Source organism: Meriones unguiculatus, chromosome 11, assembly GCF_030254825.1.
Source record: "Meriones unguiculatus strain TT.TT164.6M chromosome 11, Bangor_MerUng_6.1, whole genome shotgun sequence".
NCBI classification, from domain to species: Eukaryota; Metazoa; Chordata; class Mammalia; order Rodentia; family Muridae; genus Meriones; species Meriones unguiculatus.
This window is the reverse complement of record NC_083359.1, coordinates 476,763-548,851: the sequence shown is the minus strand read 5'-3', so window position 1 is coordinate 548,851 and position 72,089 is coordinate 476,763. Positions and strand designations below refer to the sequence as shown.

General features: G+C 46.6%; 1 long non-coding RNA gene and 1 pseudogene across 2 annotated transcripts; one reads left to right on the top strand and one right to left on the bottom strand.

The window, feature by feature from the left end:
* Nucleotides 1–34,538: 34,538 nt before the first annotated feature.
* LOC132646458 (uncharacterized protein C9orf85 homolog) lies at nt 34,539–34,983 on the bottom strand (annotated as a pseudogene).
* Nucleotides 34,984–36,478: 1,495 nt separating this feature from the next.
* On the top strand, nt 36,479–43,690 carry LOC132646457 (uncharacterized). 2 transcript variants are annotated; one of them, XR_009584748.1, is made up of 4 exons: nt 36,479–36,720; nt 37,415–37,541; nt 37,772–37,935; nt 42,354–43,690. It is a non-coding gene; the product is annotated as an uncharacterized LOC132646457 (long non-coding RNA). The 2 variants fall into 2 exon arrangements; XR_009584747.1 differs by lacking the exon at nt 37,772–37,935.
* The last annotated feature ends 28,399 nt before the right edge of the window (nt 43,691–72,089 follow it).

Sequence of the window (72,089 nt, the reverse complement as noted above, 5' to 3'; positions counted from 1 at the left end):
AAGCACTTATAAATCCTGCTGCATTCAGAAACACATATGCCTTCTCATGTAAACAGAGTTACTTGTTTACATATCGCTTATAATTTACCTATATATACATTATATATTATTTGTGTATATGATACAGTGCATATGTGTTAATTTTCCCATTGTTGTGACAAAATTCCTGACATAAACATCTTCTAGGAGGGAGCTTTCTCTGGCTCACACTGCTGGAGGCTTTTGTTCACCCTGGCAGGGAGTGCCTGGCAGGAAAGAGCCATTTACACCACCGAGCCTGTGGAGTGCAGAGAGAAAGCACTTTCGGGAAAGTTATACCATGGTGCCTGGGAAGCAGAGAGAAAATGTCTATACTGCAAGCTGTCTCCTTTCCCTCCTTTATCCCCCGAGCCCCCAGCCTAAGCAGGTTCTATATACACATGTGGAAGCCTTTCCCATGTTAACTACCTCAGGAGCTGCTCCTAGAGACCCAGAGCATGTTTGCCACCTCCTAGACACGCCACAGTCCAGTCAGGCTGACAGTCAAGATCGACCAGTAAAATTACAACATAGCGCTTTATACATAACACTAAATATAGCATTTCTATATATGTGTGCATGCGGATACACACACACACACACACACACACACACACACACACACACCACACACACACCTAGGTGGGTCAGGAAGTAGAGGGAAGTGAGAGCTAGAGCTCAGGTCACTTTTTTCTCTGTTTTCCATTGGGGACCGTAGCCCATGGAATGGCACTGTCTACTTTCAGGATAGAGCTAACCCTTCAGTTAATCAGTAGTGGAAATGCCCTTAGAGATACACCCAAAGATATGACTCACCAATGCCTTAGGCTTTTGTCTCTGGATCCAATCAGATTGTCAATCAAAATTAATCATCACATTAAAATATTTCATCACTCCCTTGCTTGTCTTTTAATCTTTTTGTATCTTCCTTGTTCAGATATTATAAATATTTTATGATTTGGATCTGACTGGTTTTTCATTTATGACTTCCGCATTCTTTGGCTTGTGTGGAACTGTTCGCTGCCCCAGGCTTCCTGCATTCTGTGCTAAATTTTCTATGCCTCTCCATCTCAAGATCACTCAGCCTGCAGCAGCTCTGCTCTCACTGTCACATTTGCCTCCAGAATGCACCCTCCCTCCTTCCACACACTAGCTGATAGTGCCCGGGAGCCTGGGGAGACGGTGAGGAAAGAGAGAAGACAGGCTAATTCCTCCTTCAGGTGAAGGGGAGAGCCAGCAGTCAGCCACTGGAATGCCTGGCTCCTACCTTGTGACAAGAACTGCAGTGGGAACTGGAGTGTGTAGCTGCCACGGAGCACAGGATGGAAGGTGGCACAGGAAGCTCTGTAGTTTCCACCTAGGCAGCATCAGCATCCTTCACAGTGCAGGTACGCTGGGTGTTCCTGGAAAACTGTGCCTCATGTGCTCTGTAAAGAAGCTAAGGGAATGGCTGGACCATGCAAGGCTTCCAAGGTGCTGTGAGCAGAACAAACTAACAGATATGAGAGGCAAAGAAAGGAAATTTGCGAAAGATGGGAAACACATGCAAACCCCACCATAGCACTTGTTGAATTTCTGCTGTGGGTAGTGCTATTCTAGAACTGTGGCTACAGAATAAGACAAAGCCCTGCTGGTGGAAGCCGCAACCCTATGAAGGAAATGACCAACAAACAAGCAGACGAGGGCACATTTTATATGCTGCTAGGCAGCAAGTACAGCAATGACCAGCAGGTACTGCAAGTTTATTACAAGCCCATTGGTTAGCAATACATTAGCTGTCCAAAAGTACACTAAACAGGGTTATCATTTCAGCTTAACACGGAGACACAGAGGCTGGAAAGTTTTAGCTATGACCTAAGTTTCGCTGAGACGAGACTGCACATGTTGTGGCCCCAAAGAGATGGAGTCAGTTTTCTCTCAGAGGGAGCTATATAGTCCAGAACCAGTGGGAATTTCTGTTCTATAGAATTTTTCAGGAATTCTGAATCCTTCTACTTTTTTTCTCTGCAACATAAAAAGTTGGTCCTCTGTATGTGACCAAAGTTGGCTTAGCTCCATGACCACATGATACTATGGGAGGCGGGAAGAGAGCAAAAGACATGCATAAGTGGATACTTCAGTGTCACATACAGCACTTTAACATGTTCAATCAGCCCCCACTAAGCCTGAATGAAGTCCACTTAGCTGAAAGGGAGTCAGAGCAATGCAGTCCCTCCCATAGGTGGTCATGTGGCCAGATCAAAACGAGAGATGATCCAATTGCTGAAAAAAATAAGGGATGTGGATAATGGAGATGAGGGAGGAAAAGAAATTACCATTGCCCCACGGATATTGAGTCAGATTTTAGGGACAAAAAATAAAAAATAAAAAAAGGTAACTAGACTAACCAGTGAATGTGGGGTATTTTCCCCTCATAGAAAATAACAGTACGTAAGGTATTCAAAAGAAGGAAAGGTCTAAAGAGGAGTGTTTGAGGAGAGAGAGCAAGGATTACAGAGACCCCAAGGCATGTTCCAGAACTAAAAGGAAATCAGAGCACTGTAACACAAGAAGGGAAAGATTGTAGCCACAGACAGGCCAGAGATGATGAAAGATCTTTTCATCCATAATTGGGGTTCTGGGAAACACTGGAGAGGGTTTTTTTAATTAATGTAATAGATAAATTTATTCCAAGTTCAAAAAGTTGCAAATAAGTGATGAATGTTTTAATCTCAGTTAATGTAACAGTTTAGCTAAATATGAACTCTATAGTAAAGTTTTGCAGTGGCACAGTGCCAATAAAGGATGAGACAGTTTTTGTTTTTGGAAGTTTTTAAATTTATTTTTTTCTCTTGTATATTACATCCTGACTCCAGTTCTCCCTCCCTGCTCCCCACATGTCCTTCCTCTGAGCCTCCCCGCTCCCCAACCCTCTCCTCCGTTTCCCTTCAGAAAAGGGCAGGCCTCCCAGGGATGTCCACCAAACATGGCTTATCAAGTTGCAATAAAACTAGGCATCTCCCCTCATAGATGTTTTTAAACTCTATACAATTTCAAATTGGAAAAAACAAAAAAACCTCATTTCAGTCTTATTATACACTAACCTACAGAAAGTCCCATCTTAGGAGACATTCATATAACAAAAGCCTCCATGGCAACCATATCTTAAGCACCGAATCTCAAAAGGAGACAGTATTTTTGGCTTTATAATATAGACTGTTTTATGTGTATGGGTGTTTTATCTGCATATATGCCTGAGGAGGCCAAGAAGAGGGAGTCAGATTCCCTGGAACTGGAATTATTGGTGGTTGTAAGCGGTCATGTGGGTGCTGGGAATTGAACGTGGGTCCTCTGGAAGAGCAGTCAGTGCCCTGCACTGTTGAACTATCTCTTCATCCCACTTTAAGATTAATGTTTTAGGTGGGGGTCTCTTTAAAATAATAAAAGAAGGAAATGGCCCAGCACAAGTGTCCCTTCTGCATTTCACAGTACTAGTCACTGTAGTTGTTTTTCTTTTTGAATATTTGACTTCCTAAACTGAGCCCTGTTGGATTTTTAATTATTAATCAGGTTTAAAATTGAGAAAGTAAATAAAAACCATGAAAATAGTATGCTATTAGTCTTTTTAAAAATAAATTTTAAAGTAGCATTCTTTGTTCCAAATCAACAACTTCATTTGTTGAAATTTGGTGCTCTGTAGGAAAGATTTTTCCCCTGTTCTTTTGCTTTCTTTCCACAAACAAAAGCTTCTTTTGTAAGCTGTGATACAATATTTATTACTGCAAACTGATCTACAGAACCATGTGACACTGCAGGTATGTGCCACATGCATTTGAAGTCCCTATTTTCCATCTATGTTTCAGTAGCTTCCTTAACACTAGAGCCTTCCACGCTCATGATGGCATATTCTGAAGACTGAGACGATGATCAACTAAGTCCCTAAGGTAGCAATCCTCTGGACGGAACTGCCTGGCGGCTTCATCCCCCCCACACACATACACACTGCCTCCTCGTGCCCTCTGCTGCATAGCCACAGCGTGTGCTGCACCAACTCCAGGCCCACTTGTGTAAATGGAGAATTTGCTTTCACATGAGCTTTGTGCTTATAGATTTTTCTGCTTAAAATAATACTTGCTAACAAGCATGTGCTATAAGCAGTGCTTCCACACTTGGATAATAAGAGGAAAATAAACATATCATTTGGCAGGAGGTAGGTTATTTGGTGTTGGAAGCCAACTGAATGAAAAGAGCTTCTCAGACCAATGTCCCATGCAGCCAGGCACTCGGCCTTCTGCTCAGTACCTACTGATGGTGTTGGCAGCCAAGGTATGTGAGTTTCCCAAGCAGCTCACGCCATTCAGAATGTACAACATGAATTTCTACATTATTCTAAAAGCAACTGAGATTAGACACATCTATTGTTTCCTCTGTATCATTTAAGGAATGGGTAAGCAATTAGAACTTAAAGGGATTTAGGTCTAGGGTCTCCTTAGTTTTTAATGACATAGAGGGGAACCCGGGGGGTAAGACTGTCAAGCCTTTCTTTTTCTACTCAAGATGTCTTACAGAACAGTTTCGAGCTGGAAAGTTTCTGGGCTTTTTCCTCACATCTTTATCTCACTGCTGTTGGTTCATTCACAAGGGTCTTGGGCTGGTGCAGGCTCAGAGAAATGCTGCTGAATGTCAGGCAGATCTCCAACTCTCAGCTCCTGCTCACTGTCGGTGCCCTCAAGGCATCCCTGCAGGCCTCCACTGGAGCCGTGCTCAGGTCTGATGTTCTGATGGAGACGCATGGATCCATGGCTACAGTGGTGAGCGCTTGAGTCTGTGCTTGTCACACAACTAGATATGCACAGAGACTGGCACACGTAAGACTGGGCAACCTGCAAAAGTTAATGGATTGTAGCAATGTGAATAATCAGGTGTGGTACCTTAGTGAAGCCCAGCAATGTGTGACTACAAGTCAAAACTAGGCAAAAAGAAGAGGCATCATGGATCTTTCTGTATTAGTTCTTAAAACTGCCTATCACTACACAGTTATCTAAATAAAAATATTGTTTGTAAATTAATATCCATCATAAGATGTAGATTGATGTTTACCTGAAAGAAACAAGAGCCCCCATTTTTACAGTGGCCGGCTCTCCCCAATCCTCCATAACTGAGAGCAATCCAAATGACCATCAACAGGTGAGAAACTGGTTAATCCACACCTCGGGATGTTATTCAACCCTGAAAAGGAAAGAATCATTAAAAATACTGAAGCATACTCTAAGATATGCTACATAAAAAAGCCATAAGGAAAGGATAGGATACTGTATGTTTTTACTCGAAGAAAAGTCTAACATATTCTTAAAAACATGGAGGTGGAGATTGCAGTACAGGTAAATATATATCAAAGATTTGCAGCTTACATGTCTTTACTTTAGTTCTTCTCTTACACGGTGCACCGTGACCTCTTGGTGTGTGTGCACAATGTGCACCAATCCAGTCAGGGTGACCAGCATATTCTTCACCTCCGAACGCCAGACAACTTTCCTCCAGCTCCTTTGAAATATTTAATAAGCCATTGTTAACTATAGTCATGCTCCTGTGCTGTGGAGTTCTGGACCTCATTTCTCCTGCCTAAATATGCTTTTTGTAGCCCTTAGCCAGACTGTCCATCTTCTCTCTCCTTTATCCTCCCCAGCCTGTGGGCACCACTATTTCACCCCTAAATTCTATAGAAACGAGGTCATTAAAGACCAGTTTGCCTAGCTTCCACACACGACGAAGAGTACATGGTACTTGTTTTCTATGTCTGGCCTGTTTCACTTAACACAGTGTCCTCTTCCTCTTTGCCACAACATCAGGAATCTATGCTTTGTATGGGAGATTAGTGAAGCTGGGCTTTTGGGCTAGTTTATTTGGGTTTATATATTTGCTACTCTTCTCCACTACAATCCTTTCAAGCCCCCTGCAACACTAGGTAGGTGAGAAAGAAGGTTAGAGGGGAAAGGGGGTGTAGATCTCTTTAGACTACGTCCTGCAATACGGGGGGTCAGGTTCCTTGGGGCAAGCTTGATCTTTGCCATCAGGATATTCAATTTCTTCTCCTCATGCCTTTGTGCATGACTGCTTGACAAACCACAACAAACTGTAATCAGGCAACAGGAGCACCCACCTCTCAGGGACCCTAGTTTATGTATCCTCTGAAAAGTTCCCAGAACTCAAACATCACGCCCTGGAAGAAACTATATGAAGCTGGCAAAACCATGACCCTGCATAAGAGCAGGAAGCAAATCATAGTCAGCTGCTGTGAAGCAGCCCTGTATTCCACACCTGGGATTAAAACAAAAACATATCCATGTAACATAACTGGGTTTTTAGAGAAACCGCTCACTACAGAAGAGTACCTTCTGGTGTCCAGATTTTGTTCTTTTATCTGTTCCTTGCAGTTGAGCCCTCTAAATCTACCCTATTTATTGCTTTTCAGTAAAGCTATAAATAAAAATAATAAATGAATAAGTGTATAAATAGATAAGCAAATCAAGAATTAATGTAAAAAATTTACAATTGGAAAATGGGAAATAAGTGACTAATGAGTAAATTAGGAATGAATGATGCATGATGAGTGGGTTGATGAATTGGTGGGTGGGTGGGTGGATGGATGGATAGTGCAGAGTGTAAGCGTTTTGCAGAATCCAAGTCCACTTGGATTCTTAGCGAGTTCATGAACATGACTGAATCTGACCTGCATCCCTAGATCTTAATTCCTCGTGCACAGGCTCCTGAGTTAATTAGGTCCACCCCTACCACTGAAGGATGCTGTTAAATATGCCCCTAGCTCTAAAAGCCATACCACCAAGAGGCAAAGCTGTCCCGCCTCTCCAGAGCTTCCATGGTGGCAGTGACATGGTGTGAGCACCTCAAGAGGAGGCCGGCTCTCCCCATCCTCCAGGACTACATAAAGCAAGAGACCAGTGCAATTCCACCCGATCTAGGAATGGGTGAATGAGCAGAGAAAAGACTCCAGAGGGAGCAGAGAAGCAGCCAACAGGAGGCACTGTGGGTGCAGGAGGAGCTAGAAGGGAGTTTGAGGGGGAATTAGAATCAGAGCAAAGACAGGAGACGGCCAGGAGGCAGCAGTTGGGATGCAGTACCAGTTCTGCAGAAGGGGCATTTCCGGAATGTGATGAAAAGCCCACGTGGGGGGGACTCCCAGTGTCACCTGCCTCAGCCACCTGCACTCACTGTGGAAGCACCTGGAGGGGCAAAGCACCCTGCCTGGGAAATTAATCCAGGTTCATAGATACCATACTCTCATTTGGAGACAAACCAGGAAGAGGACCTCACAAGAATGGCTGCAACCCAGAAAACTTCACCCAGCACTTCCCAGCCTATCCTCAGGCTCCAAGAAGCTGTTGACCACCTGCCTTCCCTTCCCGTTAAGGGCAGAGGACAAGTGTTGGGTCAGGGCCAGTGTGTAGCCCCTGGTCTCCTTATCAGTTTGTGGAGAATGGATTCTGAATACTGGGCCTGACTGGAATAGAGGAGCTAGTGCTGGAAGGCCTCTGAGGTTTCCCAGAGCAGGTGTGAGGGACTCCCTGGGGTCCAGCCATTCTGAGATATGGCTGGGATTTACACTGCTTTAGCACCCCCAGTTCCCAGGAACAGTTCGGCATCTGGCTGGGCCCCAGAGGCCATGCACTTCCTCCAGACCCTTGCAGGTGGGTCTTGGAGCTGGGGCCTGAGAAAGAGGAAACACGGTTTAAGAAGTACAAAGCCAGGAAGGCTTCTGACTTTGGATTCATGCTTTCTAGAGCTGAAATGCCAGGTACTTCACAGTTTACCTCACTTATACAGGCCTGTCATGGTAGATCGTGCTTATATCATGGAGATAATCTCAACAATATAGCCAAAGGCTCCTCACCGGTCTGCAGAGCCTCAGCCATGGATGAGGTGAAAGACAGTGGTGTGGGGAACAGTCGGCTAGGGAGGGGATGCTACCAAGCTGGATACCCAGCCTACACGTGATTCTGAGAGCCCACCATGTCCCAGCCCTGTGCTGATGAGGATGAAAGACATGTTCCGAGGCCCTGGTGACCGCATACAACCCGGGCAGCGAAGACGCTAGCCCAGACTCCCACATCCAGTCTCTGCAGCTGCACCGTGTGACATGAGCATGTTCCTTAACCTCTCTATGCTAGTTCCCTGTCCACTAAGCAGACCACAACAACAATACCTACTCAAATAGATGGTTAAGAGAACTGACCTAACGGATGGGAGGGCTTAGCAACGTGACAAAGGCAAATGCAACTTGTGCAATGCTGGAAGGTGTTATGTGTTATGCTGGAAGGGTCAGTGAGAGCAAAGGACAGGGAGAAAAGACTGGGTGAACGGTTCTAAGCAGAGGCCACAGCACCAGCAAGATGCAGGCAAAGCAGTGAGTGCAGAGACGGCGGGAAGAGCCTCAGCTGCACATGGCTTCTGGCTTGAGCACCTCCCGGGTAGGGAGGGTTCTGGGTTTCAGTGGTGGGAGGAATCCTGGTTGAGACAAGAAATCATCCCTTTTGGACAAGACTCTGGTGGTCAGGAGCAGCTGTTTCTCAGAGCTCAGGTAGAAATGATGCTGAGGACCACGGGGCCGCCAGAGGCAGGGAAATCAAGACTCTCTGCTCCTTCCCCAAGCCATAATCAGGCTGTTCATGGCTCTGACCCCCTCCCTGGAAACTCTACCTCCCAGCCAGGGCCCCTTTGGGAGGTACTCAAATGTGCAACTTTTTATAGTTCACATCATTCTGCCGGGAAATCGGCCCTGGGCTGCAGCAGTGCCCAGCCATGAATCACGATGTCCACAGTGCAGAGAAAATGCAACCGTTCGGATAGCGATGGGTGGGGCCCCAGGCTGTTCAGCCACAAAGAGATTTTTCAATTTTATTAAAATCGATAGGAGTTTTATTACAGTATAAATGAAATGAGAGCTCCTTGCTCCTGGGATAACAATTCCCATCACTCTCCCAGCTGCTGCGAGAGCCCCCACCCAAAGGGTAAATATCTGGATTCATGCACCCAGGGTAGAAGCCGGCCCTTGGGATGAAGGGAGAAGAGCCAAAGAAACACAAGCGCCATAATTTTCCATCAAAGTGCCATGTGTCACTGTGTGCCCCACTCTTACACTCTTACGAGCCTCCAGGAAGCTTGCACAAGTCATGAAAGGTGGTGGGATATCATTCCTGTGGAAACAGGGATGGAGAGAGTTGTAACTCTCAGTTGGCTTAGCGCTGAAGCTGTCCTTCAGGAGTGGGGGCCACCCAGCTGGAAGCTCTATGCAAGCAGGAATGCTGCACACATGCTCCTGGGCTATTTCTGCGTCTGTGGCCACCATTACAAACAATGGCCATCCGGGTCCTTTTCGCAGACTCTTACAGAGGAGAAAAAGAAAGCAGACACTGTAGGAACTAGAGCAGAGAGGACAATCACTAGTGCAACAGAGGAGAATGGGAGAAACAGTGTATGAACAGCACATTGGCCACACTCACGTACACACTGCGCTGGCATGCACACACAGACACATTGAAATGGAGAAGTATGTGGATGGTCTCTGAGCTGTGGAGCTCAGGTTGCCTGCAGGCATGGGTGGGTGAACTCTAGCCAAATCTAGGTAGATTTGCCTGACTCAGCAAGGTATCTGCTAGTACGATGCTTCCAACACTGGCTCTTCTCCTACCCCTGCCCACGGCCCTGGCCCTAGGCCTGCCCCTACCTGAGATCTGGCACCATCCTCTGCTCTCTCCTGAGGAGAAGCTGTCCCTCTGTCCTGGCAGCTCCTCTGCTGGCCTCCAGCTTGGGGCTGGCTGAAGCTGAGGTCCTGGAAGTACAGGAAGCAAATGCAATCTGGTCAATGTGGGCACCGCAATGACCAATCGTCAGGAGGACAGCTACCTGCTGGGGGCTGTGCCATGAAGATGGCCTGCTGGTCCCAAGCCAAGGGCTTCTGCTGCTATCTAGGGCTTCTAGTGGTTGGATTATTGAGCCCAGACCACCCCATCATGGAGGGGACAGAGATCCCATCCAGGGAGGGCTTACAGCTGGGAAAGAGCCTGTGATGTGGACCCCACATGCTTTGAAGCCTACATTCTTAAAATGGAAACAGTAACAAGCAAGGCATCCTAGATCCCACTGAGCAAAACTACTCTCCCCTGTGTTGCCTCCCTGCCCTTGTCTGCAGAGGCACACACTTTCTCTTGGCTGTGCTTGTGTGTTTAACTTGGAGTGCAGGGATTTTTTTTTTTTTGTCCAGTTAACAATGCAAGATAAACATTTTTCATGTTTTTACACAGTTTTTATAACCAAATTTAATAGATACAAAAATATAGCCTATGCGACCTATAACTTCCTCAACAATAACTTATCATCAAACGTACAGGTTTTTCTTATTGAATAATGACATTTGAAAAACTGTCAAAGGGACAGTATCTTTCCAGGGTTGAACTAGCAGGGCCAAAGGACACAGATGTCCTGAGCCTCTTCTTACACCGGACCCTTCCCTCCACCCCGAGCCTATCCGAGTTTGCGTCCCCACTACAGCAAACAGGGTTGATGTCAGCACTGTAGGTGTGAGTGTTGTTGCTGGTTCAAAAGTATCAAGCAGAAAAAGACCACTTCATTCCACCGTGCTGACACTCTCCCGGGTGTCTGCTAACACGTGGGGTCCCCCCAGATGAATAGTCCCTGTAATACGTTCTCCACTTATCTATTGAATTGTAATAAATTTCCTTGAAGATATTTTAATGAGGCCTCCCTGCATCAGTTATCAGTCCCTTGTATATCAAAGTGGAGGCAAATTTCATGATTTCCTTGTTTTTTATCACTGAGTAATATTCCACTGTGTAAATGTACCACAATTTCTGTGTCCATTCCTCAACTGAGGGGCATCTGGGCTGTTTCTAGCTTCTGGCTATTACAAATAAAGTTGCTAAAAACATGGTTGAGCAGATGTCCTTGTTGTATACTTGAGCATCTTTTGGATATATGCCTAGGAGTGGTATTGCTGGATCTTGAGGAAGCAATATTTGTAATTGTCTGAGAAAGTGCCAGATTGATTTCCAAAGTGGTTGTATAAGTTTACATTCCCACCAGCAATGGAGGAGGGTTCCCCTTTCTCCACATCCCTCTCTAGCATGTGTTGTCACTTGAGTTATTCATCTTAGCCATTCCGATGGGTGTAAGGTGAAATCTCAGGGTCGTTTTGATTTGCATTTCCCTGGTGACTAAGGACATTGAACATTTCTTTAAGTGTTTCTCTGCCATTTGATATTCCTCTATTGAGAATTCTGTTTAGCTCTGTACCCCATTTTTAATTGGATTACTTGATTTGTTGCTGTTTAACTTCAGGGTATATACTCACTCATAAGTGAATATTACACATGTAAAAAAGGATAAACATACTAAAATCTGTATACCTAAGGAAACTAATCAAGAAGGAGGACTCTGGCTAAGATGTTCAATCCCCATTCAGAAAGGCAAAGAGGATGGACATCAGAAGAGGGAGAAAACAGGCAACAGGACAGGAGCCTATCACAGAGGGCCTCTGAAAGGCTTTACCCTGCAGAGTATTGAGGCAGATGCTGAGACTCATAGCGAAACTTTGGGCAGAGTGCAGGGAATCTTATGAAAGAAGGGCGAGATAGTAAGACCTGGAGAGGACAGGAGCTCCACAAGGAGAGCAAGAGATCCAAAAAGTCTGGGCACAGGGGTCTATTCTGAGACTGATACTCCAGCCAAAAACCACTCATGGAGATGGCCTGGAACCCCTGCACAGATGTAGCCCATGGCAATTCAGTGTCCAAGTGGGTTCCATACTAGAGGGGACAGAGGCTGTCTCTGACAGGAACTGATTGGCCTGCTCTTTGATCACCTCCCCCTGAGGGCAGAGCAGCCTTACCAGGCCACAGAGGAAGACAATGCAGCCACTCCTGATGAGATCTGATAGACTAGGATCAGAGGGAAGGGGGGGGGGGGAGGACCTCCCTTATCGGAGGACTGAGGGAGGGACACAGGTAGGGAAGAGGGAGGGAAGGTGGGATTTGGAGGGGAGGAGGGAGAGAGGTACAGGGGGGATACAAAGTGAATAAACTGTAATTAATAAAAATAAAAATAATTAAAAACAAACAAATAAATAAATCTTTTTTAAAAGGAAAAAAAAACAAAGTGGAGGCAACTATGTTTTCCTTCTAGAGTTTCAGCATTCTCCTGCTGTGTGTGTGTGTGTGTGTGTGTGTGTGTGTGTGTGTGTGTGTGTGTGTGTTTTCTGTAACATACCAGAGTTCTATATCTGGTATTTGGCATCATCCATCAGCCATCTCCTTGGTGGATTCCTTTCTTTTTTCAAAGCCAAGAGCAGTCTTTCTTGACAAAGATAATACATATTTTATTTTCTGTTGAGTTTTCTGTTTTCAAGACTATATTTAGTTCTTTAATCCCTTTGTGGTCTATTTTCACGTGAGGGAGGTTCTAAATTAAAATTCTTCAATGCCATCCACTTTTCCAGCATCATTCATTTTTTATTATTGTTAAATTATTATTTTAGAAAACGCTGCAGTGTTTCATGGGTTAGGCTTTGCCATGTCTTCTTGTTTCTCGGCACATCCTCGGAAACTCGCATCTGCCTGTGTCTCTGGAATAATGTGTGTGGAAGGGTCCTGGTGGGATTGATGAGAGCAGGCACTGTTAATTTGCGGAATTAACCTGAGGCAGAAGACATCCTCACACTACCTAGTGTGTTCATCTTGGGATGTTATTACCGCTTTTCCCCTGTCCACATCCCACCACAGCTTGCAACGTTCTTTATAAAGGTCAGGCATATATTACATTTATTCCTAAGCATTTTAGATCACTTGCTTCTGTTACAAATGGATGTTTTTTATTCTATTTGCTGGCTGCCGATGGTATTCAGGAGGACCATCGATTCTCATGTATGCAGTTTGTATCCATCTTCTGCCTCAGAGTCTTTAATTTGTAAATTTCCTTGGCCCTTTGTGTTCTCTACCCATACAAATGTTTTCTTGTTGTATCTCTTCCCATTCATTTTGCCTGGCCTTACTCACGTGACTGGGATGTCTGAATAAAATCTATTCTACCTTAAGTCTTTTTCAGAACTCTGTGAGGAGTTGGCCAGCTTGTTAATTATCAGTGTGCTGAGGCAGGTTTTCCTTTTCATTCCTGATTTTAATTATACTTGCATTTTTCAGGTGCCCAGTTTTGTTTAGAAATAGGTATTCTTATTAGACCATTGAAAAATGCTTCAATTCTTAAACCACCCATTTAAAAAAAGTTCAGGAGTTGGAGAATCTTACTGCATTTATCTAGCATGTGGGGATTTCTGGGTTCTGTTCACATCCAACCAAAAACATGAATTTTAAAACTATTTTTAGAATCCTTATGATAATTTATTTTCATTTATGAGAGATTTGGGTGTGGATGTATGCACCTGAGTGCAGGTGCGCACACAGTCCAGAAGAGGGCACCAGACCCCAGAAGCTGAAGTTGTGAGTCACATGGCTTGGATGCTGGAGATTGAACTCCAGCCCTCTGGAAGAACTGCATGAGGTCTTCATCATGGAGCCATCTCTCCAAATCCTAGAATACTTATTAAGATCATTTAAAACACTTTTCTGCCTTCATTTTTTTACTAGATCCTTTGTGGTATGTGTGTTGTGTAGATAATCCCATTCTCCCCTAGTGACAGGGCTAGAATCACATCCAGAGTGTTCCCAGCCCCTACCCTGTTACATATAGAAGCTGTCATTTGGGAAGATGTGTTTAATTTCCAGAAGTGGAGCATGGCTTTTCATTGTGTAATGACTGCAAATAAAGGGTGCAGTTTGAAAAACTTCTTTCTGCCTTTAACCCTTTCTGAGCACCTTGGTTTCCATGGCAGCAGTGATACAAACAGAACCCCACTTTGGTTTCTATGGCAGTAGTCATTCAGGCAGAACCCCAGCACCTGCAGGAGCAACTCTGGAATTTTAAAAACTTACAATGGCCTGAATATTACCCAAAAGTGGATGAAAGAACACACTGAAAGAAATAGATACTTTTGACTCAAAGTTAACTTAGACATAAATATACATTACAAATTAAACAGTCGGTTTTAGTTCCACCTTGAGTTCCTCATGGAAGGGACTGTAGCTCATAAGGATCTCTTGTCTGGCCACTCAGTCTTCTCTGCCATCATCACTGCTCCTGCACCATCTTCATCCTCCTCAGGCAGGTGCAGCGCTCTGTCCCATGAGCTCATCCTCCCCAACTGTCTTCTCTCTGCTGCATTGTGGTAGATTTTTATTCTGCTCCAATTAGCCAGAACAGTTACTTCCTCAGGAGGCTCCAGGCTAAAAGCCAAGGCCAAATTGTGCAGCACGGTGCCACGCTTGCCTGCCCTCCATCCGGCCTCTTGTGTGCAGCCCTGGCAGCCAGGCCACCTCCTCCCATCCACCACTCCCCGGGCCACAGGTGTCAGATAGGCAAGCTCCTCTCCTAATTGTAATGTGAAGGCTGTGAGGCAGGTAGATGGGGGTTCTAACACATCTCTCCCTCACATATAGAAATGGAGGCTCAGGGAAGGTGAATTACCGGAAACTCACACTGTTAGAAAATGGACAGGCTACTCTTCCAAACTAAACTCCTGTATGATTCCAAACCCCTTCTTCTCACCATCACACATACAGTCTTCCTGTGAGAAGGCTTGTAATGGAGAAGTCAAGCATCATCAGGCAATCAGCAGAAGTTAGGTGTATGTTTGGTTTCAAATAATATACAGCTTCCAAGGCAGTGGAGTTTTGCTAGGATGGGGAAAGGGCTCCCTTCATGTCCCAGTATCTTAAGTCTCACAAGGAAGATTGAACCTTTGGGTCCTATTGGTCCAAAGTGCTGAGCAGAACTGCAGGAGGATGGACAGAGAAGGGACGAAAAGAGGGCTCTCTCTCCTTGCCAATACAGTAGGTGGAGTTCTACCAATGGAAGCCCTTGGCTTTGGACATTTGTTCTTCCTTGGAATGCTCAGAGGAAGACGGGAGTTTTTTCTGATGATGGTGGATAGGAGGAAATGGTGCTGAAGACCACTCTGTTCCAGATGCCCAAATACAGACTACAGGCAGAGAACTTGGGGCTCATCCTCCCAGAGAAGAGGAGCTAGAGAGAGGAGGGAGGGAGCCCCTCACCTCATTCTAAATCAAGGACAGGTGCTACCTTGACCATCCAAGAAGCTTTGCAAATGGAGCTGAGCTAGACTAGAATGAAGGCTTCCACAGGGGGTAAGGGCAGTTGAGAAAGCTCAGAAGGCTTAAAACAAGGCAGCTGGAGAAGCCAGTCATTCCTGTGGCCCCCACCTGGCACAATAATATCTGGGGGGCTGTAGCAGGAAGAGTTGGACCCTGAAGGGAGCTGGTTCATAAAACCTCCTTATAGAACTTCCCTCTCTGGGGAAGCTTATTCTCAGAATAGGGAAGTGACTGGCCCCAATTCACACAGCTCATTAGTAGCAGGTTCAGGAAGGGAAACAGCACTCCAGGCTCCAGGCTCCAGGCTCCAGGCTCCAGGCTCCAGGCTCCAGGCTCCAGGCTCCAGGCTCCAGGCTCCAGGCTCCAGGCTCCAGGCTCCAGGCTCCAGGCTCCAGGCTCCAGGACCCAGACTCCAGGCTACCAGTCCACTATTTCCACGGGCAGTGACTGAAACAGCTATGCCCTTCTTCTCTTCCAGCAGGCTCCTGAAACTCAGGGTTCTAAGCTGTCTGCCCTGGGGACTCAGATCTATCATCCTGGCATATATGCCACCCAGGAGCTCAAAGAAGGGGTATGGTAGATAGGACAGAGCCAACAGAGACTAACTGGAACATGCAGACCATGATCTCTGAAGACTCCACTGTTGAAGTGTGTTCTCTGGCTGATCACATTATATGCAAAAACATCACTCTGCTCAAAACCTCTTATTCTAGCCACTGGCTGCTGCTCCCTTGCAATAAAACTTGTAAGCACCAGCCGTCTTTGCTGCCTCATTCCTAGTTATCTTTGGAGCCTCTGATTGGCTTCCAGCCAAACCACACCTGAAACTCCTTTGTCCTGGACCCAGTGTCTCCAGCTGCCCATAGTTTGCCCACTGCTTTGCTTGGCTAGACTATGACCAGAGTTCTTTCTTTGCTCCAGGCCCTGGGCTGACACAGAGCAGCAGAACACCCTCCAAAGCAGACCTCCTGGATCCAGACCCAGGAAGACCCAGCCACTCTTGCTTGTTTGGCCAGCCTCTCTTCCAGAGGCTGGTCATCTCTTTCCAGTGGATTTTGATCAGTGTTTGGAGGCCACATAATTTTCCATCAAACCTGGGTATCCACTGAAGGGAAGGATTTTGAGGAAGGTGACATGGAGTCTACAAAAATAGGGACCAGTAATTTTAGACATGACCTGATATGTTGTTATCTCCTTGATTAGCAAGGAGAGAACAGAAAAATTCCTTAAAAACTTGTCCCACAAGAAACTAAAGAATTGATGCTCTCCCCATGTGTGCCATTAGAAGACACAGATTCTGAGACTAGTAGGACAGGCGTGCCCCTTAAGGACAGCTGCTGTGTCAGTGACAGTCAGGGCTAGATCTCCTGCTTCTGTTCCCTAACCTTGCCAGGGATTCATTCATGTTTCTGTCCTCCCTGGTCTCATTTCCAAACAAAAGCACAGAGGTGCCAAGGGCAGAAAAGTGGACTATATACAGGTTCCTGTTCCTGCTAAGAGCCTCAAGGGCATGTTCCAAGCCTCTTGGTTCTCACAAGAGCCTCATCCCTGTTTCATTCATGCATTTCTCCTTATAATTAATGAGCAAACATTCTTTGACAAACAATGTTTAAACACTTTAGGATTAATTTAATCAAATATTTAATTGCCCCATAATTAATCATCTGAGCTTAATGAATTGAGCCTCTGTCTCTGAGATTCGGGTTTGCCCAGTGACTTCTGAAAATAAACACATCATGGGGTGTTTCAGAATTATGCTTTCTGGGTCTATGTGCATATGCTGGGGAAAGGGCACCTTCTTCCAGCACACAGCCTGACATCAGCTTTCTGAGATGGTTAAGGGACCAAGTCCTGGACCAGTCACTCCAGAAGCAGGCACCAGGCTGGGCAGGTACAGAGCAAGTGGAGGAAACTAGGCAGCTGAAAATGATTCCACTGACCAAGTTGTGCCCTCTGGAAGGTGACATTCCCTCTGCAATCTCAGCATCTTTCTCAGTGGAGTGTCAGGCTCCCAGAGCCCTGGAGAAGTTCCAGCGGATCTCAAAAGAGGCAGCCCTTCAAGGAACATCAACTTAGGGAACATCACAGCAGAAAGCAGTGTGTAGAGGGCAGAGAATAGGGAGAGATGGTGTGAAGTACCTTCTTCAGGGATTGACATGGCTGCTATTCCCGTTTCCTCGCAGCTGCAGTGAGTACCTGTACAAGACTGGGATCAACATTCCACTATGGAGGGAGAACTGATAATCCCTACATATTATAGGTTGTAATGGTGATGGGATTCATATTCCTCAGTAGTGTAACCGCTGGTAATTTGCCCTTGCTCAAGTAAATAACCCCTAAGTAAATACAGTGGAACACACACACAAAACTATATGAGGAACTGACAGAATAAAAAATAGTTCAGTAGGAAGAGGAAGGAAACATAATGGGGGAGAACATAATCAAAAAACTGTGTGTGTGTGTGTGTGTGAGAGTTGGTTAGTTTTTGTTTGCTTGTTTTTTTTTTTCTTGACATAGCAGGGTCACAGGGAAGATGGAACTCCAGATTGACCTGTAGGTGAACATGAGAGACATTTTCTTGAATAATGATTGGTGTGGGAGGGTCCAGCCCACTGTGGGTGGTGCCATTCCTGAAGAAAGCAAGCGAGGTAAGCCATGAAGAGCAAGCCAGCAAACAATGTTCCTCCATGGCCTCTGCTTCAGCTCCTGCTTCCTGCTTCCTTCCCTGCTTGAGTTCTTACCCTGCTTTCCATCAATGATGGACTGTAATCAGGCCTATAAGCCAAATCAACCCTTTCTTCACCAAGTCGCTTTTGATCATGCTGTTTATCACAGCAATAAAAAGCAAACTAAAAACATATGAATATGTATATATATATGAAACTGTGACAGAATAAATTAAATGTTAACAATATAAATAAATAAGAGGGTGATGAGGCTGTGTGCTGTCAAAGGGAGCTGCTTGAAGCCCCTCTATGTTCTCCTCATAGTCCTTGGAGCATGAGCTTAGCAGTTCCCAAGGTGACCCAGCCCAGAAGGTTCTATTCATAGCCTGCTGCAGTACAAGATGTTATGGCCACATCAACAAAATTAACCATTGAACCTTTGCCCATGCTGAGACCTGAAAAACTCCCAGCTGGGCTGGCCAGGAACTGAGAGCCTCAATGGTGGAGTCCCTGTGTTTGCTCCATAGTCTTGTCATTCCTTAGGGTGCTGTGGAGAAGGTCAGAGCTCCTGAGCTGCCATGAATGCTTCACAAGAAAGCAGGGCAGATGAGGCCCCTGAGGAGAGAGATCTAATAATAGCAAGCACTCAGTAGGCTCTCAGTAGATGTGCAGGCCCCAAACCCAGACATGACTCGAGGTCATGCATTAAATCCTCACGGTAAGCCCTTAGGGTGAATAGCGCTGGCTGTGCTGAATGGTGTTCCTCATCACTTCTCGCCTGCCTGATAAATGAGAAAATGGGGAGTCAGATGGCTTAGAAATGCTCAGAGCAAGGAACAGAGAGAGCCAAAATCTGAAGTAAAGCAGCCTGGCTTCAAGCCAAGTTCTAAAGCCTGTGCACACAGTCTTCTGGGAGAAATGAAGGCTGTGATAGTGCCAGATGAGATGAGGTGAGCCACCAGCTGGGGACACCTGCAGACAGCAGACAGGCAGGCGGGACATCTATGGCCAAGGGAAACTGAACTAAACTCTCCCAAAAGATGGGAATGTCCACCCAATGGAGAACCAGTTAGCCTATCTCACTGTGTGGACTGACTGAATCTCTGAACCAGGAAAGAACCAGAGGCCATGTGCCTGATCCCCCAGTATGGCTTTCATCTAAGCACAGGGCACCCAGGCTCTCTGGAGAGGCATCTGTTAGAAGGAAATTAGTCCCAGACAGACACAACCTCTGACCTGACATCTTTGCCTTCAGCTACACATGGAGCCAAGGATTGATTAACTCCAGCCTGGCTTAGGAGCTATGAGGCTGAGTGCTTTCCCCTGGAGTTATTTATGCCAGCCCATTAGCTCAGGAAAGGCAGGATTCATAGAGCCATCATGGCCTGGGAACTCAGTGAAATTAATATCACAGTGACTAAAATACACATGAAGCCCGTGCCACATTCACTTAATCAGGAATGAAGGAATGTTTCCAATCAGAGTGGGAGGTTCCTCTTCTCACATGGATTCAGCACCCTTCCCCTATCCTCACCCACGTGGCTCCTGTCATCTGCCAAGGCTCACTACAGCCTACCACAGACCCAGGCACTTGCCTCTCAGCCTCTAGATACACCTTACCCAGGCACTCTGCGTGAAGCTTCAGCACCTAGCATGATGCATTAAAAGGCAAAGCCGCCTTTCTGAGGAGGTCAATGACTCCGTTTCAGGTGACACATTAAGAATTCATCTCTAGGGGTTAGAGAGATGTATCTGAGGTAAAAATCAGTGCATCACCCCTGCAGAGGGCCCAAGTTTGGTTCGCAGCACCACCAGCCAGCCCCCAGGGGTTCCAACTCACCAGGCTGCCATCGGCACTGCACTCATGTGTACAAGCCCAACCTATACTCACACATATACTTTTTTAAAACACTCTTAAAAATGGAATTCACTCTCTGTCCAGTAAGAACAGAGCCTGACAGTGTGCTCTAGCAGAGCCCTTCATCAGGATCTGGAATCCATGCTGCTCTTTTAAGTATTAGCATATGTTACACATTTAAATTAATAAGATTCTCTTCAGCATTTCCATAGATACAAAACTCATGCATTGATCATGTACATCCACACTTCACCCTCTCTCCTCTGTCTTCTCCCAGCCCCCTTCGAAGTCCTCACTAGTTCCTCTGCTACTTTCCTAGAAGCTTTTGAAGCTTCTTTGAAAGCAAGTATCTTAATTAAGGTTTCTATTGCTGTAATAAAACACCATGATCAAAAGCAACTTGGAAAGAAAAGAGTTTATTCCATTTTACAACTCTCAGGTGATACTCTGTCTCTGAGGGAAGTTAGGCCAGGAACTCAAGGCAGGAACCTGCAAGCAGGAATTGAAATAAAAGCCATGACAGAACATTTCTTACTAGCTTGCTCCTCCTGGCTTGATCAGTTTTCTTTTTTAACTATTAACTGATTCTTTGTGAATTTCTCACCATGCATCCCAATCTCACTCATCTCCTTATCTGTCTGTATCCACCCTCTGCCCTTGCAACCTCTCCCCTAAAAGAAAACAAAAAATGAAAGCGAGTGTCACACAGTAAACACCATTTTGTTCAAAAAGCTTTACTTGCAAATGTTCATTGCAGTCAGTAGTTGCTCTGATTCCAGACCTCTAATTCTGCCACACGAGGATCCTCACAAGAACTCCTCTCAGATATCCTGCTGTTGCCCTGTGTCATGAAGATCCTGCAGCTTTGTTTCTGCCCCTTCATGTGCTTCAGCAATTCATAGACGGGTAGATGTCAGGGTGAGCCAACTCAAAGCCCTGGACCTGGGCTTGGGTGTTAGCGGAGCTAGTCAGCCCGCCAGTTCTCAAAGCCAGAGCCAGCTCTCCCGCTCTACCCAGGCAAAGGGCGGAGCCAGCTCTCCTGCCTATGGCAGCCAGCAAATGACAGGACCAGCTCTCCCACATTCACAGCATCAAGGCCAGCTCTCCTACACCCATACCACAAGGGCTTGGTCTCCAACACTGTGAGGGACACAGCCAGCTCACCTGAGTGTTAAAGTGGGCAAGAGGCAGAGACAGCTCTCCTGCTCTCACTCCAACAGGGCCAGCCCTCATGCCGAAGCCAGTGAGGAACAGAGCCAGCTATGTGCAGCCCTCAGACATCAACATGGCCCAGGCAGCAGCCCAGACCAAGGACATCTACATAGCTTTGGGCAGTAACATGGGCCATGGACATCAACACAGACCTCTGCTGAGGCAGGGCCATGGACGCAGACATGGCCCTTGAAGGCAGCACAGGCCACCATATCACCATGGCCTCCTGTGGCAGGGCAGGCTACTCACATCAGCTGTTCCTCCTAATCACAGAGTCTCCAGATTTGCATCTCTTCATAGTGCAAAAACTGTTCTGCTTCTCTTTCTCTTCCACCACATACTTGCTCATTATGCTGGCACCTGGTCCTCTAGCTGTATTTCACCCCACCACCGCCATGTGGCAGCAGGATGGGGCCTCTTAAATCTCAGCTTGCTTTCTTATACCACCCAGGACCACATGCCTGGGGTTGGCACTGTCCTCTCAAAGGGCTAGGCCCTCCTACATCAATCATTAATCAAGAAAAAAATTCCCTCAGGCTGGTCTACAGTCAATCTAAATAGAGGCATTTTCTCAATTAGGATCCTCACTTCCTGGATATGTATAGGTTTATGTCAAGTTGACCAAATCTAATGAGGACAGTAAGGCTTGCAACTGCTTTGCTAAGTGTTCACATAGCAGAGCATCACAGACTGGGTGACCTACACAAATAGATACTGGTCTCACAGCTCCTCAGGTGGAAAGTCTGAAATGGAGGTGCCAGTGTGCTCAGTTGCTCCTGGGGGCTGAGAGAGGGGGGTTGCTTTGAGCCTCTCCTTTTGCTGGCCTTCTCCTTATGCCTCTTTTAATTTTTACTTTACATTTATTTATTTATTTAATGTGTATGAATGTTTTGTCTGCATGTACATCAAATGTACCCTGTGCATGTCTAGTGTGCACAAAGGCCAGAAGAAGGCATCCAAACCCCTGGAACTAGAGTTACAGATGTTTGTGAACCACCACATGGATGTTAAGAATTGAATTGGGTTTCTAGAAGAGCTCTTAAATGCTGAGCCATTGCCCCAGCCCTCTCTTAAGTCTCTTCCTGTTGTCTTTCCGTACTATGTACGTTTGTGTCAAATTTTCCCTTCATATGATGACTCCAGTCAAACTGGATTAGGGTCCATCCTCACGCCCTCCCTTTAACTTGGCAGTATTTGTAAAGACCCTGTCTGCAATTATGGTCACCATCTGAGGTACTGGCAGATACAACTCCAGCATATTTTTGGGAGAGGTAACACAGTACAGGTCATAGCAGGCTTTGACTTCCGTTTTGGTTGTGCTCCTTGCAAGACCTTTAATGAAGATGGATGAAGGCCAGGACAGGATCAAGCCAGCTGGTCATCACACATCAAAATGGCCCTGAAGCCTTAATCCCTACTGCCCACTAAGGAGCAAGGAGCTTTGGAGTATAGAGCTGTCAGCTGGCAGGTATGAGTATTCTCCAGCCCTACTTTGGCTCTGCACTGTCTCCTCCTCAATATAAAGGGTGTACTTTGGCTCCTCTAGGACCCAAATTATCCATGATAAGTATGCTCACCCATTTACTTATTTGTTTAGTAATCCATGAACCATGTAGGAGGCCTAGTGTGGCATCCAGGGCCATAGCAATGAGCCAGGGATAGACTCTACGTTGAACGAGCTCTGAGCCTAGCCATGGAAACAAATAGTAAAATGGAGAATTCCAAGTGGGTAGCAGAAAGATGGAGAAAGGGAGACCTGAGAGTGGGAGCAAGCAATGTAGCCTGCCTAGGTTTTGTCCACATACACTTTTTTCTCACTTATCTGTTTGTGTAGGTCACCCAGCCATGCTAACTTTTAAGATTTTATGCTGCATGCTGTGAAGAGTCCTCACAGTAAGAACAAAATCCAAGTAGTCAAAGACAGTCCAGCATGTCCTGGCACTGGACAGATGGGCACTGGATCTCATGGGAGAGGTGCTGTCTCCCTGTCACCAATCATGTGCCTGACATTTGGAGCAAAATGTCAACATACCATTTGCTCTGTGGGCTGCAGATCAGATCCAGGAGGAAAAAAAAATAATGTGATCTTTAAACCAAGAAAAGGCAAGCTGTAGGCTGCCAATAAAAGTCAGCCACTTTGTCTTTGCAAATGAAGCTTTATTCAAAGGGCCCAGACCACTCCTTTGCAATTTGGATACAGCTCCTCGGCACCCATTAGACAACAATTGGTAATTGTGACATAGATGATGTAGCCTGAAAACTGATGTTATAGTATGACGTGCAAGGCTGAAGTCACTATTTAGGACTTCATCCAGGAAGCCCAGATGACCACCCATTGGGAAGGTAGAACTGGGAGTGTCCTGGCTGGCTTCTGGTCTGCTTCTTATTGCTGCTGACTATAACCACTTCCCATCTGAGCCTCAGCTTCCCTGTCTGCAAATGGATGAACAAAGCAGCCAGCCTGCTTTCTGTCAGGTCCACACTGCTATATTTGTGTTGAAGCAGTTAGTTATCTTGCTGGAGGCTCTGTGACCCACAGGTGAGTTTTGTGGTGTCTCAAAGAGGCCTTGTAATTACTCTTGCAAACCCAGAGAGAAGTCACCAGAATTATTAGGGCAACTAAGGCCTCTACACACTGCATTATTTCCCCAGATGGTGTCCTCTGCCATGAAAGTTAGCTTTGGACACAAGAGCAGGGCATCCTTAGCAAGAAAATAGAGGGATGAAACATAGAAGCCAAATACACTGCTGGGTAAGTTCAAAGCTCATCACCCAGGCTTCCAATGACTGATGCTCAACAGCGCTCTGTCAGACTGAGGCTGCAGGGAAGAAAGAGCACCAGACTGTGGCTAGAGACTCCAGGGTCCTCTGTGGGTATCAACCTCCCTCAGACCTCCTCAGTCAGGTTATTGGCCTCTTTATGTCTTTCTTTTTCTTCTCTTCAGACCTTCACTTGGGGGACTCATGAGGACTAAATAAGATGAGTCAAACATGTATAATGGGTGACACATAGGACATTGCCCAGGTTATTATCAGCACTGAATCTTTACATTTGCCCAGAGACACGCCATTGGCTCCATTCATATTCAAACTGCCTCGTGTGAGAAGAAAATAGAACCCAGAGAAGTTTAGTAACTCTCCCCAGGATGTACAGACTACAAAATGTTGAGATGAGACTCAAATCCCAAGTTTCCAATTCCACTTGCTAAGTTCTTTCCTGCTTTGCCTGACACCTCTGCCTTTTATTAACTATTCTTGTCTTCCTTGTCCCCAGTTGGATGGTCATGGCACTCACCAAAGTCAGGAGAACTGAGCTATTGGAGCTAGAGTTTCTAACTCTCCCTCCTCCTGCTGCTGCTGCCTCCCCAGAGCCACCACACCATTCACCCTGTCTCCCAGCCCTTTGCTTACCTTAGCTGCCCCCTCAGCAAGGCCAAGGTTTTCCTCCAGAGTGCCTGAATGGGAGTAAGAACTGACTGAACTTGGAAGGAATGAGTGCCAGGATGAGGGGAGGCATAAGGACTCTGTCCCTGAAAAGTGGCAAACATTTAAGAAAAGTTTTGGTGATGGGATGTGGCTGTGAAGCAGCCTCCCACCTCCTCGCTATCTCAGGCTCCCTGTCCTTCCTCTATAGACTTCTGATTCACTCCACTCCCTCCACACTGACCAAGGGCACCTATTACCTGGAGTTGGAGAGACGCATCAGGAGGTTAAGCAACAGAGCCACTTGGGAGCTATGAGGCGGAAGACACTAAACAGCCAGGACTCACAGTATGTGGAGGGCACGTTGCTGCAGACAGGTGTCTGCCTGGAGCTCTGAGAGGAGGCCAGAGTCACAGTGAATAGCAGGTGCTCAGAGGTAGAAGGAACTGGTAGGGTGTGGGGCAGGGGTCCCTTCATTCTTCCCAAACACACTTCTGCTCTGCACAGTGAAGATTCAGAGAGAAGTCAGGTGAAGTCCCCAGGTGTGATGGGGAGGCAAACGTGAAAACAAAGACTGTGACTTTGCGTAGTAGGAAACCACGTCAGGCTGAAGGTGGAAACGAATGACTTCATGCAAAGGATCTTCAGCTCCCAGGCATGATCTCTGCAAAGGCATCTTCAGTGTATATCACTAAAGTGAAGTAGGAAATTTCGGGAAGGATGGTAAGGAAGGGAAGAATTTTTTTAAAGACCAAAAATGCTTTAGAGATGAGGAGAAAGGTAGGAGATAAATGAGGAGGGTTTTTTTTTTGGGGGGGGGAGATCATCAAAATATAATGTATGGGAACATGTTTAAATAAAAAGGGTAGATTTGGAGGAAAATTAAGAGTTGTGTAACACACGTCTAGATTGTGGCCAGGTTAGTGTAAGAAAGTTCAGGTTCTTAGAAAATAATAGAGAAGACATTCTGCACAGTGAAACATGAGCAACTGGTAGGTGAAAAATTAAAGAGCCAATGTCAGTGCGTACATCCTTCACATCACTGAGGAAGAGATACCGAGCGAGGATATGAAGAGGCCATCTGCGCTCAGGCAGGAAGGTAGCGCTCAGTGGCACCGGACAGATCCACTCAGTCTCGTAGGTGCAGTTACTTGCTTATTCATTTGTAAATGTTGTCTGTGTCTGGAGAGGTGGGGGGCTCTGTAATCCCCTCACATTAGCTGTGGGCTGTAAATGGGTGTCATTTTTTCATGGGATGACCTGTCAGTATCTAATGATATGTTCAATGAGTGACTTAGTTCTGTCTTCCTATGACCTCTAATCCCTGACCAGTAGTAGCCCTCTGAGATGGGCACCAGTCACAAAGGAAGAACTGTGTCATTTCTTTTCTGTTTTTGAGATGGTGTCTCACCCTGTATCCCTGGCTATACTGCAACTGTTAATGTAAACTAGCTGGACTTGAATTTGCGGCAGTCTCCCTGTGCCTCTGCTTTCAGGTCTTAGGGACTATAGGCATGAGCTACCACACACAGCTCTTTGATGCTATTTCAAACAGAGTGGCAGAAAGCATGGCTGTGCTCAAATTCTTCCTATGTAGACACACTTACTCCTGGAGCACATGCCCAAGCAATGTGCAGAGGTGAGAAGCCTGGCAGTCAAGGGAAAGAGAAAGTAACCCTTGTTTGTCACAGCTGTAGGCTCTCCAGTGTTGGTACTGTGACTCCAGCTTCCATGGGACAGCCACATTGATGGGCCCTGCTCCCTGCTCCTGGGTGCAAGCACAGATCCCCTTCCTTTATCCCTGAAGCCCTGGGGACTGCATCTCAGCGTGAGTCCCTCCACTCCTTCCCATTGCTTTCAGCTCTCACACCTTTGCTGCTGTTACCTACATTCAGGCCCCCTGAGACTATCCAGCTGGCATGGATTTTGTCTTCCTGGCTGAACTCTGAATACGAACAAGAGCCAAGATTTTATGCAGGGGCACCCCATGATCTGCTGTCTGACTGTGCTGGTGACTTTTGGCTTGCTGCGAATGAACACCTGACAGAAACAGCTTAGGGAAGGCATCTTAGTTACTGTTTTATTGCCAGGATGAAACACTATGATCAAGGCAACTATTAAAAGGAAGCAGCTAATTGAGGGCTTTCTTACAGTTTCAGAGGGTTAGTTCATTATCATCATGGCAGGAAGCATGGCTGCATGCAGGCAGGCATGGTGTTGGAGAAGTAGCTGCAAGTTCTACAACCAGATCTGCAGGCAGCAGACAAGAGAGACACTGAGCCTGTCACAGGCTTTTGAAACCTCAAATCCCGCCCCCAGTGATACACCTCCAACAAGGCCACTCCTCCTAATCCTTCCCAAATATTTCCAATAATGGGACCATGGAAGCCATTCTCGTTCAAACTACCACAGAAGGAAAGGTTTATTTGGGCTCATAAGTTCAAAAATATTTCAGTGATGAGAAGATAAGCAGTTGGGAGCATGAGGAAGAGCTTAGTCACATAATTGTAGTCCAGGAAGCAGAGTAAAGCAGGCTGGCACCAGAGCAGGTAGAACTTCAAAGGCCTGCCTCCAGTGACCTACGTTTTTTATGGGGGTGGGAATGTAATAGTTTACCTTTTCTTTTGAGACAGGGTTTCATTATGCGGTCTTGGTTGGCTTGGTCACTTTGTAGGCCAGTCTAGCCTTAATCTCATAGAGATCCACCTGAGTGCTGGGATTAAAGGTGTGTGTCACCATGCCCAACTCTGGTGACCTACTCTCCCCAGCCAGACTCCACCTCTTAAAGGCTCCACCACAAACTCCAAATTAGCAGCACAGTCTTGGGGCTGAGCACTCAAAAGGTGAGCCTGTGGAGGATGATTCAGATTCAAAACACAACACAGACATAAACCCATGACATTGGCCACTGAGTGGAGGGCAAGACCAGAAATATGGGCAGAGGAGTCCCATAGGGCAGTGATCTGGATAAGGGAGCTAGCTGTTGGTGAGCAGAAAGGCATGGCTTGGAGATGCTGAGGAAGGAGTCAGGGATGTAGAACAGATTCTTGGTTTTAATAACTGGATGGTGATATTGCCTGTGTGTCTCTCTCTGTCTTCCTGCTGTCTGTGGATCAAAATATAAAGCTCTCAGATACTGCTCCAACACCATGCCTGTGTGCTTAACACCATGATGGGCTAGACTAGCCCTCTGAAACTATAAGCAAGCTCCAAATTAAATGCTTTCTTTTATAACCGTTGCCTTAGTCAGGGTGTCTAGTCACAGCAATAGGAAAGTAACTAAGACGCTGCCATTTCCGATATGGTGGTATTTCCTAACCCAAAGAGTATGGGAAATATGAGAGTTCCCTCTTCTAAATACCCTCTCTTCTACTTCAGCATTTGGTGTTGTAGGGAGATGTAACAGTTAACTTTATAGTACTTTTCTTAAAAGAAACAACAGAAAGCAGCTAGGAATGATACCCATGGTATTTCTGGAGCCCACTGCACACCTGAGGGCAGAGGTGAAAACAGCAGCTAGCTCAGTTGCACAGAAGTTCATGGCAGTAGCAGCTGTGTGCCCCCTAGGTATTGTGCCCAGGCTGGGTGTTTCATTCTCTCTGTTCTCCAAAACATGAGTCAGCAATCCTAATTTATTTTTTCAGTCACAACTGGTGGAAATTCACTCTATTCTGTCACATGATTGGATGCTGTATTTGTGAAGGCTCATGCCTGGTGGGACCATTACATCATGTTGACAATATAAATTAGACTGATTAGGGGCTGACAACATCGTTAGGAATGATATACAATTTAGTAGCTGGCATTATTGCCTGTTAAATTTACACATGACAAACTGCCTTCTATCTCTGCCCAGCGATACTTGGGCACCAACCCAAGTCACAGGAAATGCCATAGTGTGAACTATAGAGCAATCATTAGCTATCCCTGGGAGGTCACTCATCCCTTCCAGTCCTACTGACAGGCTAGCCTTGGGTGAAATGATGAAGGGGAGGAAGTTTCTTTCCTGCCTTGGTACCCAAGGACATCTCTCAGCTCCCAGATCCCCAGCACAGAAGTCATCGCAGCACTGGCAAGTGGGAAAACTCTGAAAGGCTTAGCTACTTAATAAGTCAGTTAGTCTCTTTGAGCTTCAATTTCTTCCTCTAAAAGAAAGTTAATAAAAGGAAGTAATTTTTTGACCTTTCTGTACTCTGAGAAGTTTCTGCAGACTGGATGAGTCAATAAATAGGAAACGCCTGGCATTAGTCAACTCTTCTTGCATCACAGAAATTGACAAATCTCTGCTGCAGGAAACTGAGTGCTTATTTCCCCCTTCCCCCCTATATGTCTGTAAGTCAGTTGAGGAGTGTCTGATTCAGTCTGATTCAGGCAATGCCAGTTGAGTTATGTTTGGGGCTAAGGCTTGGGTTAGAATGAGTTCTTGCCCAAGTTGGGCTCTGTTCAGTCCATTTGCATTTGTTCTTGAGCCCAGCTGGGATGAACAGGCAGCAGCCATTGGGGAAAAAAAAAAAAAAACCTTCTCAAGGTCATGCCCCAGGCAAAAATATGGGCTCTGTACTGCATAGACCACTCCAGGGCATGGCTCACATCACACCAGTTGGTTTTATAGTGCACCTGACCAAGCCTCAGGCAGAAGTAAGAAAACCTTTTCTGAAGCTGGAAAGAGGGAGTGGATATGTTTAACACTGGTCTGCTTTACCACACATGGGCCTACATAGTTAATAGAGAACCATTTGTGGTGATGCCCTCAGCCTCACTAAGGGTTGAGAAGTCAAACTATCTTCCATCCGTGGCTTCCACTTGACACCATCTTGTTTGATGGATGCTGATCAACCTGGGTGACCCTCAAATGGCTAGACTAACTGGCTGCTTAATCATATCCAGCAGAACACATGCTGAAGGAGTGTTAGGTCCTCTAATTCATGTCTGTCTCACAGCAAGTGAAGAAGTAACAGTTTCATCTGCCTCCATCTTGCAAAGGAGACTGTTAGAGGAACTGTTCTGCCTTGTTTTTCGTTTGTTCCCACTTTGCTTCCTGACTCTGGAAATTGCTTAGTAACTACCAACCAGGTTTGCATAGACCCTTATTGGTAGTCAAGTGCCTTCGTAGATGGAATTTGTTTTACGTCTTTACTATGCCTGTATTCTAGTATTCTACAGATAAGGAAACTGAGGCTCAGAGAGTTGTAAATAGTGTTGTCTAGGGCATATCAGCCTGGAGTGGGAAACCTGAGATTTTGACTATGATCTGCAGATTCTGGAGTTGGGCCTCCCCTCTCCCACTCTGAATGAGCTTCCTGCTGACTGGGACCAGATCTTTTCTCTGTGGCTTTGCTTGTCTCCATAGCACTCCATCAATGTCATCCCAGCCCCATGTGACGGTCTATCTACAACATCCACAATGATTTCACTTCTTAGATTTATGTGAACAGAAATCACTCACTAAAATTTAATTTGGTAAATTTCCATCTTTGTAAGCAGTTAATTTAATGAAGGGGAGGCCAGCGAGTCAGCAGTTACTCAAGCTATTTCCTTGCAGCCAAGCCCTCAAGAGTGCCAAGAAGGCTCAAGAGTCCTGGGATGCTTTAAATCCACATCCCTTCATTATTATGTCAGGGAGAGTCATTATGTGACAGAAGAAAACACTTCCTGTCTAAAAAAAATAAAAGGTGGTCATGTGCCTTGGATTAGCATTTTCTGCCAGGGGTTAGGCAGGAGCTCTTGAGGAGCAAATTTCTTGTATTGTGTGGTGTGATGATTACTTAACCAATTGACTGGTGATGACTGTCTAGCCCAGAGCAATGCCATGCAACAGACCCTCCTTATGCTCCATGGATATTTCTGAGGTTTCTGCCTGGAATTCAGGTCCCAGAATCCTCTGGAACCTGGGATGAGGCAAGAGAACAGTGCTGTCCATTCTCTGGACCAGGGCCTGGCACATGAAGACAATTCAGGAAATACTTCTGGGTTTGTATGCCTTTGTGTGGATGGTAGGAAGTTAAAAGGTCTCTGGAACAAAGAAGCTGGATCATGTCTTGGAGAGTAGGACAAAACAGAGGAGGCCACATGAAATGACACCCCCGGTATGAAAGCCTTTTGGAGGAAGACAAGGCTCAAGGTCAAGGTTCTGTCTTTGCACCACTGAGAGGCAGGGCAGGAAGAGTAGTGGTTAATTTTTTGAGGGGAAAATGCAAGAGTGTCTGTCCCAAGGAGTGAGTTTCCTAGGAAGCTGTGAGGCTTGGTTTGGGGCAGGCTTGGTTTAAGGGTAAGGAGGAAAGAGAAGAATATGTTCAGACAGCCATTGAAGCAGAGGAATTTCCAGCCCTGAGTCCCTGACTCAGTCCATATTTAAACATCTTGCTTCTGCCAGTTCTGAGAAGGCTGAATCAGATCTCCATGGCCACATGAGGGATGTTGAATATGGGTACTGAGACAGAGGCAGCTGCAGAAGCAGAGTTCATATACAGAGCCAGGTGTGACCGACTGCAGCTTGCTTGCTTCTCCACTTGGGGGAGGGCACAGAAGGCAGAGGAGTCCTCCCTGGAAGAGGTGACCCAGAAGGTGGAAAACCAGGAGGCCCAGAGAACTGATGCCTAATGGTTTTGAGTTACTGAGCTGAAGGCTCAAGACTGGCAGATCTGAGCTAGTGAGGGCAGTCTCTTCAGGGGACTTGTAGAGGCTGAGGTTACAGAACAGGACATCAGTCGCAGCATAAAGTATCACACGGGTGGCTGTTTGAGGAAATCTTGCCAGCCAGTGTTCTCACCTGTTGAGAGCCTAATGGCATCATGAGTTTTGATGGAGGAGGAAGGAGGGCAGAGGTTCTAGAAAAAGACAGTCCCTGAGCCTTTGTTTCCTTATCTCTAAAGTAACCCTGTTAAAAATGCCCCCACCTCCTAAGCGCTGGTGTGCTGATTAGACAGGGTCATAGTAAACTCTAATGTGCCCTCACTTACTGGGCCAGCTGCTGATGTGTGGGATCACAAGGTCTCCAACTTAGATAGTGAGAAGAGCTGCTTTCTGAGACCTACAGCTCTGACTCCAGCTTTGGAATCACCATCAAGAGAGAGCAAAGTCTGCCCTCAGCATGGGGCTTAGTCTGGGTCGGGGGCTGGCAGTGGTCCCACATGTGAGTGGCCATCCTCAGGACAGAGCCATACTAGGTTGTCAGCTCCTCTTCCATTCTGTGCATTAGTGTCCGTCCAGCGCTGACAAGTGCTGACCTCCTGCCTGTCCAGGGCTCACTGACAGCCCTGCCCTTGATGGCTGCCACACAGCCAGTGGGTGCAGGTCTCCCTGAGACCTTGTTCCCAGCTCGTATGTCACTGTAGTATGTCACAGTGAGGTCTCATCCTCAAGTTAATCCTACTGTGAAGACTCCTCCTAAGCCAGTGACTTCTAGACTCGGCTTGTCTGCCCTGCTCTACTATATAGACATATATAACCCTGCTTGATAGAAACAGTAGTTAAGGAGCTCAAACAGATTTGACTTAAATGGAACTTTTAGACACCTCCTTCCCCACGCACATTGCCATCCGTGAAGCTCCTCAGTATGGCCAGATTATATCATGCATGCCATCTGCTGTCCTTCCCTCCTTCCGGCACCCAGCCTATTGGAGCCTCCATCCAGCCTTGCCTCCCAGACACAACCTACTACTTGCTCTCCTCTCAACTTTCCTGTTGCTGCTTTGCCCATTCTGTCATCAACCCCTGGGCTAGGTGCTCTGCAGTTCCAGGATGTCCCAATAGCTCTTGGGGCTTCTCCAAACCCACTCCCTACAAAGTAGCCAGAGGAGCATTTTCAAAACAAATCAAGTGGTATCTGAGGCCTTCAGCGCCTCCTTCTTGGTGTATGCAAATTTAAAACAGAGCAGAGCTGAGGCAGGCGGCACAGGGTCGAGGTGTCAACAGGGTGTGGAGAGGACTTAGAGCCTAGATGCATGTCTAGGAGCAGAGAGTGAGTCGGAGCTGCAGATGGCAGCCTGACAGAGAGTGTGTTGTTGTCACCTTAGGAGGGAGAGACTTAGCACTCTGAAGCTGAGGGGGCACACTGGGGAACAGGGTTTGAGAGATTTGTTTGGTTAATAAGGATTCTTAGAAGACCTTGCATCTAATTTGCTTTGTTCGCCACAGCATTTCTGTCCAGATAAGCTCATTTTTATAAACTCCCTAGAAAAAGAGAACCAGAGACACTTTTCTACTGCCTACAAGCCCCTCCTGGATCTACCCCCTCCACCCCTGTAGCCGGCATGGCTGTCAGCCATGTTCTATGACAACTGAAGAGAAAGATTGAAACTCAGTCTGCTTCTTCCTTCTCCTATTCCTGCCTCCTTTGCCTTCTTTGATACTCTTCCTTCCTGAACACTCCCTCCTGCAGCTGGCACAGAAGTGCCCTCCAAGGGTGCTGGAGCTCTCACAGGGAAGCAGGGCGCCCACTGGAGTGCGCAATGTGAAGAATGTCGGTCCCTGAGCAGTGTGGTGTGGGCTGAGAGCATCCGACAGGCTGAGGGGGACATCTGTGCAATGAAGAGCAGCCTGACACGCTTCAGATCCAAGACTGGGTGATGGGGGATAACCCTGGTGGGAAGACCCTAGGTCCAAGCAAAGGCAGAAGGCCTTCTTCAGATGGTGATGAGCTTGGCGTGTGAGACCCCAGGGGTAGCAAACCTGTAATACACAGGTTAGGGCAGTAGCCTGACAGGAGGGTGCCAAGACGCCTGGCTGTTCTCACTGAGAGGACATGATTAAATAGACATTGAAGAGAACAGAAGCCAGACAATGCAAGCTGAATTTTGTGCCCCCAAATCACATGGGGATACCTTTACCCCAAGATCCTTAGAATGTGACCTTGCATGAAAATGGGGTTGTATCAATAAAATTAGGTTACATGAAGCCAGCCCATAATAGGTAGGACACCTAATCCATCTAACTGACATCATGTCCATGTGAAGATGAGCTTCTCTACCCCTGAGAGGACCTCTGTGCTCTTGCTCCTTCTGAAGACTGACACTCTGTGCCAGCCAACCTCCCACCTGGAGGAATGAGGCAGCATGGATTGCCTGGAAGCTGAAGCATGCCCAACTTCATTAGTGAACTCCAGGATCTGAGGCCCAAGCACAGCTCAGAATCTCACCACAGCAGAAAGGACCCAGCCTGTGAAAGCCTCATGAGTACCTTGGACATCTTGCTTCCAGATTTATGAAAAAGTTTCTATTTTCAAAACCACGCAGTTTGTGGTACCTTTTTTTTTCAGGGTTTCACGTTTATTTCAATGGGTCAGCAAATATATTCACACGTATGTGCATGTACATACGTGTCATATATACAGAAAGATTAAGCTAAAGAGTATGGAAAAGTTCATTGTACTTACTGGCTACCTTTCTGTAGCTTTGGGATTTTAAACACAAAGAAAAGGAAACAGATTTCAATACTCACATGAAGCCAGTTCACACTATTTGCAAGTAAAAATACAGGCAATAAAGTGATAATTCAGGACAATGAAATTCTGGGATGGATAAGCTTATGAGGAAGAACCTCACAGGAGCTTCTGATACTGGAAGGATCTTCCACGGATGTGAATGTAGGATTTTTCTTTCTAGTTAGTAAATATATAGTCCACAAATTTTTCCTGAGTATATATTTCTAAACTAGAAAAGGTTTAAAAAGAAATGAAGTATATAAAAATATTTTTAAAGAAAAATCACTACACATGATTTTGTGTATATATATAAATAGCCTGCTTGCTTTGTAGGCTGTAAGGGAGCTTTTGCTAAGGAAGCCACATAGCCAAGATCAGGCTCTGGAAATGTACTCTGAGCCAATCATCTTAGTGTTCCATGACACAGTTCTGATATGATCACCAGTTCTCCACACTGAATAATTTGACATTAGGTAATGTTTTCTAGGCAATTTCCAGATATTATACAACATGTCAATGTTTCCATACACATTCTGTACTGGCAGCTTAAGTTTTATTGTGAAAATCTGAAAGTTCCTGTTACTCAACTGTTACAAATAATCATGCTGCTCGTGATCTAGCTCTGCCTGACAAACAGCCTTTTCTGACTCCCTCGTTAGGTTGTCAGTGTATCTGCTGAGCCCTCTGCAGCTGACTCCATGCTGTCAGGCCTGAGTGTCCCCATCCTTGCCATAGAGTGAGTCTCAGCTCCAAAGTCCTCATCACGGTCCTCTTTCCTTTCGCAGCTTCTTCCATGGTTAGAACCTTGATTTTCAGTGTTTTCTGAAATCTCTTTATTAAAGAGAATAACAATGTCTTCTTTCTTTCTGCATTTTGCACAAACTTCAAGTTCACAAGTCTACATGTTATATGTTGAGAGTCCTTTACTGTCTTTGGTAAACATTTAACACGGCTCTGACAGTGGTTTGTACTAACTGTATTTTACACGCCATTCAAGGGCCTCTTTACAGTGCTGTCATACTCCATCATCAAGTTTTGCTTTAATTTTCTTGGTATGAACACTCCTGTCAAACTTGTCATTTTTGAAGGTGAACCTTTCTGGTGCTTTTGAGGCCTGGACCAAGTCACTTTGCCTTGCTGGGAACTCATCATCAAGAACCTTGAGCCCACACAGCCTTTAAGCTACAACGAGGTTTGTGGCACATTTTAATGGCAGCGCTAGAACACTGATGTCCAGGGTCATCACTGCTGGGGAAGCTGGTTACAAACCCTGAAAAGAAGAAACCCAGAATAAATAGATCTTATGAAATTGAGTTAGAATTAGATGTGTGGATGCAATCTAATGAATTTCAGGAGTTGGAGAAAATTATAAAGAATAAATTTTAATGTAAGATGAAACAAGTTTTTTAGCTCTGGCTTCTAAGAAAGCCTAGAATCAGAGATATTCCAACAGAAATAGATGTGTCCAGTGCGCAGACTGTAGCTAACTCACTACCGTATTCTACTAAAAGCTAAAAGTCCCTTCGACAAATGACTGCTTCTGAACATACGACTTGTGCACAGTGAATCTAGAAACTCTTATGCAAAAAAATAAGGAGGTAAACTGTTGTTGCAAATAAAATGGTGTTGGGCTATATAGTGTTTATTATTAGCCCTATGATTATCACAGCGGTATTATTTAACCTGCTATCACAATGAATAAGACACAGACACCTGTTAAATTTTATAATTGCCTTTTTTCCCTTAGGTTGGGCAGATATTTCACCTACACTATCTCAGTAACCTCACATCCACCTCCCAGCCCCCATCCAATGCCATCCTCCTTAACCATCCTTATCTGGCCTACCTTCCATCCATAATCTTATAAACATTTGCTTATATTCTTCATATGGGTCTTTCCATGCCATTATTGGAGTCCACCATCCTGGCCCACATGGTCCCTTCTCCATGCTAACCCATCATGGCCTCCTCCTTCCTCTTCTCTTCCTGTCTGTCTGTTTCCCATTATTCTTTTGAACCCAAAGCCCTGAGAACCTTAGCCACACCAACCCATTCTGCCCTGCCCAGGTTTTAGGCTTTTTAACCAACCAATCAGGAATAATACCTTAGACAGGTTTAGACCAACAAGGATAGGTGTATCCACCAGATCTTAAGACCAGTAATTAGCATCAGAACAAAATATAAGCATCAGAACAAACCCTAACAGTGAACAAAGAATCATGATGACACGTTACCTTTGCAATAGGAAGCTTGACCAAGCCCCCATTGGTCACCTGTGAGATAATCTATCCCACACTAACCACTGACAATGATAGATCACAGCCCATGGGATAAAACTGGAAACACAGGTAGATACAAATAAGTGAATACATTAAACTGTGGAAAGGAATAAGATAATTATGCAATCTCAAACCCCCTTGTTCAAAAAAAATGATGTATTTATTAAAAGAGGAAAGGAGTGACTTTGTAGTGAAGAAGTCTGGGAGACCACGTCTTAATTAAGTGATGAGTGCAAACATCTTGAGGAAGGAACAAACTGGAATCATGTGGTGCTGGGTGGGATGGAGGAGAGGATGCGGGAGGCTGCACTGTTCTGTTCTATTCCTGCCTGTGATGTGTAAATGTGATCTAATCACAAGGAAGCAGCAGACAGACCCAAAATAACTGCTGTGATCTTCAGAAGTGCCGAGGTCTCGAAAGTCAAGGGGAAGATGAGAATTGTTCCTGAGGATCCTAAAGGGACCTGAGAAGTAGGTTCAATGCACAAATGGGAAATAGATCTTTTTCCTGCAAGATGCAACGGGGATGATTTGAATGAGTTCTGAATACTCTACATATTAATACATCCTTGTCAGCCTCCGGAGTGTAATGTTAACTTGTAACTAGGTAGGAAAACGTTCTCTCTCTCTCTCTCTCTCTCTCTCTCTCTCTCTCTCTCTCTCTCTCTCTGTGTGTGTGTGTGTGTGTGTGTGTGTGTGTGTGTGTGTGTATTTGTTGTGTGGTGGGGGAGTGGTGTCCATTCATATGTGGGTATGCAAGTGTGTAAAGACCATGCTGTCTTTCTCAATTAGTCTCCACCTTATTTTTTGAGACAGTCTTTTATTAAGGCTTAAACTCAACAATTCAACTAGACTGGGTAGTCAATAAGCCTGGAATTCTCTCATGAGCTCTGGGGTACCAAATTCAGATGTTCCTGCTTGCATGATAAGTGCTTTGCTGACTGAGACATCTCCCCAAGCCCTTGTCTTATTTTTTGATCCAGTGTCTCATGTAACCTAGACTGGCCTGAAACTCACTATGTATCTGGGGTTGGCCTTCAATTCCTGATGCTCTCTCCTTAGCCTCCCAAGAGCTAGGATGACAAGGATGTACTCCTTCCTTGAGAATGTTCTTCATTATATAAAATATACATTGAAATATTGGAGAATACACCAGCCAGAACTCAGGTGTCAAATGACTCAAGGAAATGGAAGGATTTTTTTTAATGTACTCTTAGTTTTTCTAAAATGTTTCAGTACTGTAAAAGAAACTGCATCTCATACAAAGCTGTTCCTCAAGATTCTGATTTAATGGGTCTCAGATGGAGCAACTGTACTTCTGACCAGCTCCTCAGGGGCGATCCTGGCCGCAGACCACATTCCCAAGTAGCAAGCCTCCACATTCTGACATCCTCTCTGCCTGGAGTTGCCAGCTCTTTCCCATCACAGGTAATTTCCTCAGGACCATTCTCTGTCCTCTTAGACCTTTCAAAATTAGTTCCTGATGCCATCTGGTCTCACATGTCACTCTTTCATAGAGATCATCTCTGACCATGCTCATTTCCCTCCAGCCACTTCTTTATCTGTTCCATTTCTTTGCCATCGCTGTTTATGATTCCTGTAAGAAATTTCCACTTAAACTTAATGGCTCAAAACAATACCAATTTACTTTCTTACAGTGCTGACGTGTTAGAAGTCTGACAGTCTCACAAGGCCACACTTGGGGTCTTTGCGCTGCTGTGGTTGTTCTAGGGACTCTGGGAGACGACTCAGCTCTTTTTCCATTCTAGAGTGCAGAGGTTGCTGCATGCCATGTACCCTTCCTCCATCTTCTAAAGTATCGGTGAGAAAGCTCTCAGTGTCTGATGTCTGGGGTCACATCTCTACCTCATAGACCTGTCTACTGCCCTTATTCATTTATCTATGCCTCTTGTAACCATGCTGGAGCTCAGAATAATCACCTTCCCATCATCTGTCACCTGTTGCATCTACAAAGTCCTTTTACAATATGAAGTAGCATAGTCATGGGGTCCAGGGATCGGGAGGTAGACATCCTCAGGATACCATTCATTATTTATCTTACAACGCTTCTTTACTTGCCAGCCCTTCATAATGGACACATTGGTGTTTTCTAATTTAACCACGCTCTTGTCCTCTGTCTTCATTCTTAGATTGTGGGTGAGCTGTTTGTGAATGGACTCAGTGGCATGTGCTCTGAGGCATCACTGGGATGAATGAGTTAAGCCATTTCCACAAACTGCATCTCACAAGGCTTAGTGCATGAGCAGTGTGGCTCATATTCACATCTGCCTTTCATGTAGAGTGTCTGAGGCCCCTGGAAGGTCTGGGTATGGCCTTTCCACCAGCAGACCCCAAACACTTGCCATTCCTCATGTTCCCCTTTACTCTGGTGGTTTTTGAGGTCCCCTCCCCAGCTTTCCTGAATATGATGGAGCCAGCAGTAAGGCTCCCTTCTCACCAGCACCTGGGCAACACCCACCTCCTCTCATGCACAGGTACATCCTTCCAGGTCATCTCCCTGGGTAACTTGCTTTGAGTATGTCAACCTTTCTTTGAATAACTGAAGAGAGGCATAGGGTAGAAACCCCTTTTCTGATGCTCTCCAGAATTCGCCCATTCAAAACAAAGAGCTAGCAGTGAGTTGTTAATCAGACCCACACCCATCTCTATTACTGCCATTTTTCTCAAAACCTATTATGAGTCTTGCCTTACCTCTAAGGATTTAAATAAGGATTTTGGTATTAGTAAGATTCAGAATATGCAATGTGAGTGCTCTTTGCAGTGCTAGGATCTTGGATTAGGTTGGTCTCATTATTAACTGTCCCTGGTCCTCTGTGGCTCAGTGGTGTCTTGGAACAATGTCAGAACATTCTGACCTCTACAGCCCTTGAGGATCTTGGTTTCTCCATTTTTTTCTCCATTGAAACCTCTGAAAGTATTTATTTATGGCCCCCACTACCAAGCAAACCCAATGATTTAGTCAAAGATGCTGCACAAGCCAGGTGTAGCTCCAGGCTCAGGGCACAGTGCAGTAGGAAACGGAGTGAATTTAGTTCTGGCCACCTTGGGACCCTTTGGCTTGAAGGGTTAGCAGTGGATTAGCGGTGCAGTACGACTTCAGCTACAGATATTTGAGTTCTCTAAATCTATTCTTGTCTTGACTTCAAAACTCACTTGGAGTAGTTGTGTGTTTTTTACACAAGTTGAGGAACTTTATGTGGTTGCTCCTGGAAACAGGAGAATGGATCCTCACCCCTAGATATGTGTGCACACTCATGCACATGCACACAAAGAGAGAGAGTCCTTTGTGGATCCAGGTTTAGAACCCATTTCTTTCCATAGGCCTGTCCAATCCAGGAGACCTCTGCTCCCCTCTGGCCAGTTTTGCTTTTCAGGAGAACATAGACTTGATGACTTAAGAAATTTAGAGATTGCTGAGTAATAGTTCAACTTCATACCTGGCTCTGTGGGTGCTCAAGAGTAAAAAGGAAAATTATGGATGCTAGCTCAGGCAACAAAAAGAGAGAGGGTACCTTTTCAGACCTGCCAGGGTCAGGAGTGTATATAGCAGAAGGTCTGAGGGAAAGCTATTATTTCTATATCACATTAAAAAAAAAAAACCTCATAAAGTGTTCAAATGAATTGTAATCTTTGTAGGCTAAGAATTTTCTCTTGTGTGTTCTGGTACTTTAGAATGTAATGAGCAGCTTGCTTTCAAGAGATCTTGGGCACAAGCTGAGCCTAAGAACTCTGGTCTCTGAGAGGGTGCATATATCCAAAAAGGTAATCAAAGCACATCCATGTAACCTTCTTATCCTGGGTGTAACAGGGGCTCAGGGTTTAGTCCTTCTGTGCTTCAGAAATAATGTCTTTATGTTCACAAAAACAAACAAACAAACATGCATGCCATCTCAAAGTACCCGATCCTAGAGAGAGCACACTTCTGCACCAGTCCATGAATAAGTGAACACAGACACACACTGGATTATCACCACCCCCTGAACATCATCTCTCCAGCCACCATTCCGCCTCCTTCATCCACGGATCTTGGCGTGTCCTTCAAAATCTGAGAATGAGGCATGTTGTCCCACAGCCTATGGTGCTAGGATGGCCACCAGCCATGATGTTGAAACAAGATGGGGCCTTCAGCACCACTTCAGCCAAGCTTGCATTCACTTGCCTTCAGTGGATCACAACAGTCCACAACGTACCTGTTTAGTGGAATCACACATTCCCTAGGTTCTGATGTGTGTTCCTGACCGACTCTTCTAAGTCTCCAGCTCCCTCTCCAGCCACTCTCTGGCTAGGATCTCATGCCTCAGACACACTGCTCAACCTGTAATTTCTGAGTCTCTATGAATGCTATTTCTTTTCTTTTTGAGACAGAGTTTCTCTGTGTAGCCTTGGCTGTTCTGGACTCAGCTCTGTATACCAGGCTGGTCTTGAACTCACAGAGATCCACCTGCCTATGCTTCCCCAAGTGCTGGGGTTACAGGCATGCACCACTGTGCCTGGTCTGAATGCTATTTCTTGAAATGTCAACACATCATCATCATCATCATGTATTATAATTTTGCTTAAAACCAATTCTTTCAGACTCAACCTTTGTGTCACCTCCAACTACCCTTTCCCCAACTACCCCTTGAGTGCTTTTTCTTTAATTAAAAGTTTTTAAACAAATTAAATTAATCATTTCAATTGTATGTCACAGCAGTTCTCTCTGCTTCCTCATGCCATTGTGTGTCACGCTCTGGTGTGGTTTCCTTTTGCCATGTCTTCTCGGGTACTGACTGCTTATCTTGGAGGCGTGGGCCCCACTGATAACACACCCTGTCTTTACTACAAGTGCCGCCCCTGGCACACCACAAGTTCTGAGAACTGTGTGTAGATGGCTCCCCTAGAATCACAGGAACGGGGTCCCTGGTGTTCTTCTGCCACAGCTGTATATTGTTTTCCAGAGAAGTAGAAGTGGGGAGAGGGAGAACAATGAAGTAACTCCATCAAGCTATAAAGAGGATGGGTATTTGAGAATAAGAGGAAAAATGAGAAATTTCACTTTTACAAAATGTTTGACCTGGAAATGAGGAACTGGGTTATAAGGTAAATTAGAAAATATCCACCAAGGGGAAAATATCCACACTCCTTGTGGTTTGGGAGGAAATCTTGTCCCTGTCTCTGGCTACTCGGCCTCTTACCAAAATGAACTGCACCCCTACAAATGGAGGGTACTGGAGACTGACTCAGCTGCACTCACACCAATGGGAGGTCAGCTGATCTGCAGCAGTGAGCCCTTTCACATCCCAAAGCCCAGGTGACAGTATCCCTGGCTCTCCAGGAATCTGTAGTGAGCTAGACATCTGGATTCTGGCTACCATCCCCTAACCTGTCTGTTTTAAAAGTTATTTGCTCTCTTTCTGCTAACTATTCCCCTTTAGTTCTGAATTCAATTGAAAAAGAGAGGTACTATTCATTAGAGGTTCTCTCAAAAATCCCAACAGATGCTCTTTAATTCAGTTGCTCATTTTATGTCCATTTATCTAGCACCTTGGTGTCAGGAACAGGGTTAGGCCCAGGACTGGGAATGCAACTGTGGGGTGCAATGTTTCCTGTCTTCAAGGAACTTGTGGACCAGTAAGAGACCTAACGTAAGATGAATTACTAAAATTCAATGTGAGAATGTCCTATGGATTTGGAATAGCAAAGTGCAATAGGAATTCAGAATTAAGATGGGTTGATTCAACCACAGGAACGAGGGGTGGGGGTTAAGGTATGACCTGACCGAGAGAAAGATACTTGTCTGCAGTCTGAAAGAATAGTTGTAACTTTTCCATCAGAGTCTAAAGGTTTTTCTAATGTACAGACGCTCAGTTTTTAAGCATGCCATACACATTGTCCTGAGGGCTAACAATTTGTGTAACTTCGCAGAATGCAGAAAAGTGAGAAAGGGTTAGAGAATGGAGTGTGACTAGATAGAAGAATTCTTAGAGGCCAAAGGAAGGTGTATAGACTTTTCTTAACACTGGTTGCAAAACAGGACAAACGACCAGGAGCAGAGAGGCTCTGTCAGGGATAGAGATGCCACTTTCTAAGGATCTGACTCTAGACCCTTGCAATGAGCCACCTGAGGTTTCTCTGAGCTCCTCCTGTATAATGAAATAAAGAGAAATAAATAAATGGCTGAGATGGCTAGACAGTTTGTACAATTATCCTATTGACAGTGATTTTTCTGACACAATCCAGACATTTGTGGCCATAACCTAGCATTTCATCAAAATGAAGATTGGCAGTACAAGGGCCATGAACACATCCGGGAGCTCAGAAGACAGTTTGGGTGCTAAATACACTCCTACTATGATTGAGCTTGACACCATAACCATGAAGAAATGCATCATTGGCTGACAACATGGTTTCTGAAGACAATTCTTACCGTGTGAACTAAAGCACGCCACCTCACATGGCCTTGAAGGTGCACAGTCTGTGTGGGGACTACCAGACTCAGCCATGGCTCTGCGGACTTCAAGGCAGACACTGAAATGAAGGCACAGAGTTATGCATTGCCTAGCTACCTTGTTCATGCCCACAAGTCCTTATTCTCACTTCCCAGCATGAAAATCAGCTCCAAAGTGCAGTACCTTCATTCCTTCTGCTCAGTCAATGAATGATGGCTGCCTGGCTGGCTCAGGCCATCCCTGCTCTTCCGTTACCCAGGATCCTCGAGGATGTCTTCCCTTTCCTGCTGCTGTGACAAAATACTCTGACAAAGGCAACTTAAGGCACAGGAAAATGTGACAAGTCCAGAGGGTTCTGTTAGGAAGGTGTCACTTGACTATGAAATGTCCCCCAGCTGGTGGCACTGTTTGAGGGTGACTCTACAGTGTTTAGGAGGTAGAAACCTAGGTGGCAGAGATGAGCTCCTGGAGGCTTTTGAGGGCTGCTTATGGCCCAGCCCTGCTTTAAGCTTCATGGTCAAGCCAGTGAAGACTTCCAACCCCTGCTCTCACTGCTGACACCTGCCTCACCACGGTGGACTGAAACTGAGCAAAGTGAACTTTTTCTTCCCTACGTTATTTCTGTCAGGTATTTTGTCCCAGTGACACAAAAGTGACTCCCAGTAAAGTATGTGGAAATTGCAGTGAAGAGAGAGGCAACAGCTGCATAGCAAATTCCTTATAACTGAAGCATGGGAAGCGACACAGTCCATCCTTCAGAGGAGCTCATTACGCAGGAAGTAAACAACTCCGAAGCTTCAGGAAGTCCCTGAAATTGACCAGATACACAAGGCCCCTTCCTATCTAAGTATTTATAAGCATATGTAATCTGTAAAGACTTCTGGGAAACACTCGCAAACAAGCTGAGCTTCCTGGAAGAGGCTCAGACAAACCCAGCTGCCTAGAAGAAACACTTGCCAAGCTGCCTGAAGGTTGTGCAGCATGCTATAGGTTTCTGTCTGTCACAAAATGTCACCCATGCTGGAGTGGGATTTGGTGATTCAGCTGTCCTTGAATCATTTCTGCTCCTGTAAGTAACTCCTTGCCTATACTTCTGAGACCCCCAATAAAAGTCATGCTTTAGTGGTATCCTTACTTTGATCTGTCATCAATTTTCTCTCTGGGGTGAACAGATGTTTGTTCATGTCTCTACAAGCACAGTGTCACACAACGACAACACTGAGGGCATCCTTAATGGGACTTTTTGTCCTGGACCACTAAGGATTTTGTTGACAGATGGAGAGCAGTGTAAACCCAGCAAGGCTGACATTAGTGTGCATTTCTTCATGCCTCTGGCACATTGCTTGGCCCATGGATGTTTGCATTACAAATTCATAAATCTTAAACAATGTTAGGGCCAGTGTCACTACGCTTTCCAGTTGTTCAACAGTCTCAGAAGCAGGGGCAATGGGAGATCAGGCATGCACTCACTGTAGGGCTTGTAACCACACTTCCTCTCTGAACTGTCAGCTGTCTCACCTGTCAAACACATAAGCTGTGGAGGTGACCTGAAAACCAAGCAAGATAATGGAGGCCTGGCCACTTTGCTTACCATTTCAGGCTGGCTGCCATTCTACCTGGATGTCCATTAGACACACAGGGACCAAGGCCAGACTTAATGGGAAGTCCTCTCCATTTAGACACCATGACCCAAAATGGACACCAGGAGCCTGGGCCACAGCATGTCACCACAGCCTATGACCAGAGAAAGTGACAAAATGTTCATTGGCCCTTGGCTAACTGGACCCAGGACTAACTGCTCATTGGCACTGGAAGTCTCCATCTAGGTGGAGAGGCTTTCCAGGGGCCCTGTTCCATGGCAGTTGTTAAACCAAGGAAATCAGGTATTGAATTCTGTTATCTGCTTTCCCTTCCATGGAACAGAAACAAATTGTGCTCCATGGGAAGCTATTTCTAAATATTCTGACCGAGCAGAGGCATTTGAATGTAAATGTTCCCTTAAAACTTCACAATTCTCTTTCATGTCATGACTTTGGTATTGTTGCTATCTAGCTATTTCTGTTCTTTAATCTACTGATTGCTTTTGCTATCCCCAAAACATATGGGTCAAGCCTGTGGGCACCAATAACACCCCTATGTGAACCGGCAGAGGCTCAAGGTCATCAGGGTCTCCACCACCACCATCATCATCACCATCCATCTGTGGCCATTATCAGTACCAGGACATCCATTAACCAAGCTGCTTCTCATCTTTATATGCATATTATCTCCAATACCTCCAAACTCGCTTCGTAGTGGATACCGGCTTATCCGTGTTACTGTAGCGTTTAAATGCTTGGAATGTTTAATGGCTGGCTTAGGTGCACAGCTTGCAAGTAACAGCAGTTGCCTCTGTATATTGTGCACGGCACTCAATGCTGGTTCACTCCAGCCCCCGACTCTCTGGAACACCTTTCCTTTGTCTTAGAAGCCCATCACTCACCTGGTCTGAATCCCTGAAAGGTTTTTGGTGCATAAAGGATGAAAAATGAAGGCATGGCCAGTGAGAGTAGCTGAGGTTCTAGAAGGAGGGAAATGTGATCTTGCTTGGTGATGAGAGGAAGTGAAGCCTGATGGAAGCTGCTGCCCTGAACTTGTAAGCAACAAAACATTAGGCTGAAAAGGGTGCTCAGAAGAGGACACATCGAAAGCTAGAAGGGACCAGAGGCCTGGGCGCAGTCACTGCCAAGGTTGTATTGGCCCCATAAGCCATGCAATGACAGGTGACAGCGGAGTCCTCATCCTCTGTTCTGGAGGCACAGGGCCATCTCCATTAGCTGTGTCATCACATGCAACAGAAAGTCCAGTTGTTATCCTTCCTCCTAAACCTCATGCTCGGCATTTGTTATTCTCGCCTTAGCTTCCCAGGAATATCATTGCACCCTCAAAGCACAGTGGCTTTGAGCAACAGTGCAATCCTGAGTTCTGGAAGTCAGAAGTCTTTAAAAAACAAAAAAAAAAAAAAAAAAAACAAGGTGTCAATGAAGCTGTGTTCCTCCCAGGAACTCAGAGGAGGAGCCTGTGTTCCTGTTTGGAGAGTCCCAGCATTCCTTGGCTTTTGGCTCCCTCCTCCAACTGCAAGGCCAGCAGGGACGGGGCATCTTCCAAATTTTCACACCCACCCACACTTCCTCTCTCACCCACCCTGCCTCTCCCTCTTCTTTCTCCCCTTTGTCTTTTCTTTCCTTTCCCATCTCTTCCTCCCCTACTTCCTTTACCATCATCACCACCCTACCTCCACCTTCTGCTTCTTCCATCCTTATTTGGATCCTCCTGCCTCTCTCTTATAAGGAGTTCACAATTTCCTTGGAGACATCTGGAGAATCCAGCAGCACCTCCTCTTGTTACAACCCTGGCTTCAATCACAGCAGCAAAAGCCTTTTTGCCATGTAAGGCAACACATCCCCGGGTTTTGAGTGTTAAGCAGTGGGCATCTTGAAAGAAAGACGGGAGTTGCCTTCTGTAGGCAATGTGCCTTTCCCCAGGGGCTGTGCTCAGTCCCTCGGACCTGTAGATATTCTTGCACTTTGGCTTCAGCATAGGCAGAGGTTTTTAGCCCCCTTTCCTTTCCTTTCTCTTTCTTCTTTCTTTCTGTCTTTCTTTCTTTCTTTTTCTTTCTTTCTCTCTCTCTCTCTCTCTCTGCTTTTCAAGATTTTTTTCTGTCCTGGAACTTGCTCTGTATAGCAGGCTGCCCTCCAACTCACAGAGATTCACTTGCTTCTGCCTCCTGAACCCTGGGATTAAAGGTGTGCACCACCTGGCTCAGCCGCTTTCTATAGAGCTTTCTAAGCAATGCCAGCATCACAGAGGCTGTCTGGTGCTGTTTGTGTCTCCTCAGCTCAGACAGTCAGGCAGTTCTCTGGGCCTCTCTTCCATGCAAGGAGAGATAAGGGCCTTGGCAGTCTCAGAGCTCGCCTAGCTCTGCCCCCACCCTCACCCCTGCACTTCCTAGGATCATTTAGTCAACAGCAGCAAGGGGCTGCCCAGGCAGCCCTTCATCTGCTCCTGGTACAAACGGCAGTTCCCAGAGAGTGCTGTTTGCCCAGGCCCCAGCAGCAGGAGCACTAAAGGGACCCCTAGGCTTACATTTTCTAATTAAATCAGCACAAATTTAATTTGGATGTAATTTTTTAAGCACGATCCATAAAAAATATCTGCAAGTACTGCTCTACTGGGCCTCCTGGAGGGAAGATGGCCTGGGCGGACCATGAGAAGGTCCGCTCTGTGGCTACTCTGCAGCAGATGCCTCAGACAATGAAAGGTCCAGGGTACATTTGTGAGATCACTGGTGGGAAAGGTCACCAGAAAAGGGTGAAGCTAAGAAATACCAGGAATCTTTCCTTGACAGTTTGAACATATTTGGAAAGAGGCAGATCTGAGAGTTGCCTGAGGTAGGGAAGGACGGGTTCACGGAGACCAGAGTCTGCAGGCTGCTGGGCAGAGTCCAAAGAGCCAGAGCCTTGAGTTCCAAGCCTCTTCAGCCATGCTAGCTAGGTCCTTCTAGGCTCCTCGTAAACCTGAGCCTTAGACTGGGAATTCTGGGCTCTTCCTTGTGCACTTCACAGGGTGATTTTATAGACAGACGCTCTGTGGTAACAGCCAGGGCTGGAATGGCTCAGGTCACCACCGATACAATATTAAGTTTTTATTGTTGCTGTTTTTTTGTTTGTTTGTTTGTTTGTTTGTTTGTTTTTCACAGTTGGTTTCATGCTTTCTACTGAGCATTTGAGCCAGCAGTGACAAGATTCTGTGGCTCAGAAGTTGGCCTTAGGTGTAGACTAACAGAATTCAAGCCTGACTCTACCCCTTACTACTTGAGGAGTCCTGCACAAACTACCTAATTTGTACCTGCTTCCATTTACCCAACTTTCACCTGCCTCAGTTTCCCCACTTTTCAACTGAAGAAGGCACAGGTGATACCAATCTCCTAAGACTATGAAAGAGGGTGCGTATAAATTGTCTTGGTAAGCTCTAAGCTAGGTAGGGTACAAAATGAAGCCCACCAGTATTATCATCGCTGTCACCCCTTCTAGCCTGTTGACCCTCCTTGCTGACTCTGCCCTAAGTGCTACCTGCTGAATGCTGACCAGCCTTTCCCAAGAACACTCATTTGGTCAAGTGTGGCCTGTGCATTCTCCTGCCACAGGCCCTCCCCAACCCCATCTGATACTCCACACTGATTGCAGAGAGAGGCTTCCAAACTGTGCCCACTCCCCACCCCCAGCTTCTGCAGCATGGAGACCACATAACTCCAACCTTTGCAGAACTTGATCCAAATTGGCATCTTCAGTGTGAAGCTGCTGCTCTGTGTTCTACTCCATCTCTCCTTGTCTTTACCAGTGCCCAGTTTATGATTTTCCTGTTGCCTCCACACTTCAGGAAACTTCAAGGGAGTTTTCAAATCACTTTCTCCATCTGCAGCCTTCCTTCCTCAGTGGTCCTGTTAGAGCTTTGTCTGCTGTCTGCAGCCAATTGCAGTTGCATCAGCTTCTCACAGGACCCCACAGTCAGAGATACCAAGCAAGACAATAAAGCTAGAGCACTTCTGAGCTGAACTCTTGGATGGAGCACTCAAGCAGCACCTGGAGCCCTAGAGCCAAATCCAGACTTTCTGTTCCCTACTGGGCCATCTTTTCTAGCTGCCCCTTATGTGTACTCTGCCATTTTTAATTTTGTTGAGAAATTGTAAAGATGCAGGGAAAACAAGCGATAGTATTCCTATTTACCATCAGAACTAACGCTTTCTTAATGTCACTTACCATATATATGTATATATGTGTATGTATATATATGACCAGTATTATGTATATATATGACCATATTATGTTTGATTTTTACATACTTATAAGATACTAAGATATTTATATTTATAATTAAGTCTTTACTATCTGGCAAGCTTACATATATAAAATGTTGCACACTAAGGATGTTACAGCAAGATTCCAAGTTTTCCCAGGGCAGGACAGCTTCTCCCTCACAGTAGCCACCACCAGAAATTGGTTATAAACTCTTCTTGCTCAGGTTTTAAGCTGATACTTAATAGACTATATAGCATTGCCTGTGTGTTGATTTTAGAAACAGTAAAATATCTCCCCAGGCAACTGTCAGGGTTAGCTCACTCTGAGCCATCATGGCACTGGATTTGTGCTCATGGCTGCATGAGCCCAGCACACACTACTTCTTTGATTTCAGTCATGCTCTGCACACAGATTGACCCACTCACCCTGCTCCCCACCACGTGTGCAGTTTAAGTCGTCTCCTATGCATTTGCTTTATGATTACTGTGAAAACCTCACCCACCAGAGGGCTTCTCTAAGGTGGAAAGCCAGTCTCAGGGCGCTGGTGTTGGGTCTGGTCGCTTTGTCAATGCCACTAGATACAGCCACCATTGCTGATTTTGCTCATGCTTACACCACCAGCATGGTTGGAGTGTACCCATTGCTCTGAGGCACATTGAGTGTGCCCAGGGGTGGAGAAACTGAGGCCAGGACCAGTGAACAGAATTGCTCAAGACACGGTAGCCAATCAGTGGAGAAGCCGGCAAGGCTTTGGTCTACACTGCATGCTCAGTTCTCTAGTCAAGGAATAAACGCCTAGAAATATTTTTCCTTTTGTTGGACTAAGTTCAGACTCTAGAGCCCAGTCTTCCCCTTGACCTCTAGCTAAGTAGTCTTTGTCCAAATTTGGAGCACATTCTTATTGGTATCTACTTTTCTGGGAAGGGAATAAAACTTAAAAAGTCGCTGGCTGGTAACAAGCATCATTTTCAACATCAACAATGAAAGCCTGTTTCCCTGTACTGAGGATATCTTCATTCTTCTGGTCCTGTCACCCCAGGGAGAGAAATCTGATGTGCCTTGACCATTTTATAACATAATATCCTGGAGAAATGAGACACTGTCATCAGAAGCATGAAGAAACTACAGGGATAAAAATTAGCCATAGATGAAGACAGTGATAGTCAAATAAATGGTGTTATTTAAAATTGGATTTTGTGGCAATCACTACAACAGTCGTCTCCCAGACTGTGAAGGTCACACGTTCCAGTATTGTAAACACCCAGATCCCATGCTGAAGAGGTTAGCTTCCAAGAGCTGCTGCCGAGACAGCTCTCAAGGCCGCTCTGTCCAGTGGCACTTCTGTGTGCAGGCAACTGGATCAGCAACAATGGTTCGGACTTACAAGATGGGCCAACTGGGGCATGGAGAGGGAGGTTCAGTCCACCAGCCTTGCTCAGACCACAGGCAGGCTATGGATGGAGCAGAAGGGTCCAGAGGAGGGAAACGGTAGACCCTAACCTGCTACCACAGACAGTTCATAGGTGATGAGAAAGCCCAGCTTTTCTCCATCTTTGGACTTTAGGTGCCTTGAGGGCTACAACTTCATTCCATTTGTCCTGCTATTTCTACTGGTTAGGAAGGGCCTCACATAGGAAATGCTCAACAAATGCTATTTGTTGACTGGATGAATGACTTCTGTGCATAGCAGCCTGAGACAAACCAGAGACACGCCCGCGGAGCTGGAGCAGGCTTTCTGGACTAACACCCAGTCCAGCTCACCTTGGTCACCTCCTGCCAGATGCCCTCTCCAAGAATCCTGTCCTCACTATTCTAGTATTTTCTTTACTCTCTATGTTTTATATTCTCCTGCTCCACACTTGCCATTCCAAATTCTCTCCATGCAGCCCCACAACCTCCCAAATGGACCATAATCCAAGATTCTCACCCAAGTACTCTTCACACTGTATCCTATGCCCATGGTCTTGTCAACAGCTCCTCAGAGTACTGATCTTGATCCCAAATCTACCTGGTGACCATGGCAGAAGTTATTTGCTTCAGAGTGGGTGCCTTAGTGAGCATGGAGACAATTACAGGTCCTAGGTTAAGAAGAAAGCTGTCACACAGGTTTCAGGAGAATGTCCAGCCTCACTTAGTTCGTGGTATTGTTGTGGTAGGGCAGCTGAACAACCTCTGGATCCCTAGCCATGCCAGAAGGCCTGTACTGTAGCCAGTGGAGGCAGGGATGGGAAGCAGGGCAAGTGCAGTGACTCAAGAGCCCATCTCCCTGACACCCAGGTATGCAGAAGCCTTGGATGAACCCTAGTTCTGGGTCCAAAAACACACGTACAGTGGAATACTAAGGCTGTCCACCACAGACTCCAGACCCATTCAGTAATGGGTGCATTCCAGATTTAGTAAAGCAATCGCTGGTGTCCCCAGCGGGGGGGTGGAGGGTAGTCCAATAGCATAACCTGTTCTCCTCCCTCACAACACCTGCCTCTGTTTTCTTCACCTCAGAGCATGTCTATGAGCCTGCCATTCAAGGAGCTTTGGGCAGCGCAGCTGTAAGTGGTTGGATGGCAGACCCTTCTCTTCTAAAACCTGCTAGAATGGGGTTGCCTAGCATTGAGAAGCCCTGGTTTTGATCTGCAAAAACTGAGTTCAGTGGTCTATGTCTATACCACTACTCAGGAGTTAGAGGCACGACAAGTAGAAGTTTAAGATCATCATTAGCTCCGTATCAAATAGAGGTCAGACTGGGCTACGTCTCAAAAAAAGTATATCAGAAATCAGAAATGCTGGAGAGATGGTTCAGTCACACACACACACACACCTAGCTTGGAGCCTCCTGACTCCCAGGGTGGGTGGGGAAGTCAACTGCTCAGTGGTGACTGGCTGAGATCACCAGGCAGCTGCAGGTGGAGGCCCATGGATGCCAGGCCTCCCGCTCAATGGGGCTGGTGACCAGCAGTTGGAACAATCTGGTTCTTCTCTTTGGTGGCCTCTTTCCCAGCGGTGCCTCAGCCCCCAGAGCCTCTCACTCAACCTTGAACTTTGTTGGAACATGCCAACAGGACTTCAGTGGGGCAAAACAGATCTCCCGACATTTGTTTATTTACTTACTTACTTAAGTTTTTCAAGACAGGGTTTTTCTGTGTAGCACTAGCTGACCTGCTCTGAAGACCAGGCTGGCCTTGAACTCAGAGATCTGCCTGCCAGTGCCTCCCCAGTGCTGGGATTAAAGGTGTGAGCAACCATGCCCAGCTGTGATATTTATTTATTTACTTATGTATTTGAGGGAAACGTGCCATACATACAGACATGCCACAGCACAAAGGTGGAGGTCAGAGGAAAACCTACCAAAGTTGGTTCTCTTCTCCTTCCATGTGAGTTCTAGTCTGGGCATCAAACTAGGGTCATCAGCCTTGGCAGCAAGGCCTCTATCCTCTGAGTCAGCTTGTGGCCCTACAGTAGAATCTTATATGTGAGGCTCCAGTTGGCATGGGGTCACTTCCTCTGCATTCTATGACTAGAGCAAGTGACAAGGCAGGAGAAGACATGGACCTTCACAGGAAATGGTTTTTGCAGGTGTGTCCAAAGAGAGGTGGCTGTTGGAATCTCAGTGCCTTCATAGCACGATGCATGGCCCTTGGCTGGGTACACCTACTCACCCTTAATGAGAGAGTTCTAACAGACCAAAGAAATAGTTCCCTCCAAGTCCAGGTTGGTGACCAGTGAGCTCACTGGGATTGCTTAACAGGAGCTTGGTCAGCTTAAAGGCAGCCACAGCAAGAGGAAGTCCCCTGGGCAACACCCCTGAAGAGTTCCCCTCAAAGCATGAGGACCTGTGAGAAGTTGCCACTAAAGGGTCCAAGGAGCAAACTTAATGGGCAACTACACTGTAAAAGAATTGGCCTGGCTAATTGTTTACCTCTCATCTAACCAAGGGAGGGGCCTTGCTAGAGTATCCTAAAGGTCCGTGAGTCTGTGCAGCTCATCTCATAGGGATCACTTGGGAGTGACCACAGACGCCCTCCTCCTCGTTCAAGATGGCATTGCTTATGTCCAACTGGGAAGATACACAGTAGCCTCTCTCAGAGGAGAGTCACCCTGAATCAAGGTCTCCTTCCCACAGGCCCACTCAGGTCCATTTGTGGACTGGCAGTAGAACACCAGTGGCCAAACAGATGTCATAACCAGGAGCATCCCATGCCAGGGCACTGTCATGAAAGGTGCCTAAAAACTTCCAGAGTATTCCATGAGAGAACATCATTTGGAATGGGGCCCTCACCCAGGGACACCAGACCAGATACATGGGCTTTGATCCCTCACCTCTCCTCCCTCCTCCGGCACAGAGAAGCCCTGCAGCGATGGCTCCCTGCCTGAGGGAAGCCTGAGGAAAGGGTGTCTGGCAGGAGGAAGTTGCTTAGAGTTAGAGGTGAGATGAGAGGTTCAATTATACAAGTGATGGGTGTTTCAACCACCAGAAGAAAAAAAAATGATCTATTTAACCCTGGGCATTTGAAGGAAAGCTGAAATTCTGTTAGGGTTCCATGTAGGAAGGAGAAAGAATTGGTCAAGGGAATGAATTAGTGGGGCAGAGTTAAACTTTAAATTGCTTTCTGCTCGCAGCCTAAGAACTCCAGTACATTCTAAAGCCCAGTTTCATAAATAGTAAAACTGTGCTAGATGCACAGACTCTGGAACCCAGTTCCCAAGCTAACTATGAAGAACTGAATCCCAGCTCTGCTGCTTTCTAACTGGATGAGTGAGGAAGGTTGTGTGCCTCATCCATAAAAAGAGAACTAGCAACAGAATCATGAGGCCATTGTTACAGGGCAAATGGTAAGTATGGGGCCGAAGTGTAGCTAAGTTGGTAGAGTGCTTTCCTAGCATACATGACACTCTGGGTTTGAACCCCAGCAGCACACAGATCAGGTGTGGTGGCGCATGCCTATAAGAGGACAGGGAGATCAGAAGTTCAAGGTTGTCCTTGGGCTACATGGCAGGTTCAACACTAACTTGGACCATAAGAGACCTGTTCCAAAATAAATAAATAGCAATAAGTCTGTAGCGGGGGAGAGGAATAAATGCTTCTTCTCAGAATTTGTAGACTAATATTTTTAAAGGGTCCTAGACTCACCCCAAAGAAAGAGATGGCACCTACAGCCAGCATCTCAAGCTCAAACCCCAGCTCTGCCACCACTTGTTAGATGAGTGCCTTAGGCAAGTGATTTAACCTCTTCATGCTTCTATGCCATTTCTGTAGCTGACAGTGGGGTTACCTTATGTCTAAATGATACGAAGACCAGCTGCGTGTTTATATAAAGTGACAAGACCATTGCTGGCCAATGGCAGTAAAGAGCTCAGAAATGCTGATGCTGAGGTTTAATGCCAGGTCTGCAGATCCCACTATCTACAAGTTTTCCTTATCCTCTAAGGGATAAAATTGTAAAAGTCACATGAACTAACCAAGAGCCACCCATGAGGCTATCACGGGAGCCCAAAAACACATGATCAAGTGCAGTGTTTTGCAGCCACATTGGTAAGGGAGTTGGTACCACCCTCCTTTGCCCTAAATGCCTGGGGCAGAGCCACCACTGGATGAGAGTTCTATAGTTGGCTGCAACTGAACTCTCCTGCCTACCCTGGGTTTTGGGATACCACAGTCGGCTTTTAAAACCTCAGGAAGAAAGCCAGGCTTTGTGGCCTGTGGTGGTTAACTTGGTTGCCTCCTGGTTAGAGGGAGCCTCAAGTGAGGAATTGCCTCCATCAGATTGGCCTGTGAATGATGTATGTGAGGCATTTTCTTAAAGTAATTTATGAAGGGGGAGGAGGACAGCCTACTGTGGGGGTGTCATTCCTAGGCAGGTAGACCTGAGCTATATGAACAAGGCAGCTGAGTAAGCCAGAGGAAGCAGGCAGCCTTCCTCTATGCCTCTGCGTCAGTCCCTGCCTCCAGGTTCCTTCCCCAGCTTCTCTCAATGTAAGCCAAACAAACCTTTTCTTCCCCACATTGGTGATTATCACAGCAACAGGAAGATAAAGTAGAACATGGCAAACCCCTTCCCCTAATGAGAAAGACCCCTCTGCTGCTGGCTGTGTTGTCACTTCCCCAGGTGACACTCTCTATGGTATTTGGGCTACAGGATGAGTGGCAGTTCTCAGTGGGTGGGCTGAACTCCAGCTGTTTTTGAGGGTGACACCTGAACATCTGTGTTCCTTATTGAGCATCTTCTCACTCTGGAGATTTGGTGAACAAATGGGGCAGGGAAGTGACAGGGCTCAGTACCCACTGTTACACCCATGCCACCGGCAGTGGAAGCCCTCACCCTATGACAAAGCGAAAGGTATACACACACACACACACACACACACAACCACTGTCCCACCCCTCTGGTGGCTGCAGCCACAGCATGTTGGAACCAGACTACAGCAGAAAGTTTTCAAATCACCCAGGACCTTGATGTGAATAGGGCCTGGTAGGTCAGGGCCTCCCAAGCAGAAAGCTAGGTCTAAAGTTTAAGGCTTGAGGGCTGGAGGTGGGGCCTGAATCCTAGCCACAGAGTCCCTGGATCCATCCATAGGGCCAGACTTCCAGCCACCCTGCAAACCTATGCCCTTTTGAATCCTGAGGCCCTCCAGAGTAACAGGGAGGATATGTGAGGCCCGAGGCCTGGCTGCCTGGGCCAGCACCAGAAGGCTGCTGACCAAGGTCCACAGGCCAGGGCTTGTAGCTTCTATAACTCAGCCCTGTCCACTCTGCAAGCAGACTATTTTGGCAAGGTTCATTCCCATCAGAAGCAAGCTCCAGGCAAACCTCTGCTTTCCATGTGGGGAGGGCTGACAGCGCTTTCTTTCTGCCTGCTCAGCTTAAAAGTAGAGGCTGAGGAAAGACGGCTCACCCCCAGGCAAAGCCCCATACCTGTGGTGCAGAAAGATAAAGCTGTCTCCTGCTCTCTGCAGTAGTTTTGTAAAACAGAACCAACAGAGGTTCCTCCCAAGCCTGGCCCAGGCAGCCTGAGGGCCTCAGTTCAAAAGGCCAGCCCAGCAATTCAGAAAAGTGGCCCACCATATGTGGGCGGCACATTCCAATGCTACCTGCTCCTTCACATCTGCCAGGAACTTTACTGTCTCACCAAACCAGCCATTCTGTCACTACAGGCGTGACAAGGCTGGGCCTGTCACCCAGACAACAGCCCAGGGTCCCTGAAGCCAGAGCAGACTTCAGTGGTTTGAAATTCTAAACAATGTGTTTGTATTCTGCATTGGGCCTGCCAAATGAGGTAGTTGTACTGTCAAACTACTGGGGAGTCTGCATGTGTTCTTTTTCTATCTCCACTCTTCCTCCCATGGAGCCCCAAGCTGGATCTGTCGCCAATGGGCCACCAAGGACCCCAAAGGGTCTCCACACTGAGTGCTGGAACCAGAATGAGGTCAGTGAGGCAATCAGAGCATGAAATGTAAAGAAGCCCCAACCGTCTGGTCCACATGCATGCCAAGTCTGCAGGTGCATGGCCCTAAGCATGAGCTCTTTAGACTGTGTGCCCTGGGTGCCTGTCACCTGATCTAGTCACAGTGCTGATGGATCAGACTATAAAGGGATGCCTGTCAAAAATTCATAATGCACCCTGCTTCCCACATACCCACATACCTAAGGCCCAGTCCTGACCATTGTTCTCCTGAGCAAAGAGGACAGAGGGAGGCAGAGGCCCAGGTACACAGGCCAGGAAAGGGGTCCTGGCCATCAGTCCTTGCAGAAGCTAAGCTGTCTTGGACTAGCTGTGTATCCCAAGAATAGGCTCGAAGTATAGACTCTTGCATATTGAGGCTGGATAACATTTCATTGTGTGTATAAGCTAGTGCTTATGTGGGAATCTGTGTGTGGAAGTCTATGTTCACTATAGACAGTTTATATGTTCACTAGTATAAATAGGGTTTCAGTGCACAAGGGAGTATTTAATCTTTTTGATATCCCAATTTCAACTCTTTGGGGCAAATGCCCTGCCTGGCATTGCTGGACTATATGATAGTCCTATTTTTAATATTTGAGGAACCTCCATACTTTTTCCACCCTGTGCACACCATCTTGCCCACCCACCAGCAGTGTGAAGGGCTCCAGTTCCTCCACGTCCTGACCAGCGCTCATCTCTTGTCTCTTTTATGCCGGCATGTGTAATAAAGTGTAATAATGCAGGTAAGCAGGAGGTCATTAGGCTAAGTGAAGTGAGCCACATGAAGACAATTACTCTGTGATTCCACTTAAGGAGGAAACTGGGATAGTCACATTTGTAGTTGAATCGTGGAGTGGCGGTGGCCATGGACTAGGGGAGGAGGGGGATAAAAGTTCTCTGTCAGCAAGCACAGGGATGTTTAAGCAATGAATGAACCCCAGAGTTGTGGGGCCCAACGCTACACAGCCACAGTTACAGCACCACACACAAACGTACGCAGGTGCCCCGCTTCATTTCCGTCGCTGACAAGAAGCAATTTAATAGAGAAAGGGTTTGTCTTAGCTCCCAGGTCTAGTCCATCATGTGCAGAAGTCAAAGATGCAGGAATCTGAGGAATCTGTTACATCCCCAGTGAAGGACAGAAAGAAAAAAAAAAAGCCTGTCTCCATTTCTCCACTCTTCCACAGTGCAAGACTGCCTCAGGAATGGTCCCACCCACGCTGGACTGGGATTTCCTACATCGACTGGCTTAATTAACACAATCCCCCACAGACACAACCGAATGCCAACCCGATGTAGGTAACCCCTCACTGAGATTCTCCTCCTAGCTGGCTCCAGGTTGTGTCAGGTTGGCAATCAGCACTAACCATCACAGGAGGTAAATCAAACATTAGTTGCTCTTCCAGTGATAGAACAGAAAATAAGCAGGTTACCAGGCCCTTCCCCCACCCTGCTGCACAGAGTCGGTACTTCAGTGAGATTCCAGGGCCTGGGCAGCCACACTGCATCCCAGAGAATACAGCAGAAAGGCTTACACAATCTCCTGGCCTGAGTACTGAAAGCTGAATTCTGAGTCATCTGGGACTGCTTGAGTCCATCTGACTCTAACCGTTTCATCTTCTAAGCACCAGTTTTTCTTTTTACTGAAAAAAAAAAAGGATAGCAGCATTAAAGAGAAATTTTAAAAGTGATTTCTCATATCTCACTGCATATGTGATAATGGATTAACAACCCAAACTTAAGAAATAAACTATAAAATTCTTAGCGGAAACAGAAAAGTTCATGACCCTGGGTTTGTTAGAGGATTCATAAGTATGACAGCACAGAGAGAGCATGAAAGGGATACACACACACATATACAAACACATCTTTTCCACAGCCACACTCTCTGCTCTCTGGTATACTTCACCTTCTTCCCTGGAGCCCTTTTTTAGCCTTCACTCTTAAAAATATCTTTTGATAAACTCCAACCTTGCTAGAAAAAAATAGATAAATTGGACTATATAATAATTTAAATTTTATGCTTCAAATAATCACTGTTAAGAAAACGAAAAGGCAACCCATAGAATGGGAGAAAATACTTGCTAATTATACATCTTTTCAGGCACAAGAACTTTACTCATAAAATTATACAGAAAACTCCCACATCTCAGTAACAATAAAATAAACAACCCAGTTTAAATATGGGCAAAGGACTTGAATAGGCATTAATCCAAAAAAGGTAGGCACGATGCTGAGAGACTCAAGATGCTTAGCACCATCGCTCACCAGCGATGCAGATCAGAACCACAGAGGCTCCCTTCCACCACCAGGATGTGTCAAGAGGAGAGAGAGGACGTGTTGGCCAGGTGTGGGGAGACTGGCTGTGCACATGCTGCTGTCCGGAGTGCTAAGCATCAGACTCACTGTGGACAACATCTTGTCTTCTTTGAAGAAGCAAACATTGAGCCCGGAAGGTGGCTCTGATGATGCACTTACTGCGCTTCCTGCTCAGGGAGAGCAGAGTTCAGGTTCGCCATGTAAGTGCCAGGAGGGCACCATGCTCCACCAGTGATTCCAGCATGCCAGAGGCAGAGACAGTAGTTCTCCAAGGCAAGCTAGAGAGCTAGGCTAGCCTAGCCAGAGCTCTGGATTCAAGAGAGACCCTACATCAGCATGTCAGCTGGAGACTGATAGAGAAAGACACCAACTTCTGTTCCCCACCTGCGTGTGCATATACATGGACTTGCACACACATGTGGGTCCTCATACAAGCACACACCCATGCACATGAACCCACAAAGCTGAGTATAGAATTAGCATTATCATCCATTCCACTCAAAAAATTGAAGCAGGCACACAAATGCACTCTGACACATCAGTTCTTAGAAGCATTATTCAGAGTATCCAAGAGGTAGAACTGACCATAGATGGACAAACAAAATGTACTATGTTCCAATGGAACATCCAGCCATCAACCATTTCTGACACACAGCGCTATAAAGCTCAATGCCACTTTGTGATGCTAAATAGTCCATATTAGTATATGTTTCTACACATCAGTTAATACATAGAAGCAGATTAGAGGCCACAGGATCTGGGAAGAGGGGTGACTACGCTTTTCCTTGGGATGAGGCCAACCAAGCCTTCGCTCATCTGCAGTGATGCTGGTTTCACACACAGCATCATAAAGATAATTGATCTCTGAAATGTACTTTAAAACTAATTTAAACTTTCCCACAAGCCCACCAAATCTTGATTCCAGCTTCTTTGTTGTCAATAATTATCTGAGCTTGCCATATCCCAGGACATCAGTCCCTTTACAGATCAAGATCACTTCTGAACCTGGAATCTCTTTTTCTCATGCTTTCTTCCTATTGGATGAGAAAACTCAAGCTTGGAGGTAGGCAAGCACACACACACACACACACACACACACACACTTCACATCTTGACGGCACTCATCTCCTGGGGGTCTGGGGGGTCCCTCACAACCTCCTGAAGATCTCTTCCTGGACCCTTTTTCCTGGCATGAATGTCGTCATCCAGGCAGCTGCCTCTAATGAACCCATGGACTGTATCCCCAGCTATTCCTCACCAGTTTTTCTCTCTGACATGGTAACCGCATTCTGCAGAGGGACATTGACAAACCCTATATCATTAGCATCTGCTCTGCCCTAAGGAGCAGACAGAATGTGAAGCCCTAGAGATCTGAATTCCACATCCTGTCCCATCACTGCCTACCTGTTCAGGAACCTCTGACAAGTCCCCTCCATTCTCAGAGCTTTAGTTTTCCTATCTGTAAATGGGGTGAAAATGTATTAAGCTTTGATAGTAAATTAAATCATAAATGGGAGATTACTGTTATTTCATAAGGGGATGACTTTGTGCTTGCTCTGGTGGTGGTCCAGGTGTTCGTCTTAGGATACACATTCTAGGCCTGAACTACGCCTTCAGTCCGTATGCATACTTAGTGTCCTTAACTAGACTAAAACCTGTTTGAAAACTACTCCAATCTTTCTCCCACTTTCACTCCCCAGTAGCTTCTGGTTAGGGGTGGGAATACTGCAGGTGCCCAGCAACTAACTCTCTCTCTCCCACTCTCTCTCTTTCTCCCCCTCTCTATCTCTCTCTCTCCTATCCCTCTCTCTCTCTCCCTCGACCCCTCCCCAGTTTCTCAGCACTGTTTATGGGACAGGATAACAGATGGAAAGGCAGTCTGCCCTGAGCACCATCCTGAAGCAAATGCAGAGTGCAGAGTGTGCACCCTTCAGGCTAACCCTGGCAGCTTTGTGGGCAAGCCTATCATCAGAAGAGAAGACACTAAAGTTAGCTTTCTAAGCTCACAGCAAGCAGCTGGCAGAGCCCTTGAGGGCTTGTAGGGTGGCGCTGCAGCTTAGCCTCACCTACACCCTCTTTCCCTTCTCCAGTCACAAGTCCCTGGAATATCTCATAGCACGTATCTGCACACTCAGCATCTATGGCTAGGAAGCCCGACCTAAGACTTCCCAGCCCAAGCAGCACAGAGAAAGTTGCTCCCAGGGCACAGCAGAGGAAGCACCCGCAGAACCTGCTGGAGCCACTTGGAGCCCTGTCAAAATTGACTGGACCTCTGGGTGGGAGGCAGCAGCCTTGTCATCTCTGCTCACCAGAGCCTCCACACCTTCTCCAGCCACCATAGCTGTGGCTTCCCAATCATCAACAGCCTTCCCTGCCACCCTCCCAGGACCCTCGCCAGGATCAGGTGGGGAACAGGATATGAAAACACGTTGCAAGCTGGAAAAGGCTGAGCCAACAGGAATCTCTGTGTGAATGAGTTAACACCACTCTGCTGCCAAGCCTGCCCTGCCTTCCTTGTCTACCACCAGTTTCTATCTCCCCACATCGCCAGAGCTGTGCACGTCTTCCTCTTAGCTCGGAACACGACGCCTGATGGAGTTCAGTGACTGACAGCAGGAGGGTACAGCCTCTATTCATGAGGGAAGCCGAAGGCAGGGTCACCTGCCAGTTAATGCTGAGACTTGAGGCTCAGAACACAGTGACGCCTTCCAACCAAGTCTCCACTGTTGCTAAGATTCCCAAGAGCAGATTGTCAGCTGGAAAGGTGACCCTAAGCCACAATCTCTTGCCTGGGGCTTGCAATGCTCAGGTCTTAAACACTCTGTTAGTGTCCTTCAGCTGCTGTGACCACAGAACCCTGGTATGGTGTGACTTCAAAGCACAGGAACATGCCCCATCCCTGGTCCATGGGGGCCAGAAGCATAAGACCAAGGGGTTAGCACGCTCTCTCTGAGGCTCTGAGAGACGATGTGCTGCTCTGGCTTCTGGGGGCTGGCATGGTAACCACAGGCACGTGGCCTCTTCACTCTCTGCCTCGTCATTACATCCCTTCTCTGAGATGCAGTAGAGCCCCCCCCCCGTCCTTCACTTACAAGGTCCTGTGTGTTGGTCTCTAGGGTTGTCAGAGTAATTGAAACTTGAGTCTTCCTCTCTTGATTCCCTACTCTAGTACATATGTGTCCGGGTTTGTCACCTTGACACAAACCTAGCTATCTAAAAAGAGAGACTCTCAAGTGAGAAAAAGTCCATCACACTGGCCTAAAGCTGAGGTGTGGGGCATTTTCTCCATCATCAGACTGAGGGCATGCCAGCCCCAGCAGGTGGTTCTGGGTTGAATAAAAGAACAGGCAAGTCATGAGGATCAAGCCAGTAAGCAGCATCCCTCCATGGCTTTTGCTTCGGGGTACTGCCTTGAGCTTCCACTTTGACTTCCATCAATAAACTGTGGCCTGGGATGTGTTCCCTTTCCTCTTCAAGTTGCTTTTGGTCATGGTGTCTTGTTACAGCAGTAGAAGTCCTCACTAAGTCAACATCCTTCGCCATCTAAGGCACAGATTCTAGAAATAATGACAATAACATACTTTTTCAGGGTAACACCTCACCGTTGAGTACCAGTTCTGTAGGAAGAGGAAGCTGATTCGGATGCTCCATGACAGATGAGCTTAGTGTGACCTTTGTTCTGAGGTTGTAAGAGTTTAGTGCTCCACAAAAGTCACTGCCACATCCTCACCGTGCCTGGCCAGATCTCTCAGCACCTCAGCCTGGATGACCAGAGTGAGTCACCAAAACCCCTTTTGTGGTCTAGCCTGGAACCACATATAAGATTTTACATTACTTCAAAGAACTGCTGTCCTCAGGGTCACATCCAGGTCATAAGATCAATTCATAACAATTCTTCTGAGGCTTGGCCAATTTCAGCACTAAAATTTCATAGTCAAGGGTGCCCTTCAGTCCTAGGAAAGTTGGAACAAACAGCCTGTCAGTCATTGCCCAGGTCAGCTTAGACCAGTGGTTCTCAACCTGTGGGCTGTGACCCCTTTGGTGAACAATGCCTTCATAGGTGTCATGCAGGAGATATCTTGCATATAAGATAAAAATTTACATTATGACTCATAACAGTAGCAAAATTAAAGTTGTGAAGCAGCAACAAGTATGATGTTATGGTTGGGGGTCAGCACAGCATGAGGAACTGTAGTAAAGGGTACAGCATTGGGGAGGTTGGGAAACGCTGGCTGAGACAGTAACTATAATTGACAGGACAGATGTTCAAAGCTTTCTGCGACTCAGGTCTGGCCCAGTGATGTTCTTCCTGCTTTGCTGGTTCACTGGACACCATCTGGCAGACCCCACGCTGAGCGAACGTGCTGTCCTCAATCACACTTCACATCTCTCTGTCCCATCCCCTGTTCTGTGCAGGTCAGACTGGCCGGTACACATTGTCTTGACTGTTGCCTGGTGAGGGAGGGTCCATCCCATTCTACATGGCATCACTCCCTGGGCAGGTGCTGGGCAGTGTGAGAAAGCTAGCTAAGAGAGCTGGAGAGATAGCTCAGTAGTAACGAGTACTTGCTGCTCTTCCAGAGCCTGGGTTTGGTTCCCAGCACCCATGTTGAGCAGCTCACAACTGCCTGTAGCTCCAGTTCTGGGGATCCAGTACCTTCTTCTGAATTCCAAGGGCATCTACATGTGAGGGCACATGCATGTGCACACACTTTCACATACACACATACATACAGTTGCACACATCCACACATGCACACACATAACCACACATACACAAATACAAATAAGAACAAAAAAATAAATCTATTTTAAAGAAAAGAGGAAATAAGAAAGGGAGGGAGGGGGAGGAAGGGAGAAAGGGAGGAAGAAGGAAGAGAGGAAGGAAAGAAAGAAGGAAGGGAGGGAGGGAGGGAGGGAGGGTGGGAGGGAGGGAGGGAGGGAGAGAGGGAGAGAGGGAGAGAAGGAGAGAGGGAGAGAAGGAGAGAGGGAGGGAAGGAGAGAGGGAGGAAGAAAGGCAGTTAGGTATGAACCTGTGAGACAACCAGCAAGCAGTGTCCCCCAATCCTTGCCTGCCTGTCTCTGCCTGTCTCTGCCTGAGCTCCCACCCTGACTTCCCTCGGTGATGAACTGTGACCTGAAACATAAGCTGACATGAATGCTTTCCTCTGCTGAGTTGCCTTTGGTTGGAGTGTTGTGGCACAGAGATTAAGTAGTCCTCCCTCTCTGTCCTCCTCCCTCTCTGTCCTCCGCCCTCTCTGTCCTCTGTGAACAAACAACAGAACTCTTTCTCATGTGTGCTTAAAGTTCCCAAGGACAAAGGGTCAGTAACTTCTGGAAAGGCCAATTTACATTCAACTCTGACTTTAGGGAAAGAGACCTCAATTCCTAGGTTGCCTTATATGTGCTATAAGGTCTTATGTTTCCAAACACTGACCCTCCCAAGACCACCCAAAGCCTGGAGAGCTTGCTCATCTGCTCCACCCTCCTGGACCTCCCAGAAGGTCTTCACTTTCTAGTGTCACACCAGTCCACCCAGTGCACCTTCAGAACCAGCACACAGGGCAAAGGTTAGCACAGAGTTAAGACCTCCTGAGCATCCAGAGAGACGCAAATGAAAACAAAACTGGGAGCTGCCAAATTGAGAGAGATAAATGCACTTGGCCCTGGCGAGTGTGTGAGCTAAGAGCACCCACAACCCTGATGGCGGCAGACTGTGACTTATTTCAGCCATTTCAGAAGGTAATCTAACAGGATTTATTAAAGTCAGAGACCGGAGTCCCTTTGACCCAAATGCAACGCTGCTTCTGGGAACTGATCCAACTGAAATAAAAGTCCCAATCCAAAAGATGTACGAGTAAGAGTGTTTCTAGAAGAATTGCTAAAAATACAAAAATGAACCCCAAACTTCGCATTCTGGTGGAATACTACACAGCTATTATAAAGAATCAAGTGAATCTTGCAAAGAAATAGAGGAAAGTAAAATACAGGGAATATAAGTAGCACGCTCTGTTTGTGCAAAAAAGTGAGTACAACGTAGGCCCGGCCACACCTAGAGACACAAGCAAGACGCAGCCGATGCCTCAGTGTCTATCGCTCTTTGTTAGTAGTATGACTACAAATATCTGACAGAGACCATTTACGGGAAGAAAGACCATAGATCTGTGCTTAGCAGTTTCAATCCATCAGCAGGAATGCCTCCATCCTGAGTGGCAAGCGTGTAAGGCAGCTCACTCACACAATGCAGACAAAGAAACAGACAGGGGGCACCTGGCTCCCTTTCTCTGCTTTGCCCATGCAGGCCAGCAGCCCATGGGATGGTGCCACAGTCAGGCTGTCTCTTCCCCCATCATGTGATCATCCTGGAGATACCCTCACGGACACACCCTGGAGTGTACCTTGCTGGTCTTATGGATGGTTCTAAATCCAGCTAAGCTGACAGTGAATATCAAACGTCACTCTCAGCATGCCAGAACTGCCTGCTGCCTGGCAAGGATGACTGGCCACTGTGTCATGGCTGCTGTGGGGAGCAGGCCCCACCACCTGTTCAGCCCAAACCTTCTCAAAGCAGCTTCACAACTCTTGTCTCCAATGAGGCAGGTCCCATGGAAGATGTGGCAGAACAACCATTCCTGGGGGATGGAGTTCACAGCTCACCTCCTCACAATGGTGCCTTCCAACTGAGTGTAGAGGCAGACTCTGCCCTTGTTTTCCAGGTTAAGGCCTGTGCCTTCCACGAAGAAGAGCTAGTTCCTTCAGATTCCAGACATAATCTTTGGATTTCTTGGATGAAAGCACACTGTAGTCACAGAGTATTCCTTTTCCATGTACCTGCCACAGACACACACACACACACACACCCCACATTAACACTGTAAACACTATGAAAACCAACACACTGAGCAGCCATTGCTGATGAAAACACTGTGGGGAAGCTGAGGCAGAATGAAGAGGTACTGTGGGAGGAATTGAGATGCACATGGTCTTCAGCCTGGTGGCAGGGACTGGAGCAGAGGCCATGAAGAGTGCTGCTCACTGGCCCACTTCCCATTGCTTGTTCAGCCTGCTTTCTTATGCCATCCAGGGCCACCGGCCCAGAGGCAACACTGCTTCTCAATGGTCTGGGCCTCTCACATCAATCATTAGTCAAGAAAATGCCCTAGACTTGCCTACAGGCCAATCTGATGAGGGAATTTTTCTCACTTGAATGTCCTTTTCCCAAATGACTTAATGTATCAAACTGACAGATCTAAGCAGGACAGGAAGAAGGCCCAGGCACAGGACTGAGGCAGGTGGTCATAGCACACCTACAGTCAAGAAGCGGAGAGCAGATGGGAGTTGGGGCTGTTCATAAAGCTTAAAGGCCTTTCCCCCATGACCCCTTCCCCCAGCCAGGCTCTACTTCCTAAAGCTTCTAACACAGGGCCACCAGCTGTGCTCAAACACAGGAGCCTGTGGGGAAAGTTTCACACATCCACAAACGGGGTGATAGTTACAGAGACCTAGATATTGTCACCCACAGGCAGCTTTCCCCAGACACAGACCTCATGTGGATGTTGGTGGAATACACTTCTTGGGAAGTTTGGCAGCTGCCGTGGAGGTCTAAATCCCTGGGACATGGCCAGTGCCCCAGCTTCGTCTGCCTGCATTCTGGTTTGGGACTCAACATTTCAGGCAGAGGGCCTGTCGCAGAGAACAAATGTTTATCCCATAATACTACCAGAGAATTTTCCAACTGTGGTTTAAAAAGAATGCAGGTGTCTGAACCCAGGTACCAGCATTATTCTCCTTGGGGCATTTGGAGGTGCACTCTTTTGGAGAGCCCTTTGTTGTGCTGTGTGTAATATTCTCTGCTTGCCTGAAATGAGTTTCCATCCATTTCTGGCTGCTGAGCAGGGCCACCTCTAGAATTGGCGACAGTGAGTGCATTTCAAGTGAAGTTTGCCAAATAGAAGGGCTCTGAGGAAGCTGGCTAGGGAGGAGCTAGGGGCTCCCACTTACTTTTGGCACCCTGTATGGTCTCAGGAGTAAATACCCTGCCCTTCTGTGGAAGCGGAGGTGGAGATTGCTCTTGGCAGCATCATCAAAGGATGCATTGATTCAGCTGAGTCAGTCAAACCAACCGTCAATTCCAATTGTCAGCAGCTGACCCCATGAAAGGATGGAGGCCCAGCAGTTCAAGCTGCTTGACATTTTCCTGATGATGTCAAAATGGCCCTGTTGCCAAATCCAGGGCATTCTGACCTGAATCTTGTTCTCCTAAACTTCCCAATCAAACGGCTCCTGCCTCGCCAGCTTTTTAGTCACAGTGGATGGTGAATGAAATCTTAGCAATGGTTGGCTTTTCAGCACCAGGGACAGCATATGGCCATCTACACTAGTGCTAACATTTCCAGCTTTGGGGCACAGGGCTTGCAGGTTGGAGCCCTTCAGCAGTGGGGCTCATGCTTTCCTTTCCCTAACTATCCCAACGGCCCACTAAGGCTACCCTGATGCCAGATCTCTGGGGTGTGGAGGCTAATGCGCTTCAACCACTCTTGACCAGGGTCTGAACAGGCAAGAACAAGGGCACCTGAGACACCACCAGGCAGAGCTCTTCTGTGCCTCCTCCCGTGGGCACTTAGGGAGAGGAAAGATGTGATACCAACAAGCTCTTATCAGATTTGTCATCTCTATCATCTTTATAACGGTGATAGTAATGTATGCTAAAGTCACATAGTAGAGAAATAAAGGAGCCTCAGGGTACCTCCTGCCTTCACAGCCCTCGCTATGTGGGTATCGTCCAGTCTCTCCACCCACAGAGAAACAGATGCAAACAGAAAAACCACGCATCTTTTCTTAAAAATGGATCTGAGTTCTCCTTTTTAATTGTTGCATATTACTCCACATCCAGAACTACACATTTTTAAAATGTTCCCTTACTACTAAATAGATCAGCAAAGTTTCTTCAGAGACAGTAACTAATATGACATAAGTGAGAGAGATGGAGAGAGGCAGAGACAGATTGAATAGAAGGAATCAGTTCACATGACCATAGATAAAGACTTGATAAGCTCATAGTCTACACGGCAAATCGGCAGGCTGAGACCCCAAGGTGGGCTGTAGTTGAGTGTAGATATAATCTGTTAGTGTCCTTCCTCACCCTTTGGTAGCCTGAGCTGTCCTGTGGCATCTGCGTGGTTTTCCCAAAGCCCAGTTCAGGTGCTGTTTGCTTTAAGATGGGAGCAGAGGAACCCCAGGATCAAAGGTCCCATCTCCCTCAGGAACAGTCAGAGTGCTCAGGGTGACGCTCATACGAGCTCCCAGTCTCGTGGGGTGGGGGAGGGGAGGGGGAAGTGAGTTTTCCATGGGGTGTTACAGTTGGCTCTTCACATGAGATTGCTGGTTCCAGGCAGCAGTGGAAGCTCAGGTCCAAAAGTCTGTGATGGTACTACAGTGTTACAGCCCTTCAGTTACGCCACTGTATTAACATCAGTGATGGAGCAAACGCACCAGCAGAACTGAAAGGCAGGTCCAGTGAGACGCAGTTCTGGCAGGATGCAGCTGAGGCAGTTCTGTACACCTGCAAACAACAGGAGCTTGCAGTGGCCAGCAGCATGGGGCTGACTGCCCACCAGTCAAGTCCCCAGTGGTCTAGAAGCTCTCAGCAGCTGGGCAGGTGGCTGCCTGGTTGGCAGCCAAGCTCAGGGTGTTCACTGGCGATTCTTTGGGGAGCCTTTCCTTCCCCAGAAAAAGTTACAAGTCTCAGGTGGTCACGGTTGAGGAGTGGAGTGAGAATTGGGGACTTATCTTCTGAATCAGGGACTTACAACTCTTGGGCAGTAGGAGGAGTTTTGAGGGTGTGTGTGTTTGATTCACTGGGGCTAGAAGTGCCAGGGATACTTGATTTACATGTAACAAAACAGCTCTATTTAAGAGAGGGGAGCAGTACTTAATTATCCTATGAGTAGGGGAAGAACTCCAGGTACAGTTAAAGGTCATTGGTTGAAAGCCAGGGCATCTTATTAGCATAGGGTGTGTGTTTCCAGGAATCCCCAGGTGCTGACTGAAATGGTTTCTTATCAGGAAAAGGTTGGTTTTATAACCTCCCTGAGGACTATATGACACTCTTTAGGATATCTGGGGTTCCCCAGATCAGGCAGAGAGTAACCCTACTGAGAAACGGAGTCTGTCACCTTATGCCAAGCTCAGAGGCTATCCAGAAACAACAGACTTGACCTTAATGGCAGAGTTCCACGCTTAGCAGAATCGCATCTTCTTCAGGGAGAGCCTACTTTTTGCTTTGAAGACATCAACTGATTGCATAAAGCCCTCCCATGTTATACACGGAGGGGAATCAACCAACTCCGTTCAAAGTAAATGTTGCTTTCTTATTTTTTTTTATAAATTTAGATAAACTTTTATTAATTCAAGGATTACACTGTTAAAGCAGTCACGAAGTATTAAAAAACAAAAGCTTGCATCTGTGATGATTATATTACTCCTAAGAACTTTATTCAATTTTTTGCATTTTTATTAATTGTTATTATTTACTACAATTTATTCACTAGTAAGGGGAGCAAGGGCTGTCTCTGGTATGAACTCAGTGGCAGGCTCTCTGATCACCTCCCCCTGAGGGCGGGGCAACCTTGGCAGGCCACAGAGGGGGACATTGCAGCCAGTCCTGATGAGACCTAGGGCTAGGGTCCATAGAAGGTGAGGCGGTCCTCCTCTATCAGTGGACTAGTAGAGGGGCACAGGGGCAGAAGAGGGAGGGAGGGTGCGATGGGGAGGAGACAAAGGGGCCACAGCCAGGAAACCAAGTGAATACATTGTAATAAATAATAATTCATTGCTTTCTTGTTTTTAAAAAACTGAAACCTCTCCAGTTATCTTTGACCAAATATATTGGTGTTATAGCCTACCAAAGTAAACACACAACATGATTCACACAGGCATTCAAATCGTCCTGGAACCATCACTAAATAGCCAGTTCCAGACTGTGAAGTGCTGTTCGTGTCATTTTCCTTCTTTTCACTGTAATATACACTGAACTGCTCTGTCTTTCATGATGGATTGAGGCTTAGGATACAGGCTTGCCTAATAATAACTCACTCTGTGACCAGCTCTGTGGGATTCTGCCTTTTATCTCATCTTCCCTGTCTGTTAAATGGGCTTCACATCAGCATCAACTATAAGGTTGCTGTGAGGGTTAAATGAGATGAAGATAGATCTGGGTTCTCCTTTCTAACTATTGCTTATTACACGTGGATACATTTTTAAGGCACTCTCCTGCTCATAAGTGTATTAAAAAGGGCTCTTCAGAGACACATAACCAATGGAATAGACAGAAATAAGAGTGTGCCATGTTGGGTAAAACAATGAACAATGTTCAATAAGGAAAAGATACTATTTCTCGTTATTCTGGAGAAGGGGCTGGACCCCAGTAGGACATGGTCCTGGAGTGTCCCCAGCTTACTGGTCATAGACAGGTGCATAGACCATTGCCAACCCACGGCTGTCATCAGCAAGCTGGGGAGGTACCTTAATTAAGAAGCAGCCCCCACCCCCACCTGGCAGAGCCTTTCCATTTCCTGGCCTGAGCTACACTGTTGTCACAGTTGACGCTCTACCGAGGAGATCTGAGAAACATTAGCACTCTTGAAGCCCACGCTCCAGACTCACTGGAGGCCCACCTCACCATCTGCTGCGGGCCCCAAGCCGAGCAGGCAGCAATGGAGACAGGGATTTAGAACCTGCTCTCATTCCAAGGCAGAGGAGGCTGCTGGACTCAGGCTGGTGAGCACTGGAGAGCACTTCCCCTCTGCCAGGCCCAGATATTTCTGAAAGGCTCTGTGGCCGCTCAGACACGTTCTCCCTCTGAAGCTGGACTTGCCCCAGGACCACAGGACTGCAGAATGCTGAGAGGCCACAGCCATCTGTTCCCAACTACTATTTCACGCCACCCAGGGCTGGCAAGGGGGTGCCTGTGAAGGCAAGCGGGGGTCTCAGACAAGATGGCCAGCTTTCTACACTCCCCTTACCTGTCTCCATATGGAACTGAAAACTGGAGTCACTGTTTGCTTCTGAGTTGCTGACACCGAGGGACAAAGGCATGGATTTCTCACCTTCTGAGCTGAAGACTGGGCATGTGAGGGTGGACAGATCCTGGCAAAGCTGGTCTTATGGCTCTTCTTGCCCAGTACTGTGTAAGGATGCCACACCAGTGCAAGAGTTGAGTTGTGAGAAAAGACAGAAACCTGAGTGGTGGGTGGCAAAGTCCCTTACAGTCCCAGCCCCACATAGGAAAAAGAAGTGAAGAGAAAAGGTTGAGGCTCAATGACATAGGTGAAGGGTAAGAAAACGGGGAGACTTGAGTGCTGCCTGCTGGATGATGTTAGGGTTGGAAACCACCAAACCCCAGGACAGGCTACATGGATGAGAGCCAGTGGGGTCCATCTTAGTCTGAATGGGTGGCAGGTACTTGAGCCCAAACAACAAAAGTTTCCCACATTTGAGACTCAACGAGCTGCTTACTGTGGGGGACTCTGTAGGTATAATGAGGCTGCTGTTAGAGAAAGACAAAGTGTCCCCAGAGATAAGAGGCAGCCATCTATCCAGGATATCACAGACACTGGGGTGCAGAGCCAGAATCTGGGACTGGCCCTGCGGCCACAGATACAGCTTACAAATCAGGCAGGACAAAAGGAACGTGCTAACCCACCACCATGCGGCCTCATATGGCTTGGCTTGGCTTTTCTTTGGGCTAGAAAAGAAGGAAGGCTTGCAGCAGGTGAAGGCTGAATTATCAAAGCCAAATGACCCAACCCTAGAGTAGAGGGATAGGTGAAGAAACCTTAGGAAGAAGCAACAGAGCAGGCTGCCGTTCGCAGGCTGCATGCTGACAGTCAAAACATAAATTCTGTTCTGTAAAGGAAGATGTGACAAGGTGAACATCAGTAATAAGCATGTGACTCATGATGAAACTCGTGACAAAGGGCTCTCACCATTCACCAGGAAGCTCTGACAGCAACACCTGAGAGATGGAGCCTGTTTTCAAGGCTTCAGAATGAAGGTGGGACTATGACTGAGGCTGTGCCACCAGAATGAGAGAACTGGCTATATACCCATCCATTTCTTCTCGTCTGTTCCTGGCGACATTAACTTCCAGGAACTACAGCTGGCCTGTACCTCAGCTGAGCAGAATACCACAGGGACCTGCAGGGACTGCTACCTCAGCAGGCAGAGCACTGCCAGGGCCTGCCACACCAAGTATGCCTATACCTTGTGGAACCGTATGTGGCAAGCCTTCTCTAACCTCAGTCATGAACCAAATAACTAGAATGGCATCTTTAAAGACTAATGTAAAGGGAAAGACCATCAAGGCTAGTTGGTCTATCATCCCACTCCACACAGGCGATCCCGCTGGACCATTCCAGTAAAATGCACCCCCTGCTTAAGCAGCCACAGAGAGCAGGAATGTTCCTTCCTAAGACCCACTGTCCTGTAGAAAGTCCAGTCTATGAGACAAGGTTACCACGCCTTTGCTGTGGAAGTCTACTCTGCCATTAAATAGTTCTGCCTTCCGGTGCCTTGCAGAAGGAAAACCAGAAGAAATGCCTCCACATGAGTGTGAACAGCTTCTGGGTCCTTTCAGAGTCTCCCTCAGATGGAGACCTGTCCTCCATGAGTAACCCCAGATAACTGTAAGCACAGGTGAGTGGCGTTGTAAGGATCTTGGTGGGGATCTGTGAGAAGTATGAAGGTGTGTTACAAAGCAATGGATATAAGAGGTTACAGCAGACTCAGAACCCCACAGAGCCCAGAGTTTGGCCTTCCCTGCTGGCCTGTTACCAAGAACTATGAATGGTCCTTTGGCTTTATCCTAAATATGGCCTTAAGCTCTCCTCTGCCTCTGGCCCCCTCACCTGGAATGGGAGTGTCCCTTCCCTGGAG